General features: G+C 47.5%; 2 protein-coding genes and 1 long non-coding RNA gene across 3 annotated transcripts; 1 reads left to right on the forward strand and 2 right to left on the reverse strand.

Moving 5' to 3' along the window:
• Positions 1-441: 441 nt before the first annotated feature.
• Positions 442-36,643, reverse strand: LOC134499835 (mucin-4-like). The gene is made up of 16 exons (XM_063306697.1): positions 36,369-36,643; positions 36,266-36,276; positions 35,181-36,222; positions 34,603-35,088; positions 33,674-34,197; positions 33,415-33,576; positions 32,539-32,607; positions 10,761-17,324; positions 10,047-10,186; positions 8,128-8,292; positions 7,127-7,282; positions 4,833-4,963; positions 4,421-4,509; positions 2,491-2,670; positions 1,728-1,880; positions 442-904 (listed from the first exon to the last, which is right to left on the reverse strand). The coding sequence occupies exons 1-16, from the start codon at positions 36,641-36,643 to the stop codon at positions 627-629; spliced, it is 10,425 nt and encodes a 3,474-aa protein (XP_063162767.1). The 3' UTR covers positions 442-626.
• On the reverse strand, positions 29,336-33,494 carry LOC134499557 (uncharacterized). Its single transcript, XR_010068162.1, has 3 exons — positions 33,415-33,494; positions 32,522-32,607; positions 29,336-29,467 (listed from the first exon to the last, which is right to left on the reverse strand). It is a non-coding gene; the product is annotated as an uncharacterized LOC134499557 (long non-coding RNA).
• A 13,047-nt stretch (positions 36,644-49,690) lies between the features above and the next one.
• Positions 49,691-60,114, forward strand: LOC134499559 (deoxyribodipyrimidine photo-lyase-like). Its single transcript, XM_063306261.1, has 9 exons — positions 49,691-50,080; positions 50,557-50,702; positions 52,244-52,426; positions 52,996-53,154; positions 55,229-55,427; positions 56,640-56,792; positions 57,380-57,496; positions 58,666-58,830; positions 59,952-60,114. Exons 1-9 carry the CDS (start codon positions 49,777-49,779, stop codon positions 60,104-60,106), a joined length of 1,581 nt encoding a protein of 526 aa, XP_063162331.1. The 5' UTR covers positions 49,691-49,776; the 3' UTR covers positions 60,107-60,114.
• Positions 60,115-60,321: the final 207 nt, after the last annotated feature.

The raw sequence follows: 60,321 nt of genomic DNA on the forward strand, positions 1-60,321 counted from the left end.
GCTAAGGTTGAGAAACACTGAAGGGTGTGCAATGTTGTTTGGACCAAGGGGTGTGTTGGTTTTTAAGTGGCATGCAAAGGACATGTCCCAGAAGTAGGCCAGGCCAGGCATCAGAATGAAAAAGTAGGTCAAACAAGAAAAAGGAATATTACTTGATTAAATTAAAATTCAATGAATTAAATACAGTTATCCTTATTACTTGCCGTGTACGTAATCATTTTGAGAGGTCACTTAAACAAATCAACTAACTAACTAACTAACTAAATAATCATTCCTCCCCCCACCCCTCGATTACATTAAAAATTACAATTCAGCATCCTTTTTCGCTCTCAGTCCCCTACCTGGCCAGTGCATTATTTCACCTCTTTTCTTCCTCTTCTGATGATACTACTGCAAAAAACAAACAAACAAACGAATGAATGAATGAATGAATAAAAATCCACCCTGATTCATGAGCTGGGGGAAAGTGTTAGGATTAATCCAGAACCTAAGGTGGGTAAAGTCTCTTGGTGATTCTGGAATATTAAGGTTGGCCAACAGATCAATGGGGAACGTACAATATTGAGTGTACAGGGACGTTCACATAACACCTGCCGGCAGGTCACATCTTTCCTACGATTATGTCCTCATGTAAAAAAGCAACCCAGGTAAAAGGGGGAGGGGCTTGGATTGTGCAGCCGGAGGTTGCCATCTTGATCTTTTTGACCTCCCTCTCCCCAGGGATGCCCCTGCTTCTGCTCCCATGAAAAGGCTCCTTCTCCGCTTGCAACCACTCGATACTCACCGCGGACTGGAGGCTTGTATCCCTGGCAACCAATCTTGGGTCTCTTCTGATTGTACTTCTCACACAGCTGGGGGCTTCCAGCCTGGTTACAGCACCAGTCATGGAATTTCAGCTCCTCATCTAGACACAGTAATTGATTGATTGATTGGTTGATTGATTGATCCCAATGAGGATTTTGAGAAGAAGCCATGAGGGCTTGGTTTGCTTTGATTGATCAATGCACTGCATTGTCCCAGAAAATGGGTTGGGTCAGTAACCAGGTTGAGGCTGTGGCATGCACTGGTTCGCCCACTATGTGGAACGTTGGTTTGTTTTAACCATGGTTGGCTGAGCAAATCATAAAGGCCTGGTTCATTCAACACACTAAGCCAGAAATACAGTTTACCAAACGTGATTCATGCATTGTCCTAAATCACACTGGCGCTCTTGCTTCTGACTGAAGGCAGGACAGCCCGTCTGTTCCAGGACCAGATACAACTTCTACACCACTGGGTGATGCTTCTGATAGTCCCTTTTGACCATCATTGCTACTAACTGGTGACATGGTTTTCCGTCCTGTTGTGGTTGAAACACCCAAAGAATGGGTTTGCACAACAGGCTTACCCAGGCCAGTTAAGCTGAGCAGCTGCATTTGCAAAACACACTATGCCCACCTAATGTTGGTTAGTCTTTAGTAGGGTAGAAAGTTGTGCGGGCTCATCCCATTTGGTTGGCTGAGAGCTCAAAGTATGGTGTGAATCCTTAGAAGGATCTATTCAGTACCCAAGTTACGGGAATTGTCTGAATGCAACCATTTGTCCCTTTCCACCCCTTGTTTCAGCTGCGCTTCCTTATCTGCTTCATCATTTCGATTCCTCCCTAGGACAAGGGTCTGACAAGCATCCAAGGAAAAATTGGAGATGACCTGCAGGAAACTTCCACCCTTCATCCACTCAGCTCTTACCGTTGTTGGGCGAGTTCTTCCTTGAACGCTTCCAGATTCTCTCCTGCCGACCTTCTTCAAGCTGGTTGTTCTTGTTATAGAGACACCGGACACCCGCCCTGTAGCTGTTTGGGCTGGAGGCATACAGCAGAGTTAAGCCGGAGTCCAGCCAGCCTGTAAAGGTGAAAGGTTTCATGTCGTCAACTCCCCAGCAGTGGTGGTGGTGGGGATGCGATTCCACAGAGGGAAACCAGGATGCCATCTCCTCTTGGACATCCGTTCCCCGCCGCAACCACACGAAATGAGTGGATTGCATCCAGGGCATCCAAAGAGTCAAGGGGGTGGTCATGCCCACGCAAAGAAAACCCTGCGTCTTGTTTACATGCACCGCACACACAGAGCACATAAAAAAGGGGTCAGGGCTCTGATGGCACAGCCATGGCCACCATCTTGACTTGTTTGACCATCCTTCCGCAGGCGCCCCTGCCACGTACTCCACCGCATGAACTGCAGCCTTTAAAAGCAGCAAAGAGCCTCTAATCTAAACTATCTGAGATCAAGCCCCTCGCTTTGTGGCACAATATGCCAGATCTTGAGGAACCTCCGGCCGGGGTGACCAAAATTAGGACGATGCGAAGAGACATCAATAGAGGTGGCATCCAGACACATTTCACTGACTGACTGAAATGAAACGGTTGCTTTCATTCATCCATAGGACGAAGACTGGCTTAAATGCAGCTGTTTGAGCGTCAGCAGCCAGACAGGTCCCATCAATGCAAAGTACCTTTTTGGCTGAGGGCATAGCGATTGTCCGACATTCCCTGTTGCAGAGAACAAGGGCAAGGGGGCAAGTTCCTGTTCCAAGCAGACGGGAGTCCCTCGTGACCGATCCAGTCAAGACACCTCTGCCTATAATTCACGCGGATACTGCTGTCCAGTTTGTATATCCACAAACCACGCACATCTGGAAGGAAATGCAGAGAGACAGCAGCCGTGAGTGCAGCCTGGACAAAACTAAGAGTAGATGAGTTGTCTTTACTGAGATTTATCTTGGGTTCGTTTCGTTCCGCCTTCCCCAGCTTGGTACCTTTCCAATGCATTGGGACCGCTGGATCCACCACCTCCAGCCATTGTCCATGCTGACTTGAAGTTACGGGACGTGTAACCCCAAAATATGAATCTGACAAATAAATGAGCAAGTAGATGCAATATCTGGAGGGGGTCAAGTTGGAGAAGGCGGTTTAAACTTCTCCCAGGTCCTCCTCTTTGCTACTGTGATTCTGATCGAAAGGGTAAAAGCCCCTTTTTAAATCATATGGGAATTATGAAACCATCACTTCAGCCCCCCAGCTCCTTGTTCTTCTCTACTCTGTCCTGGTCAGATCCCATTTGGTGTCCCGCGCCCAGTTCTGGGCACCAGAGGTGAAACAGAGGGACAAGGGAGTAAATCAGAGGAAGGCTACTAAAATGGTAAGGGGCCTGGAAACCAAGCCCTTTGAGGAACAGTCAAAAGATCTGGGAATGTTTCGCCCAGTGGGTCTCAACCTCAGCAACTTTAAGAGGTGTGGACTTCAACTCCCAGAATTCCCCAGCTAGCATGCTGGCTTAAACACTGGTTTAAAAGGAAAAAAAAAAGGTTTGGAAACCTCGAAACACTGTCAACTGCATTTTCCCAGTTAATCAGTACCTCTTTCTATTTATTGCTAAGTGCAGATTTCTCCCAGCTTTTTCCCCAAGCTTTGGACTAGGATGGAGGTTGAGCTGGGAGGCTGTTCGGCTGGTGCCTGGGGGTGGGAGGAGTACTTTCGTTTTTAGCAATGTTTTTATGGATTGCTACGAGCAGCCTAGAGTCATTATATGAGACAGGCAGCCATTTAAATCCTGCAAATAAATAAATAAATAAATAAAATGTGAGCTAGGGTGGGAAGCCTCGTTATTCCACAAGCAGCAACTGTAGCTTTCGAACAGAAATTCCCCAGCCACAGAAACAGCGCAGATATCCTGCCATGTCTGTCGTTTGATTCATCACGAGGCCCCTCCAGAACCAGGAATGCACCTTGGACAGGTAAATCCATTAACCTTGATGGCTAAAGCCCCACAATGGAGGAGTGGTTGGCAAAGATGACGGAACGTGCAGAGAGGACTCAATTAACTTCTTGGATCAGAGAAAAAAAATCTACATTTATGGCTGACTGGAAACCCCAACAGACTTTTGGCATGAAACAGGAAAAAATGCACTTATGACTTGTGGTTTTGATGATTAGAAAAAAAAATGGATAATAGGAAAAAGTGAGCTTTTTTTTTTTTGTAATCATAGAGTAAGAGATAATTTCGTAATTGAACTTATATTTGCTGCAAAGGAAATCAGAAGCTTCTTTCCATTTCTTTTTATTCTTTCTGCACTTTTGCTTTTCTCTCTTTTCCTTCCTTCCTTCCTTAGTTTGTGTTAGTTTTTATGTTCTTTGTAAAACTTTTAGTAAAATTTATTTTAACAAACCTGTATGGCTAAACCACAACACAGAGATCCTGTTGGCCTCTGGGGTTGCTCCAGAGCACCACGGAAGAATGGAGGTGGAGTTGAATCTTTTCCCCTTCCCACACCCACGTCCTCCCAGACCTTCTAGGTCTCCATCATGCCTGCCAGGGGAGAAAGCAAGAAATCTGCACACAGACAAGATTTTGGCCAGTACTTTCCTGCAAAGCATTGGCCATACCTGTATTGTAGCCTTGGAAGCGATCTGGCCTGTATTTCTCAGCTGGTGTTTTAGTCATCAAATTATCATTTCTGAAATATCCATCACCACTGAATAGAGAGGAGGAAAAGAAAAGAAATTGATTCTCATTTTTCCAAGATTATATCACACCCACCCCACTGCAGGCAGAAAATCTTTTAGAAGTCCACCCACGTTGCTCAGTTTAAGAACGCTCACAGAAGTTGCAAAGCATCCTTGATAAAAATCAGGGCTTGCTGGCACCCTTAAACCACCCTGCCTGTTTGATGATACGAAGGGACACGCACATTGACCTGTCTGAGCACTTGGAACCCCTGAATGATAGATCTAGGCAGGATTTAATAATGTATTCTTCTCTACCCGTCATCACCCTGGTTAAGGACATTAGCATCACCTGGTGTATCCTATCAGCACGTTGGGGGCTGAGAGTTTAGTGTAGTCCCACTGCATTCCTCCATCTTGGTAAAGGAAAAGCGCATATGTTCGGTAGCCATCAGTGGTAAGAATAGCTTGGTAGGTGTTCGTCTGGAAGGAGACATATCAACGTCATAGATGAGACCGTGGTTTTCTCCATATCCAGCTGCCCCTTTAGGGTTCTGATAGCTTGTTTGTTAATGGGATAATTTTAATTTATTTATTTAAATAAAATAATGTGACGACTGTGGAAGGAAACGGCAAACCACCCCACTATAGTCTTCCAAGAAAATGTCGCGAAAGCGGCATTCCCCCCAAAGGGTCAGACATGACTCGGTGCTGGCACAGGGGACCTTTCACATCATATATATATATATATATACACACACACACACATACCGACACACATCATGTATACATACATACATACAGGTAAATGTTTCCCTTGACATTAAGTCCAGTCGCGTCTGACTCTAGGGGGCGGTGCTCATCTCCGTTTCACAGCCGAAGAGCCGGCGTTTGTCCGTAGACACTTCCTCCATGGTCATGTGGCCGGCATGACTAAACGGAATGCCGTTACCTTCCCGCCAAAGCGGTCCCTATTAATCGACTCACATTGGCATGTTTTCGAACTGCTAGGTTGGCAGGAGCTGGGACTAGCAACGGGAGCTCACCCTGTCACGTGGATTCGAACCGCCAACTTTCCGATCGGCAAGCTCAGCAGCCCAGCGGTTTAACCCGCAGCGCCACCGCGTCCCCTGTATATATATAGACATCATATGTGTGTGTGTATGTATATATATAGTACTGTGCAAAAGTCTTAGGCCACCATTAGATGTGTTGTTTTAGCAATGGTATAGTGACCATATATAATTATTTCTCAGAGCCCAATCCTACATATGGTATAGGATTGGGCTCTGAGAAAATAGGATCGCAGCTTCAGTCTCTTTATTAGAATACAACCAGAAAATACAGGAAATTTGTATGCAGTATTCAAAAACAGAAAAAAATCAGAAACGAATATAGATATACTTTTGCAGAAGGGGAACAGGGTGAAAAGGCTAAGATATGCGAAAGCTCACAAAGATTGGAATGAGGATCAGTGGAAAAGAGTATTATGGAGTGATGAATCCAAGTCTGAAATTTTGGGGTTCAAGAGAAGAAGAGTTGGAGAGAGATGGAGGCTTGTGGCCTTCAGTGAAAATTTACAGACGATTTTCAGAACATCTTAGCCTAAAGAGACTGAGGCTGCAATCCTATCCACACTTACCTGAAAGTAAGCCCCATTGATAGAGGTGTTTGGTGTTATTTACCTTACTCAGAAGTAAGCCCATTGTATTCAGCAGGAAGTAGGTGTAATCCTATCCTACTCACCGGAAACAAACACCTTTACCCATTGAGTATAATGGGACTTACTTCTGAGTAGACATGCATAGGATTGGGCTCTGAGAAATAATTAAATATGGTCATTATACCATTGCTAAAACAACACGTCTAATGGTGGCCTAAGACTTTTGCACAGTACTCACACAAACACACAAAGCAACAGGAAAGATTGTGTGAATCATGCCGTTATAAGTCAATGGTTGCATCTGGTACTGGCTGAGATTTCTGCTTCAGGCACGCGGAATAATTTTTTAAAAAGTCACAGCGTGGTTAGATTGGTATGTAAAGAACAGATTTTTACCCTTTTTCTTATTAAAAATATATTTTAAAAATCAGTAACTGCTTTGGGCAGTGGTTGGACCTGTGGGTGAGGTGATGGGCACTTTCCATGCTTAACTGCTAAGAGGACTTTTCAAACAATAATACCGACAAGAAAAGGCATATTTTTCTTGAACCCAGGGAGGTAGTCTCCGAACGATCTCAATTCTGGTATTTGTATACCAGGGCATCAACGCTGGAGCCCAGTGGGGGCCGTAACTCAATTTACCAGTAGGTTTTCAAGCTCATGGGATCAGGAAGTAGGCTTTTTATAACATAACAACATAACATAACAACATAACATAACATAACATAAAACATAACATAACATAACATAACATAACAATAAAATACTAGCTGCGCATTTGGAAGGGTCTTCAATTTATCAGCTCCCAAGTCTCAGCTGGAGAAGTCAAAAAAAATTTTTCAGAAGGAGGCAAGGACAGATCATTTGCATCCCGCTGCCGTGAACAACATGCACATTTCCTTGGAATCACCATGAGTTGAGCTGGACTTTATGAAAGGAAAAATTAAAGTACCAGAAGCATGATGCTTCTGAAAGCAGCTCACCTTGCTGCTCTTCCCCTGCGTGGGGTAGGGTTGGACGTTTTCCCAGGTGACCTTGAGCAACCATCGAGCTGAATATGAAGATCTAACATACAGGCGGATCTTTGCTTCCACATCTTGGACAATGGGATGCTTGGGAGAATTCCCACAAGGATATTCCTGCACACAACGGAAGAGCACATTGCAAGTAGAGACCCACATGAAAATTTAGGCTCAGCAAATGTTAACCAAATTAGTATTAACCTGGCTTGAGATGTGTGAATACGTGCCCTTGTCTAATAAAAATATTACATCTCAAAGAAGGTCATATTTTTATTACCTTTGAGGCTGACCTAACAAAGGATACTAGATTAGATATTCTTCTTGCCTATCATTTGCTTTGCTTTTGAGCACATTTTTGGAAAGCACCTTTTGAAATATGGTGAGAAAGATGCTCTTAACTTTTAAAAGAATGACCAGGACTCAAAGGTGTTGCTTCCCAGTTTAAACAATAATCTCATTTTGTTTTAGGATTGTTTTTTTTCCTTGCAGGCGCAACATTCCAATTTTTTAATATTAATATGCAATGAGGTTGATGTCCTAACAGCCAGGAACCATGCTGAGACAAGGAGTAGGTCTCTAGTGTTTAATTACTGCTACATAACAGAGAATCCTAACAAACTGAAGAAGCGTGGGAAAACCCAGACATATAAACCCCAAAGACTAAGGCGGGCCCGATCTGTGTCTCTTTGAATGGCCACCTAATTCCTCAGTACTACGCATGCGCTTTACAGCCTGGATGGGAGCCCCCTGCTTGCCATCCTCACTCATGACAGTTGCCTAGTATTCATTGATGGTAGGGCAGGGGACAAATAGGATTTACATTATAAATTAAAAATGCTATCAGCACTGAGAAAAGGCACTCCAAAGAAAATAATGCCAAAGACTAATCCAAAATATCTGATGGATCAGCTTGGCTATTTTTGCTTGTTAGGTGTCCATAGAATAAAACAATCAGTATTTACCTGGTAGAAGATGGTACCAGACCCTTTGGAGAAGTCGGCGTTCTCCCAAAACACGGCCACCATTGGCACTTTCTCACGACCGTTGAAACCACTGGAAGGTGGGTCGGGATAGCTGGAAATATCTCTGTCAGAGGCTGGGAAAACTATCTGCCCGTTGTCCGTGAACTAAAGGAACACAAGGAAAGACGTACAGTAGTTAACCAGACTGAGAATTTGCTTTTAAAATTAAATGCTGATGTAGTCACCCCAGTTCAAACTTCATTGTGTACTACAGTATACTTCACAATTTAACATTGCTTAAAATAGATTATAATATCTTGTTCTGTGTTAATAATAATAAGAATATATTAAATTTATATGCCGCCTGGCTTGCAGTGACTCTGAGCGGTGTGGTATTACATTACATTACGGCAACCATATTTTCTTGGAAAAAATAAAGAACAAACCTGAAGAAGGGGCAAATCTGAAAGAGGTCCATAAGGATAAAAAATTTCAATTGTTTATGTATACAACTTTGCTCTACAAAGGAAAATTCAAGAGCAAAACCAAGAAAACCTTTACAAATACGCATATTCTGGTAATAATATGTAAAAGGAAACAGTTATGTACATTTATTTTTAAAAGAGAGTTCAATTTCCCTATTTTTGACATGAATGTGTAAGGCTGTGCCTTAAGTGGTACCATTTGTATGGCAAAAGTTAAATGCCCAAAATAAAGGACAAAAGTGATTTTTGAAAAATAAGTAAATCTAAAGGACAGCTTTCTGAAATAAAGGACTGTCCTTTATAATGAAGGACATATGGTCAGTGTAATTATATTATATCAACTAATAGCCAGTTGCAAACTTTGTAGCAATTTAGATTTAAATAGCTCCAGATCGGTATAACTTTAGTTGAAATGTACGTCATTCTAAATACAGTAGGCACAGATTAAAGCATTCCAGCTAACAAAGCCTGAAAAGCAGAGAATCCTGTTGGCCTAAAATGATATTGCTAGGCGTTTGGGGGCAAGAGATTTAAACGTACAAGCTGTTGTTATATGAAGCACCATACAGATAGTCCTCACCTAACGACCACAATTGGGACCAGAATTCCACCACCCCCCCCGTGCAAAATGCAAGGGGAGGATTGCAGAGAGAGAGACAACTTGACTTCAGAGCCCTATAAAAATGGCTATTAGGGCATCTTTCTGCTGAGCTTAAGGGGATGTGAGAATGTGCGCCCCAAGGGGAGAAGGCTGAGCATAGCCATCTGCCCATAACCACAATGCCTCCAGAAAGACAAAATGTGATGCAAGGAATTCAGAACTCTGGGAAGGAAAGGGACTTGTTTGAAACACAAAAAATGAGAGGCAGATGGATATTTCAGCCTCACCTCTCCAGCGAGGTGTTGGTAGGGAGTCTATGAGAAAGAAACTGAAAGAACTCACAAAGCACCTGTCCTAATGTACTCACGAATCAGTGAAGGCTGCAGTTGCCTTGTTTACTTTCCAAGACTTTGCAATCCAGTCCCTTCTTCCTGGCCTTAAACCGGATTAACAAGATGCTGTGTGAACCTTGTTCCCTTGTGTCAGCCCAATAAGGTAGACCAGACAAGAAACCGACACCACTGAGGTCAGGACTACCTTCCTAGCCCAGGCTCAAGCCGTCTGATCCGACTGTTGCCTTGGCAGCAGTTCTTCCTCCTGTCCTTCAAGGCCATCCCCTCCACCCTCGACATCTTGGCCATGTGCTGCCAGGGGCTTGACATCTGGACACATAGTCTATCGCTTGCCCTGATCACTCCCCCCAAAGGTGAGCCTTTCACCTGCTTGGACCTAGCAAGGTGGGGATTCTCCTTTCCAAAGGCCCAACGTGGGGCAGGGAGATACCAGATCAAGCCCGGGTCCCCCAAGTCAATCTCAAATCGCCAACTACTCACATAGAGGGAGTCACGCAGGGTATTTCCAAGTGGGATTCCAATCTCAGGCTTGAACAGTGGGGAGTTAAAGTCCACTTTCCTTTCAACGTACTGCTTGTCCTTCACGCTGGCTCCATAGGGATACAGGGACACCGCTGCGCCTGAACAACAGACGTAAAAAGTTGAGGTCGTTTTTTGTTTTGCTTTAATTAAGCACTTTTTGACTTTCAGCCTTGAGCTGACCATAGTTTAATACTAACTGGGAACACAGGTGGATGCTGAAGTGCAGTAGCTAATTATTATTATTAGACTCTGCAGGGTCCTCACACTCAGGCACATTCAACACTTTCTGTGTCCAAAGGTTTTGGACACGACAACAATAAAATGGCCATAAGAGCAGTAAAAGTAATATTAGGACTTCTTTTGTTGACTTACACATCAGTGTAGCTTATCAAGCGATAAGTTCTTGTAAATCAGGGTTTCTGATGAATATCACAGCCTTTGTATTGCTGCTAAAATGTGATTGGATCCAGGGGGGTCAAAATTCAAGACAGTTGCAACTGTGTGATCCAAGCCAAGGTTGCAGCAGCCATCTTGACTTTTTTGACCCCCACATAGATGCCTTCATTGAATGTGCGTAACATGGAAGCTACAGGAAGTGGAGAACCACATATTTTATTATTAGGGAGGTTGTCCATCGACCAGCAGATGAAATATGGTTTCTCACCAACCCACCTGATGGTGCAACAGCAGCCATGCCCAGCTGGGCAGAGTTTTCATCGGCAGCCTCTGTTTTCTTTTTCTTGGAAATCTTGGAATCAGAGCCAGTCCCCTTCCTTGCAGTTTTGCTGGTGGTCACCAGTGGGCCAAGCCCAGATAAGGCAAGATGAACATCTGATTTAGTCTTGCCCACCTTGGCCTTGCTTAAGCCAAGAGCAATCTTACTCTCAATTAAAGTCCAGAGCGGTTCCGAGAGGTGAGGGCTACTTGGAGAGCCCATGCCATTCCCATCTGAAGCAGAAGTGCTGACTGGAGAGGCAAGACCAGAAGGTAGCAGCTTCCCAGCCAGTGCGTGCTCAGGGTTTGCTGTGAGTTCCGTCTTGGAGGACAGGAGAGGGCTATCTGCTTTGACCTGAGATCCTGTGTTCCCAGAAGGCAACTGCAGGGTCTTTGCTGGGCTTACTTTTGTCCCCAAGAGAGAAGGTTGTGCTCCACCTGCAGTAGAACCTGTGGATGTCCCCTTCTGAGCTGCTGAGCTTGAGCTGACAACTTCACCTTTTTCTTTTGGAGCTGGGGGAGATGAACCTTTCCCATTCTTCACTGCTAGTCCATGAGGAGAGCTTGGAAGCTCGTTTGGTGAGAGTCCATCTGCTGGAGTCGCAGAGGAGAAAGAGCCTGTTTTGCCGGTTACTTTGCCAGCCAATATCTCCCCTACCTTCTGATTCAGAAAAGATGAAAGCCACTTATCAGCAGCATTTCCTGGGTATGTGGCACCTGAACCAGAGGGTCCTATGGGCAGGCCATTATTGGGAGGCAACAAAACAAATGGAGGTGCCACTCCTGATGGTTGACCTGCTGCTGGTTTGGTCTCTTCAGCAGGAGATGGGTGAACGGAGTCTCTGACACTGGCCAAAGCCTCAGTACTACCTCCTGAGGCTCCTGGGAGGAACTTTCCACCTGCTTTCGCATCTGGGGCTGGAAAAGCTGATCCACCCGAAGTATCACTGCTAGAAAGGACAGCGTGTCCACTCAGAGGGAGAACGGACTTTTCTCCACTTCCAGTATGGACTGGATTTGCCAAGTCAACCTTGATACCTGAAGATGACTGAGAAGAACCTGTAGCGCCAAAATCCTGGCTTGTTCCTTTGGTGGCCAAATTCCCATCAGGAGATACTGAACCGGAGATCGAGGTTCCACCTGAAGATTTAGAAGTCATTGCTCTGTCAACAGAAGACTCTCCACTTATTGAATCAGATTTTTCTCCAAGTTGCTCCGCTATATTTTTTTGATCCGGAACTGTTCCTGTGGAAGAAGCGGGCCCTTGGGTATCCGCTGCTCCTATGTTGGCCGTATCCTTCCTTCCATCAGTGGAGAGGGACGATTCTCCATGAACAAGTTTTTCAGAAACCTCTTTGCTGACAGATGTCGCAGGTGATTGTGGTTCAGTGGATAATGGAGTCAACGATAGTTTTTTCTCACTTACCATTGAATTATCTTCTGATGTCTCTGCTCCTTCAGAGACTACGGCCCCTTCTGTTGCTACACTATCTGGAGATATTTGAGATCCTGCATTATCTGATGACCCTGAGCTGGCCATTTCCTCTCCTGTGGATAAAGAGGATTCCCTGTTGTCAAGTCCCCCAGGAACCTTTTCACTAGCAGATGTTTCTGGAAATTGTAATTCTGTGGCTGATGGAGCCAAAGAGGCCTTTTCCCCATTCACAATGGAAGTGCTTTCTGTTTTTTCTGCTCCCTCAGAAGCAAGAGACCCCACTGGTGATGCACCACCTGCTGATAGCTGAGATCCTCCATTAGTTGTTGACTTTGTGTTGGCAGTTCCCACTTCTTCAGTGGAAGATGAATCTGATAGAGACTCTGCAGCTGATGGAGACAAAGGTCCCCGTTCCCCAGTCACACTGGCAGACACTTCTGGTATCTCTGCACCATCAGAGGCTAGAGGCCCTGCTGCTGATGCTCCGTCTGGAGGTAGCTGAGATCCTGTGTTCGTTGCTGTGTTGCTGGTTCCTGCTTCTTCGTTGGAAGAAGAGGTCGCTTGTGACTCTGCAGCAGATGCACCCAAAGATCCTTCCTTCTGACTCACACCCGAGACTTCTGGTATTCCTGCCTCCTCAGAACTTGCAGCTCCATCTGGTCCAGCACCATTAGGTGACTGAGGTTCGGCATTACTTGCTGGCTCTGAGTTGGCTGTTTCCACCCCAGCTCCATCACTAAGTTTTCCAGAGACCTCTTTATCTGCTGGTGCAGTTGATGCCTCTGCAGCTGATGAACCTAAAGAAGTCTCTTTCTCATTTACAGGAGAAGAACTTCCTAATTTTTCTCCTCCACTGGAAACACCAGACCCTTCAGTTGCTCCACCAGCCACAGAGGATTGAGCTCCTGCATTATTTGTTGACCCTGCGTCAGTCATTTCCAACTCCTTAGCAAGGAGGGAAGATTCCCCATTACCAGTTCCTCCAGAAACATCTTCACTATCAGATATTCCTGGAGACTGTGATTCTGTGGCTGATGAGGCCAAAGGCAATTTCTCCCCGCCCATAGAAGTATCTTCTGCTGCTTCTGCCCTCTCGGAATCTTGAACCTCTGCTGTTGATGCACCATTTAGAGATGGTTGAGATCCCGTGTTAGTCCCGGATTCTGAGTTGGAAGTTTCCACTTCTTCAGCAGAAGTAGAAGTTGAAGGTGACTCTGCAGCTGATGGGAGCAAAGATCCTTCCTTTCCATTTACACTGGAGGGGGCTTCTGATATCTCTGAACCTTCAGAGGCTGCGGATGCTCCTGGTTGTGCATCATCAGGCGGTGGCTGAGATCCTGCATTATTTGCTGACTCCACACTGGCTATTTCAGTCCCTTTATTATTTAGGGAGGATTCTCCATCACTAAGTCCTCCAGCAACCTCTTTACTGGTAGATGTTTTAGATTCTGATTCTCTGTCTAATGGATCTTGAGAAGATTTCTCAATGCTCATATTCGTAATGTCTTCTGAATTTTCTGCCCCAGCAGAAGAAGCTACACCTTCTGGAAATGACTGAGATCCCTGGTTAGTTGCTGAAGGTGAATTAGCAGTTCCTGCCAGTTCAACAGGTAGGGCAGAACTTCCTTTGCTGAGTGCTCCAGAGAACTCACCACTTTCTGATGTTGTAAGTTCCTGTGACTCTGTGGTTGAGGAAGCCAAAGGTGTTTCCTTCTCACTAGCTGCAGATATTTGCAGTTGCTCTGTCTCTTTGGAAGTTTCAGGTGCTACTTCACCATCTGGAGATGATTGAGAACCCACAGCTGCTGGCTCAGAGACAGAAGTTTCCAACCCTTCAGTAGGAGAGTCTGATTGTGACATTGCTCCAGTTTTACTTCCATCCTCGGAAGATACTGCTCCTGTTGTCAGTTGAGCTTCCTCTCTAGGGACTGATGGTGAAACAAAGGTTTCTGCATGATCTGGGGAGAGTGACTCTGTGGTTGAGGGAGTCAAATATGTTTCCTTCTCTGTCATTCCAGATGAGTCTTCCAAGTTCTGACGTTCCTCAGAAGCTGCAGGCCTTGCTTTTAAGGCATCATCTGGAGATAGTTCAGAGGAACCTGGAGAAGCAGAGGGCCCACTGAGCTGAACTCCTGATAACTCTGAAACCGAGAGAGAAGGAGTTTTTGCATTTGGAACAGCTGAAGGGGACTCTTCATTTGTCACAAAAGTCTCTCCATCTTCTATAGGTGCCAGAGCTAAAACTTCTCCAGCAGGTGAGGTTACTGATTGTCTCACAGGAAGATCACTTCCAGGCTGACCCTCACTGCTCACTGTCATGGCTGTTTTGGCAGTTGAAGCTAACCCTGTGCTGTCTTCCCCATCTCTACTTTCATCTGCACCTTCACTGCTTGGAGAAGAATCAAGAGTTTTGGAAGACAGGCTTGGGGAGGGTTCTCCATCTTCATTCTCTGAACTAGAAAGTAGGTCATCGAGAGATGCAGAAGAGGGTATTTCTCCTGATGGTTCCTGAGCTTTTGTTGATGTCTCAGTGTCTATAATAAGGGGAGAAATGGTTCCAGATTTTGCAGCTGGCACCTCTGCAGAGCTTGGTATACTGGTTTCCATTGCATTTTCAGAACTTAGCTGTTGCTCAGAAGGTGGAGTATTGGTTTTGTCCTGGGCACTGTCGCTATCTGAAAAAGGTTCCTCATTAACTGCTGGCTCTGAAGTAGATCCAATTCTCTTTTCTTTAGGAAATAAGGTTGTTCCACTGCCTAAGTCTCCAGAAATGCTTGGTTCCTCAGTAGCCCCTGCTCCTGAAAGAGCTGATTGAGGGTTTATGATGGATGGAGCAGAGGAATCTTCTGGATCCGCTGAGCCATTTTCCATGTCATTCTCTTTTGGAGGTTGGGAAGAAGTTTGGGAACCAGGTAATGGATTGGGCGGAAGTTCTGTTGTGTCTGATTCTGAAATTAGGGGTCCAGAAAGTGCTTCATCAGGAGATGTTGAAGGAAAGGAAGGTTCTCCTTCTGAGGAAGAACTGGAACCAGATGTCGGTGTATTCTCCTCAAGTGATTGACTTGGAGACAGTTGCTCATTCAAGGTCTCTGATTTTCCCACAGGCAATGGGGTTCCAGAAATTGGAAAGAGCTCTGTATCGGAAGGTGAGAGTTCTGTCCCACTGTGATCTTCACTGTTAGCTTGTGTGTCTACCTTATTTGAGTCAGAGCCTGAAGCAACACTTGGGATGGCTTCACTGTTTTCAGCAGAAGAACCAATATTTTCAGGTGATCTGCTGGGGGATACCTCACTTCCTTCTCTCTCTGAAGATGGTCCATTAGGAGATCCAGGAGTTGAAGCTTCTTCAGATGGTTCTTGAGCCTTAGCAGCATCTTCATTGTCCACAGGAGGAGGAGACGTCACCCTGATGTCAAACAAAGTTTCTGATTCGTTTTCGGACCCAGTAGCAGAATCGGAAGAGATGGGATTTATTTCACCATTAGGAGCACTGTTAGATGTGGCAGTTGCCTCATTGTCTTCCAACTCTGAACTAGCTGTTTCCAAACCAGGATTCAAGGAGGAAGCTGTGCCACTGTGAAGGTCTGCAGAAATGTTTTCTCCATTGGGTGTTTCTGTTCCCTGGGCAGACTCTTGTCCTGGAAGTGGTGAAGCAAAAGGTGTCCCCTCATCGCTCTTTGGGTTTCCAGAGCCTTCTTCCACTTCTTCTTTCATTGTGGAAGTTGCCCCCTTCTCACTTTCTTCAGGCAACTGAGAGGACATCCCTGGAGCTACAGGAAGTTCCACTGAAGGAGCATCTGTTACATCAAAGTCCAATTGTGAAGGTCCAAGGGGGGTGTCACGGGGAGACACTGAGTCAGATGGAGCATCAGTTGTTCTACCTGAAGGAGAAGAATTCGATACTTCAGCATCCACAAAATCTTCTGGTTCTCCAGTGGGCACCTTGGTAACACTTTCCTGGTTGAGCTCCGGGCCTGATGAAGAAGGAACTGGATCCGCATCACCTCTTCCTCCTGTAGGACCAGAGTCTGCTCCTAGGTCAGCCACGCTAGCAGGAGATGCTTGAAGGGAGCCTATGGCAAAGTCACTCACCCCTGAGGACCCAAATGTTGCATCAGTGGGGGATAGCCAGCTGGAAGGCAATCCTGCTGAAGGCCTTGACTGTGATGTCTCAGGGCCAGCCTTTGAAGGCAGTGAAGGGGAATCTCCAGCATCCAAGCCCCCTCCTGTTTCTGGGTCAGGCAGCTCTTCTGGGTTGCTAGGGAAATCTGTAGGATTTGAGGATGGGTCTTCTAACTTCCTACCAGCATCTGTGGACAGTTCTGGGGTGTCTTCCTGTGGCTCTGGAGTGACATCTTCAGTTTCTTCCCACAAAGCTGCAGTGGGGGTAAATTCGTCATCCAGACTTGATTCTCCGGGAGTGGCCTCCGAGGGCTTCTCACCTTCTGAAGTCCTTTCACTGGAAATTGCATCCTCTGCCTTTTCCCTGGAGGGAGATGCTAACAGCCCTTCCTCCTGGGTTGCAAGAAGAGTCGCCGGTGCATCTGTTATACCAGAGTATCGGTCTGTGATAAGCTCGGTTGCTTCGTGGCCATCGTCCAAACTTGGAGCAGGCGTTTCCTGTGACACAACGACATCCTTAGCGGCCATTTCCTTGAACTCAGCAACAGGGTCTGTTTTAAGGGCCTCTTTTTCCAAAGATGGTTCTGAAGAATTGACTTGAGTCAAGACGTCCTTGTCATCCAAATGGGCTTCTGTTGCTCCCTGTAGATCTTCTGTAATTTGGAAGGTCTCGGGCGTGTTGGTGACGGAGCCAGGATCGTCTTCGCTGGACCCCAACCCAGAACTCAGTGTTCCTCCAGGACTGGGACCCTCCCCTTCTCCATCAGCCTCGGGACTCTCCCCATTAGCTTCGGAGAGGAAGGTGGTTCCAACTGGAAAGGCAAAATCCCCCTCCGTGGTCGTGGGCAGAGTGGGCTCAAAGTAGTCCGTGTGTATCACCGAGGACAGATGCATTACCGAGGTGTAATCGTCTTCGGTGACTGGCCATTCGGTGGCCACTGGAAGTGCTGCTCCCGTTGCAATGTCTGCAGAGGGTTGATAAAATAAAAGAGTATCACACTTTTGCAGAAAACAGAAGGCTTCTGGTTATTTCAACAGACTGAAATAAAGCAATAGGCAATTGAATCAACGTGAAATTGAGTATGGAGCCAACAGAAAGAAGCATTGGTGGGTGGTGACTAAGGGGCTGGACAGGCACCAGGAGACCCGGTTTGAGCCATGGAAGTCCACATCTGTTAAGCTCAGCCTACCTTACAGGGTTGTTGTAATGGGACAAAAAATAGGAGGAAGAAACGTCTGGTGGGCCACCTTGGACTCCTGAAGGAAAGGTGGGCCTCTATCTAAAATTCAAACAGGAAACTCACTGCTCATAGTGAAGAATCTTGTCGTATCCTGTACAATTCCCAGAATTTAATCCACACAATAGCATCAAGTCCTGCAGTGAAACCTGTGTGTGTTCATCTTATTCTTCCTTCCCTCCTCCTTCGCCATCTTTCCTTCTCTTGATACAAAGAGATGGTTGAAGGAGCTGCAGATGTTTAGCCCTGAGAAAAGAAGACTGGCGATGGGAGGACAGGAGAGCCAGGGGCTGGGAGACCTGCGTTCGAATCACCCTTTGCCATGGAAGCTCACTGGTAGATTTGGGGCTGGTCATGTTCTCTCAGCCCAGCCTACCTCAAAGCCTACCTGTCGCTGGGGGATGGAATGGGTGGAGGGAGCACTGTAGAGGCCCTCCTGAGCTCTCTGAAGGAGAGGCAGGATGTAAATCTAACAAATAATTAAATACCAGACTTATTTTGGACAAAATGAGACTGAACTGCTAAAGGTGGTGTCCACACCTCTTTAAATGGCCAAGGTTGAGAAACGCTGCGGTAAGCTGTGCTTGGAAAGAAATTGTCACCCAGTAGATTCATTGCAAAGGAATATATATCTTCCCACCAAATATATTCACGGAAATCTAAGTATGTTAAATGAGTACTTTATGCTATGCCAATGTTTGTTCTTTATTTTAAGTTGCTCTGCTCTGCTGTCTTCAAAATGTTGGCTAGATGCATTTGATATCATTCATATTTAAAGCAGAATGCTGAACTCAAGCAAGCAAATTACCATATGATTTCTATAGCTCTTCCTTCATAAACACAAATTTTGTCAAAGCAGAACACTATTTTTTCTTTTTTTTAACGAAAAAATATATATTAGAGTCCTCTTCCTTCCCATTTTCATTATAGATGCCCAGCCAAAATTTCACATATGCAGGGAAAGTATTTGTTAATTTTGAATTGCACATGAGTAGCCTAATGCACATTCCCTGAACCAATGGGACTCACCTGGGGCTAACATAGGGTTAGGTTATGAGAGAACACAAAAATGACTGTGTTCTGACAACACCTTGGACTTAATTCCTGACTTAACTCATTATCCAGTGCACTGAACCCTAAACTAACCAAAGTAGCTTACACAAACACACAAACCTTGCCCAGGTTAACACTGACCAAGCCTAGCTTTTCAGTGCAAATGAAGCCCAAACCAAGTCTGCCTTGCTCAGTATTCTTCATAAGAATTCTTTATTATTTTATTTTATTTTATTTTATTTTATTTTATTTTATTTTATTTTATTTTATTTTATTTTATTTTATTTTATTTTATTTTATTTTATTTTATTTTATTTTATTTTATTTTATTATTTTATTTATTTTATTTTATTTTATTTTATTTTGATGCCGCCCAACTCTAACTGACTCTAGAAACCAACCAGATAGGCTTGTGGAAACTGGCTAATCATTCACCACCAAATCCCGCCCCGCTTTATCTCTGTCCCAATAACTGGCAGGGGCGTCTGTGGGGCAAGGTCAAAAAAGTCAAAATGGCTGTGGTAGTGCAATTGAAGTCCCACCCCTTTTTTAACCTGCATCACCCAGCACACATTAAAGAGGGTCAGGCCTTGGACTGTCTGGCCCTGACCACCGCCTTGACTTTTTTGATGCCCCCTGGACACCTGAGCCCAGATCAAACCTTGTTTTCCACCCAAAATGATGTCAGTGATGTTTAATGTTTTTGTCCAAAATAATGGCTGTCATTTAATGTTCAATTAAAAATTTAATTACAATTTTTAATTTTAATTTTGAATGTCAGTAATCAGTAATCTGTCAGTAATCAGGAGAAACTCCAGGAGGTCTGCAGCATGAAAAAAATTATGAAGACTCATAGAATGCAAAAATAATCCACTCCCCAAATTATGACAAATAATTCATCCCCAAAATCTAGAACAAAAATAGGGAGCAAAATAACAGGAAGAGGAGCCTGTTACAACGAACAGCACTGCTTTCATCCAAGGCCCAGACCTTAGTCTTCATGGCCTTCCAGAAGTCCATCAAGGAAGGCGCCTACCTTGGAGAAGGAGGTGGTTCCAGAGGGCAGGAGCCACTAGGGAGAAACATGGCCTCTGAGACCCCACCTGTCTCACTTCATGTCACCTGGAGATGTGAAGGATCCCCAGTCTGGATGAAGGCACAGGATGAGCCACATCTGTTGGAGGTCCAGAGCCAATGGCCCTGACTCTTCAGATCTCATGACTTTCTAACCACAAAGGGTTAAAAGTGGGGTCTAGATAAAGAGTTAAGTGCTGATTCCATGTCTCATCTGGGTCTATCCCGTTCCTTCTCTCTGCCTAAGAGACTACTGATCTGAGGTCACATCCTTCTACCTTCCATTCCAGGCACACGCACATGAAACACATGTTCTTGGATTCTCCTGCTGCTGGGTGGAGTTTGCCAGGCACCTGGCTTTGCATTTCCCATAAATAAATCTCCTTTCTGAGACAAAATCTCATTCACTAATCATTACTCAGGTCTGATTCCTGCTTTCAGAAACACTCATGCGCATACCCAGCGCACCAGCCGATTCTAGGTTGACGAGGAACTGCTGGCGTCGTGTGGGGAGCCAAGCCAATAGAGCATTGAAGGTTATAACCAACTTTTTCAACTGCACCCAGAAACCTAGTGGTAGCCAATGCAGAGCCCACAATATGAGTGACAGATGATGATATTTCATCTGCCCATACACAAAGCGCTGCATTTTGTACCACTTGCGGTTTCTGAGTGGTCCTCAAGGGCAGCTCCACGTGAGGCACATTGCAGTAGTCCATTCTGGTGGTGATGCATTATTGTTGCCCAGGCCAGCTTAGATGCTTTGCTATTTCTGAAAGCTGGGTATTTTCCAATTGCTATCAGTGGCACATGGGATTCTCAAGAGGCATTCAGGTGCTTCAGATTACATATCTCTAAACATCGTCCACATTTTCTGGATTTCTACAGCACAACCAACCGTAACATTCATTCATAAAGGGCTGGGTTGGCAGAACATTCTAAGCTAAAAAAAAAGGTTAACCAAGATTGCTACTAACCAAGCTTAGCACACAATACAAGTGAAGCTACTGGATCTTCACCTAACCTGGTTTAATTAAGTTGTGTGAACTGAGCTCTTATGCCAGCTGCAGGAAACAACTGTTTTTGTGCAACTTTTACAGAAACTGTTCGTGATTCTTAAGCACCAATGCATGTACGCACACTTAAAATGCTAACTTTACTCGGCATTCTCCTCATAAATACAACCTGGTGTTGAAACTTATCTAAGCACTCCAGAATATATTTTTGTTGTTAGAAAGTATGGACCAACAGCTATTTTCTGCGCCGACTGTGCTATGCCCTGCCTGGTTCCATGCAGGATCAAAGCAGGTCAGTCAATTGATGCTGGATGCGAATTCTGGAAAATGCAAGCCTGTCGCATCTTCAGGAAACCCAGCTGGGGCAGGCAGAGAACCTGGTCGCTGAGATGGGAATGTCTCCTACCCTTTCCAAAAGCTCAGAAGGAGGCTGGTAGCACCTCTCCTGACTCACAAATTTGATTCAGAGGCTTCCGTGGATCAGAAAAGGTGCCACCAGATTCTTTGGCACCAGAGATTAACAAGACTCTCCTTCAACGATGTCTGCCCTGAACATCCCCAAACTTTCCTCCTTCCTCCTTTGCATCTTTAATTGAATCCCTGGGGCTGAACTCGCTGGCCTGCCTCCCCGACTTCCCTTAGAAGTCAACTCACCGCACAGAAGCCATGCCCAGAATCCAATAAGGGCGGCCCACTGCAGCTCCTTCTGGCTCCCCATGGACCAGCCAGTTGACTTTGCTGGAGAAGACAGTAGGGCAGCTGAGTCCTCCAACAGGACCAAGTAGAATGTTCTTTGGGGCTTGTGGCTCCTTATAAGGGGTGGAAAGGGGGCTGTGCCCACACGGCCACACCCCTTTTCCTCCCATTCTGGGGCTGCCACCAGAGGTCTGGGAAGGACTAAGGTGAAACAAAGGTGCCTTCCATCAGAAGTCCTCTGGGTGCACAGCCCCCTCGACCCAGCTGTGAGCTGGAGCAAACCAGGGCTCCCCTGCTCAAGGGGCTTGACAGAGAGGGAATGATGAACACCGCCCCCTTTCCCTAGCCATCTCCAACCAATCTTCCCAGGTAAAATTGCAGGAAGGGGGGCTGCAGAATTCCAAAACAGGGGGCATCTTCTCCACCTGCCCCTTCTTCAAGCAGGCAGGACTGCAGCCTTCATCACTCACAGCCAGAGGGGTAGGATCTGTGATCCAACACCCTCCCAGGGCACCAAGTTAGGTTAGAGAAGGCTGAACTACATTAACTCACCAACTGATAGAGATCACCTCAAATTCCGATTTTATCTTTTATCTTTTATTTATTTATTTGTTTGATTTCTATAGCCGCCCATCTCAGCAAGTGACTCTGATGGGTAAGAATTTGGTAGAAAGGATTATTTATGTTGATTTAATTACATGCAGCTCTACTTCACAATCATGCAGCAGATTTCTGCCCTCGGACTCAGAAGAAAATGAATTCAGACGTGTTCTGATCTGTCTTCCCGCAGCCAAAGTTCGCACCCTTTTTGCCTCGATGAGAGATGCAGACGTTTCTGGGATGCTTTGCCTCTGATTGTCCAGATTTGAGAAGGGGCTGCAGAATTGGCACGATTTTTCCAACTTTTTAAAAAAAAACACCAAATCAAGGTTGAAACCTAGCCAATGTGCAGGTTGTATAAATGCAGCTCCCAGAACGTTGTGCAACAACCTAGTTAGGGGTGATGGGTGAACACAGCCTGGGCCAAGTCATCCTGCACCCTGGAACACCCAAGGGGTGAAGCCAACCACCCCCAAATGGCTCAGAAGTCATGCATCAGCTCACAGTGCCTTGCCTGTCTCAGAAACCCACAAACTCCACTGAGAAGCTGTGTGTTGATGGCAGACCTTGCTGACGCAGAGGCACAGCCGGAAGGTGATGGCCAGACACAGCCTTGGCTGACACTTAGCAAACTCTTCCAGAAAATCCTGTGCTGTTTAATCTGGTTTTAATTTTGCCATTTTTCTGATTAACAGCATACCCTTTCCGAGAACTGCCTATCTCCAACGCACTCCTCCAGCCTTACTGGAGATCCCTGGCCAAGTCTTCTGTCATGTTCTGCCTTCAGCAGAAGAGGAAACAAAATAGTTGGATTCTAGAAGTGGAAGCGTCTTGAGGCCATGCAGACCAACCCCGGCTCAGGGCAGGGATCCATTTTAAGGCATTTCCAACTCCAACTGACCGCTGTCAGGAAGAAGAGCACGGCATCCCTATGGCTTGTGGCTCCATTCTCAAACTGTTCTTATTTGTAGGATGAATTTCCTAGGATTCAACCACCTTCTGCTTTCCTGTTACTGAGATCCGTCCTCTCTCTCTTCATAAAGTTTAATTTCTAAGACCTTGGATCACCCTTGTGGCCTCTGCTCTGAACCTATTCCAATTTCTCCTGAAAGAACTGGACACAGATGAGGGGTCTGACCAGAACAGAGTAGAGAAGCAGAATAGAATAGCAGAATCTAGCTGTAGTTTGTTTATTTATTTAACTTTTGCTAGCCATTGCCTTCTGAAATATTGATGATTTGAAAATCGTACATTCAAAAATTACATCTGCCTGTTTTGCAGCACAGCACACTATTGATTCTTACTCAACTGCTATTTCAACATCTTTTTCACAGGTACCAAGACCAAGGCAGGTAGCCCTCATCCTATCCCAAGCATTCAATGTTTGTTTCCTAACTGAAGGATCTTGCATTTATTAAAATTATTTCTGTTCCTTCTAGTCCATTTCTCCTACCAACCAAGATCATTTCAAATTGCATTTCTGTCTTCTAAGGTATTAGTTATATTACTCAGTTTTGCATCATCTGAGGATTTAATAAGCATTCCCTCCACCTCTTAGTTCAAATCATTAATGAAACTATTGCCAAGTAAAGGAGCCAGAACTGAATCAGTTGGACGAGAATTCATTGATGAATTTCTCCAGTTGGATAAGGGTTCACTGATGAGCACTTTGGTGTATGTTTTTGAGTCCAACACTCACACTTAACTAGCTTGTTAAACAGCATGTCATCGAACACTGTCATGGTCACCGTTGCGATGTTCGCTCCATCGTAACGGTTCGCATGCCAGAGTGTTGATGCGTGTTCCTGGCTGGGAGGGTGCTGCTGACAAACCTTGTACGGGGAGATGTGTGGGGCTGTGCCAGGAAGGAATGTGTTTGGGTTATCTCTTAAATGTCAAGGTCTTTTTGCCCGTCAATCAGCAGAGCTTGTTAGGAGCACCTGGGAATGTGGGATTGTTCTGTACGCAAGGGGGGGTCGTTGCTGGAAACGGAGATATTTAGTTTGAGTTTAGGCACGCTTTTCTCATTCTCAGCTTTCTCTCTGTTTGCACTCTATTCTAAATAAAACCAGACCTTAAACTTAGATTTGGAGTCTGAGCATTTTATTTGAGTAAGGCAATCATTACAAACACTTCGTCAAATGCATTGTTGAGGTCAAGCTATATTATGTTCACAGCATTCCCACAGTCTATTAAATCATCTCTCACTACTATAACACAATCTACAATAAAGTTATATATTGGATGAGTGACAAGAAAGACCATACCAGAAAGACTAGAAGAATAGGAGGGAATAGGAGGAAATAGGAAATAAAGAATGATAGCATTATGTCTATGTGATTTTAAACTTTCTAACTTTGAGAATGTTTTCTCCTGTTTTGCACAGAAATTCCTGGGCAGCCTTAGCCAGATTATGTTGTTTGTCACTGGAATACATTCTAGGACAGCCTTTTCTAAGTTGGTCTGGTACTTCCCAATGGCCATGCTGGCTAGGAGGAGGAGAATTGCAGACTGAGAAATCTGGAGGCCATCATGCTGGAGAAAACTGGAAAAGAAGGCCATCCGTGACTACTGTTCTCTACTGTAGGAATCAGGATCTTGAGCTAGAAAGCTCCTGATGAATGAAATGCAGGTTGTTGTTTCGTGGATCAACACTGCTACAAATGGTCTCTGTGCAGCTTGAAGAATACCAGCCACCCAAAGAGGTTTCTTCTTCCAGAGGAAAAGCATTTGATAAATCAGAAAGGGACTTCACACTAGAAAGTCCAATCCTTTCCACAGTTTCTGCTCTCTCTGGCAGGCTGACAGCTCGTAACTGTCACTCGTGTAGGGGAAATAAGATGCCATGGTTTCAGAGGGGCTGGTGGGATGGGTCAGCGGGGGAGAGCTTCCACTTTTCTTGACCCTAAATACTAATTAAGTAACTTATATCGACGATACTTCCCAGTGATCCATGCTTTCAGCCCACAGTCTCATCCTGAAAGTGAGTTTGGAGTGCAGATATTATGGGTGGAAATACTTATCCTGATTTTGGGATTGTCTGCTTCTCCCCATCTCAAGAACATCTCAGACCATCTTGACTGCTGGTGAATTTTGGAACTTGAAGGATTTCAGACTGTTTTGTGCCCTCGGATTGAGCCTAATAAGTGGATTTTGGAAGAAGGTAGATCTTTGATCTGATCCACCACAGCCCTCCTTGAATTCTTCTCAGGAAGGGGTACCTGACACACAGGACCATCGTTTTTAAATCCACCTAGTTGAACATTGGCTTTTGCTAGAGGGAGTTCAAGATTGCTGACAGAAGGAGCCTGCTCACGGCGTAGCTTTACAAGAAGTCACCTGGCATTGCTTGTGAGAGCCACCCACTCAAACATCCTTGGTAGGTACATACCAATTTGAGTCTCAAGCCATGGTTGATGGTCCTCAGGGCATAAACATGCTAATTCTGCCAGTGTTGCTACAGTCCATTAAATCTGCTGATGAGGTCACAGACCGTGAATCGCTAAGGGCTCTCTGACCACCTGGAACAAATTCTTGGCCCTGGTCTTGATGAGTAAAGGAAGGGCATTATGTCACCAGCCAATGAAACAGAGAGCCAGTGATGACCTACAGACCTTGTGAACAGGATGTACAGATAAACGTCATCACGTCCCGCTGATATCAGAAGGATCGTGCAAGATTTTAAAAGATGAAGGGCGATTACGGTTCCCCTCGCCCCCACATGAATTCCAGCTTTATTCTTATTCAAAACTCTTAAGTTACGTGCTTTATTTTGAGGATGGAATTTTCCAGGATTGGCTTCGTATGTGAGCACAGGAACCTTTTTAGAAGCCGGCAGGCAGTCTTGATTGAAAAAACAATTGTCCCTATAAAGTGATTGTGGCAAGCATCCCGTATTCCTTGCGCATACCGTGTGCTTACTGAGGTCAGTTAAAGATCGAGCAAAATGCATCCACACAACACACTAACCTTGATTAAGGCTAACATTGGTGGGATGTGTTTGTCTGTGTGCTACGCAGACCAGCCACTGGGCTAGTTTATCGTTCAATGTACTATATGAAATAAAAGGGGGGGTTAATAAACATATCGTGCAAAAAGAGCCATTGATATGAGATGCATGCAACAAGTGGCAGGTGGAGAATAAAACAGTTATTATTTTATTGGGGATGATCTTAAAGGAAAGCCATCTACCCCTCAGAGACAAATCACAGGTTCTTAACTGCTTAATAATTTAAATACGTGAATTATTAAATACTTGGCTCTTTATGTTTTTTATTTTTATTCGTGTTTTCCTGTTTTAAGATTGGCTGTACTGTTTAATGATTGCAGTGTTAGCACGCTGCCCCGAGCCACATTATGTGAGATGGACAGCTTTATAACGGTGCTAAATTAATTAATTAATTAAAGAAATCGGCTCTTCCGAATTTTCTCCCATTTCAGTTAACAAGAAAGCCTCCACTGAAAAGCCATCAAATCTTCACCACCTCAAGAAATAAAAATGCTTTCCTCTCCCCTGCAACTTCCTTCAGGAGCATAGCCATGTCGCCTTCCACCCATCAGGCAAGGGGAAAATGTGCCACTTTTATCAGAAGGAAGAGTGAGGTCTCCATGTGTATCTGTGAAACTCCCATGGGCTTTTCTGATTTCATAGGAGGGTGGAAGGAAAATGTAGCTCAGCCCCAGCCTTGTCAGTTTCCAGTGAAATTGACCAGATGTTCCACTTTATTTCCAGGTTGGAAGAAAACCTTAAAAATGTTAAAATAAAACCATTTCCAAACACATGCCACTCTATAAACTTCCCAATTTACTTCCTCCAATGTTTCTGGATTACAGCTCCCATTTGTCCTGTTCTGGGTGGAAATTAAAGAAACTCTGATCCAGCATACATAGAGATTCCTAGTTTGGAGACTGCCAAGTCAGAAGGCTAAATCCATTTTTATAGTAACCCTTCTCTGTGGCCTCCCTGTCATCATCCTTTCACCCTTAATCAAATGTGATGCTTTTTCCAGGCACAAAGAAAGAACTAATTTCTTCCCTAGGCTCTTACTCCATGTTCCATATATTTACTCTGGTAGCACTAAATCAGTGTTTTCAAACTTGGTGACTTTTAAGATGGGTGGACTTCGACTCCCAGAATTCCCCAGCCAGCCATGCTGGATGTGGAATTCTGGGAGTTGAAGTCCACACATCTGAAAGTTGCCAAGTTTGAAAAACACTGATTTAAAGGGATTGTAATTGGGGATTTTTAAAAATAGGCTCATTAAAAAAAAAGTTGAATATTGCCCCATTATTGTTTTTTGGGGAAATAATTGCTAACTGCAGTGGAGGCGTACAAGTCCAACATTTAGCAGTGAGAGGAAAGAACTAATCTAAATCAGTGGATCTGTCTTGGAAATCTTTGCCTCTCCTTTCCAAATTCTTGATAGGAAGCTTAAATTGAGAATCCCTTCCCTAGATCTCTTCTTGGCCTTGTTGTCAATATCTGGAAGGAGAACCAGAAAACTTTTCACATTATCCAAGGTGACATTTCACCAAATGGTTGACATTCAGGCCTTTACTTGATTTGGCCAAACTGATTTGAGAGTTAATAGGTGACCAGAATGTTACATAACCTTGCATAGAAGGGGAAGTTTGCCTTCCAGTCTCCCCAACCCTTCCAAATTAATGGTCTGGATCTTCTGGATAGTGTCACAGCGTTGGCCAAACCGATGAACCGTTCAGCTGGACACGAATCGCCAGAGGTGTTAAAATACTTTCATTTGGGAAGAAATTACCATTCCAGAGCAGGATACAAGTCTTTACGGGCCCCAGGGGCACATGTCAAAGAATCCAGCATTTGTACACTGTTTTCCACCCAAGTGTTGCATTTTGATCATTTCCAAGCTTGTTTTAGGATTCTCAGGTACCAGTTCTGTACAACACAAGGACCCCCCCCAGCAGTGGCTTCCTTCAGGGACCCTCCTTTTTGGTCTTCCAAACCAGAGTCAAGCCTGTTTAGCTACAATCTGCAGAAATTCCAGCCCGATGTGAAGTCCAGCATATCTGGAGGCTGAAAGTTTGCAGAAGAATGGCAAGGAGGTAAGACAGTAATATCAAGCAAAGTTGCCTTGTAGGCTCCTTGAAGTGATTCATCACTCCCTTCTTCTGCCTACACCCCTGGAATATCCTGATAATCTCCCTTCCTAGGATCAACTAGGCCCAATCCTGCTTAGCTTTTCAAGATCAGCCAAACTTGTTTAGTTCTTGCCACTGAGATGGAAAGCTTCTGGTGTCTTCATGGTCATATCCACACACAGTAATTTCCTCAGCTTCCCAGCATTCCTTCATCCAAGAATTAATCAGAGTCATTCCTTTTTTGTTTTCCATTTTATTATATTTTATAGCAAGATTACAAAAAATAGACACACAAAAGATATGTAATGAAAAAAATCATGAAATACTTAAAAGAACTAATAAACTGCCAAAAAAAACCTAAACAGGAAAAAAAAATTAAAAACCCCAAAATAAGAAAACCCGGAAAAAAAATTAAAACGTACTGATACTAAACATCTAAATATATAAAATTATAAAATAGGTAGAGATCACTGGTTTACCAATAAAACACCTTATAATGCTACATTATCACAATGGAAAAGAGAGAGAAAAAACTTTGAAAACATTATAGTGGTAAAATATCATGAAATCTGTACCAAAAAAGAACATATTGCTTCATTTTCTGATTACTTGAAAATACTGCCTTTTCCAAACTGGATTCGACCAGATTAATTTAGTTGCTGGACTACAGAACAGCACCAGCATCTTTTGCCTTATCATCTGAGTTTTTCAATCAAAGTTGTAGTTGCTATTCAATAACTAAAGCGCAGTACAGAGGTGTAACTTCAAATCCATCATTTCCCACCATTCTGAGGCAGGAAACACACACAGGCTGCATTCACACGACAAGTTTACCTGGTTACAACATTCAACCCTTGCTCAAATATTAAACTGTAATCCTACCAAACGGGCTGGGTTGTCTGTCCAAGATGGTCAGCCTTCAAAAAGAATAAAAAAGATGGAAGCAAACCTAACTTAGCATGTTGTGCAGAAGCAGCCTGGACTGTTGGGTGTTGTGTGAACACAGTTACCCCACTGATTTTGTATGTTTCACACAGTAGTGAATGTAGTGGAATTTTACACAGAGCCTTAACAAAATTTGAACATAGCATTAATGTAGTCTTGCCAATCCACTGGCATGGAAAGATGAACGAAAATAATGTACAAATTGCTGTTGTACATTATTACGTACATTATTAAGGTGGAACCGATGCACAGATGTGGAAGATGCACAAATTTGTGGCTTTTCTGCCATTTTTTTTTCCATCTTCTTTGCTAGCCTATCCAGGTCAGGTTGAAGCTGCCAACAGGAAATTTTGCCTGTAATTCCTGATCAAGCTGGAAGGAAGAAAAGAAGAAATATTACCACAATATTTTGATGTGAACTGGTACCACTTTCCCATGATACTGCAATCTTATTCTTGATATTTACAAGCTGTTCTGGGCTGAGAAGCAGGGTAAAAATGCTTAAAGACTGGCAAGTTTCCAGAGCAGGCAACTTGACAATTTTGGCCAAGTAGCTAGTTTCTTTATCAAGTATCCACATGAATAACTCTATGGGCAAAATGAATAAGCAACTGGCAGTAGTAATTACAATTTGAATTACAGAAAAAATGAAATGGTAGCAAGAATAAAGGTTTGAGAGGCATTAAAATGTTTGAAGATATTGCCTGCGATTCAAGGAATGGCAAGGAAATGAATGGAAGCGCCTAGTGCTTGGGAATAAGACAAATCTACCTTCTGTCCCCTCCAGAAGATAAAGTCCAAATTCTCTGCTGAGAACCTAAGCTAGAACTTGACAGATCTCCTCTGGAAGAACTCCAAGTTTACCATCTCTGCTTTGCGCAGGTAGAAAGGACCCACTGCAGTCATTAGCTATGGTTTCATTATTTTATCTGTAGAGCTAAAGCACCAACATCTCCCTTGTGGGAACCTCATTAGGTCTTCGTCCATGAGCCCTACCTCTACCCCTTGTCACCAGAGATAGATGGCCATGCCTTAACCACAGAGGGCCGGGTTCGCACAATACACTGAGTTGTAAGCTATGGAGTAGAAATCTCAGTGGTTGAGTCAAGGCCGCAACTGGGGGGGGGGGGCAAGCGGGGCATGTGCCCTGGGCGCCGCACTGGGGGGCGCCAAAATGAGCACCGGGGGGGTGCCAAAATGGGCGCAGAGTCCATCTTTGCCCCAGGTGAAACAGACCCTAGTTGTGGGCCTGGGTTGAGTTCCCACACTATGCTCCCAACGCTGGGCTATAGACAGAGTCTTCAGAAATCCAGAGGATCACAAGACTGGAGCAAGACTGGAGCATTCCTCCAAATCTTTGCAGTCTAGTTCTGGCCACTTGACGCTCAAAAACAGACCTTAGCAGCCCCCAGGGGAGTGGGGGAAAGGGTCAAAAATACAAAAATGCAGAATTAGGGAAAAATGAGAGGAGGGCACTTGAGGTCCTGAAAGAAAAGTGGGACGTAAATCTCATCAATCTATAAAAAGATATTGGTCTAGGCCTGATACTGTTCCATGCAATATTTCCTTCGTCTAAAATACAGCCTACCTGAGCTGGGTAGAAATGCTCAAACCTGTCATTCAGTTTCTCATTTCCCCAGCCTTACGTATTTTCATTAAATTTGCTTTTTCCCCCCCTTTAGCGTAAAAAAAAAAATTCCACACGTTTTGGGGCACTTCACATGTGCATTCTGCAATACACTCTGCCCTTTTGGGGCAACATGTTCTTTTTTCCCCCCAATAATTTTATTGGGGATTATATTAAACAAGTAAAACTAATATAACAACCTAATACAGAGATACATGTGTGTATATATATATATTGGTATATTGTTTTCTGCTACAGAAGTTAAGGTTACTATGGTAACAAATCACTCTGGCAGGGTGAGAAGGTCAAACTTAAGTATCCTTAGTTTGGGGTATGAAAAGAATGACCAAATGTCCTAACAGCCAGGAACCACGCTGAGACAAGAACTGGTCTCTAATGTTTATTGCTAGTACTTAACAGGAATCCTAACAAACTGAAGAAGCGTGGGAAAACCCAGACATATAAACCCCAAGGGTTAAGGCGGTCCCGATCTGTGTCTCTTGGAATGGCTGACCAATTCCTCAGTGCTACGCATGCGCTTGACAGTCTGGATGGGAGCCCCCTGCTGGCCATCCTTACTCATGACATCAAATAAGGAAATTGCCTGGAGGGCAGCTTGCCTGGGCTTGTTTGTTCCAGTTTTCTTTTTCTACCAGCCTCTCTTCCTGCTCTCAGCTCTGAGCGTGTGTGAATGCACAAGCCTGTAAATATGTTTTTGTGCTTTCTGTACATAAATTTATTTTTATAGAAATGCCTGGCGTGCGATTTTTCTGATCTCTTGGGCCAAACGCTTTCCAGCACTCTGCAAGAATATATACATATACATACACACTGTGTGTGTGTGTGTGTGTATTCCTCTTTTTTTTAAAAAAAAATAAAAAGTGCAGAAAAAAAACCAAAAGAAAAGAAAAAAGGAAGAAAAAAATAGAAGAAATTTCTCCCTTCATCCCCAGCAAGTAGAGTCGACATTAACAACTTATCACTGTCGCTTAAAATACAATCAAATACTTCATTCCATACCTCACCCCATTTTCTATAAGCCCCTCTCTAAATCTTCAACTCTCCTTATTAATCAGCAACAGTCCAGTAAGGGTTATCGGAAATAACAACTTAAATATTTACATCTCCATCTCCATTTAAATGAATCCCCCATAATCCCTCTCTTCCAATAATCAAAGTCCAATCCCAGTTTTTTTTTTAAAGCAATTAAACCTAAAGCAGCATGAAGTTCATCTGCAGAATATACAATTATCTGATTTTTCCTAGCTTACTGGCTTTTATAGTGAAGGTATGCTTGGAAACCTAGAGCAGAAGTCCTAGGGCAGCGCTTCTCAACCTTGACAACTTTAAGATGTGTGGAATTCAACTCCCAGAATTCATTAAGCTGGGGAGGAAACCAGTCCTCCCCCAACCCTCTCCAGATTTTATTTATTTATTTATTTATTTATTTATTTATTTATTTATATTTCCCGCCTTCATTATTTTTATAAATAACTCAAGGCAGCGAACATACCTAATATTCCTTCCTCCTCCTATCTTCCCCACAACAGCAACCCTGTGAGGTGGGCTGGGCTGAGAGAGAGGGACTGGCCCAAGGTCACCCAGCTGGCTTTCGTGCCTAAGGCGGGACTAGAACTCTCACACCACACCTGATTGGCTCTTGGGCTGAGAGAGGGAGTGACTGGCCCAGAGTCGCCCAACTGGCTTTCGTGCCTAAGGCAGGACTAGAACTCACAGCCTCCTGGTTTCTAGCCCAGCACCTTAACCACTAGACCAAACTGATGTTTGTAAAGACTTACCCACTTTAGCACCGCACCACTGATGGAAGGGTCTGTGATGTTGAAGGAAGTGGTGAGTCTCACGGACAGGACGCAGCGGGTTGCAACTGCAGGGAGCAAACACAGATACAGAAATTCACTCCTTTATTCTACGTCGCATTTCAATCACTTTATGCAGACTGTTGGGGAGGAATCGGTGGATGGCTATTCTTGGTACACCCATGGGCATATTTGGCCTGACAATAAACAGGTTCAAGATTTAAGCTCAGGCTCCAATTTGGAGCTGGACTGAACAGCAGCTGAAGGGAGTTTTGGAAACAAGGGTTTTACAAGCCTTGTACCTGCTCCGAATTCAGAAGAAACAGATTTCTTTTCATCTGGACCAGTCAAATTAGACGTAGGCCAGCTACAGCCTAAAGACGCTTCCTTTGGCAAACACAAATTCTTTGCCTTGTTGGGTTTTCTAATTCCTTCAATTTAATAATAATAAATGCTACCTCTGCCCCAAAAAGGTTGTCTTTCCATGAGCTACGTTTCAAGGAAATCCCTCAAACATGAGATGAATTCTTGGGCATCGGAAGAAGAGACTAGAAGGTCGCGAGCTCTTTACAAAGTGGCACGGGGTCCATCAAAACTTTGCCTCTGCTGGAAAATCCCCTCCGGGGGGACTCTTTTCTTCCCTGCAGTCCTTCCTTAATCTTTGTGAGATGTGCTCTACAGGGCCAAGGAATCGTCACGGGAGGCACTGGGCTGACGTCAGCAAGAACTGCAAAGAGGGATTAAGCAGGAAGGGGTCCTCAAAGACCTTCCCCTTAATCTGACCAGGTTTCATTCTGAGCCTTTGCAGCCAGCTGAACATGCAAATGCTTTTCGAGGCGTAGGGGCCAACTGTTTGGACGGGAGGGGGTGCTTACCTGGAGTTTTAGTAGGACTCTTTGAAGCTCTGGGAGATGTCAAAGTGGAAGAAGTGGACGGCGATGTCACGGTGGAAGAACCTGAGGCAGAGGTCACGGTGGAAGACGCTGAGGGCGACGTCATGGTGGAAGAAGTGGACGGCGATGTCACGGTGGAAGAACCTGAGGGAGAGGTCACGGTGGAAGACGCTGAGGGCGACGTCACGGTGGAAGAAGCTGAGGGAGACGTCACGGTGGAAGAAGCTGAGGGAGACGTCACGGTGGAAGAAGCTGAGGGAGAAGTCATGGTGGAAGAAACGGAGGGCGACGTCATGATGGAAGAAGTGGAGGGCAATGTCACGGTGGAAGAAGCGGAGGGCGACGTCATGGTGGAAGAAACGGAGGGCGACGTCACGGTGGAAGAAGGTGAGGGGGAAGTCACGGTGGAAGAAGCAGAGGGCGACGTCACGGTGGAAGAAGCAGAGGGCGACGTCATGATGGAAGAAGCGGAGGGCGATGTCACGGTGGAAGAAGCTGAGGGGGACGTCATGGTGGAAGAAACGGAGGGTGACGTCATGGTGGAAGAAACGGACGGAGAGGTCACGGTGGAAGACGCTGAGGGCGACGTCAGGGTGGAAGAAGTGGACGGCGATGTCACGGTGGAAGAACCTGAGGGAGAGGTCACGGTGGAAGACGCTGAGGGCGACGTCACGGTGGAAGAAGTGGACGGCGATGTCACGGTGGAAGAACCTGAGGGAGAGGTCACGGTGGAAGACGCTGAGGGCGACGTCACGGTGGAAGAAGCTGAGGGAGACGTCACGGTGGAAGAAGCTGAGGGAGACGTCACGGTGGAAGAAGTGGAGGGCAATGTCACGGTGGAAGAAGCGGAGGGCGACGTCATGGTGGAAGAAACGGAGGGCGATGTCACGGTGGAAGAAGGTGAGGGGGAAGTCACGGTGGAAGAAGCAGAGGGCGATGTCATGATGGAAGAAGCAGAGGGCGACGTCACGGTGGAAGACGCTGAGGGGGACGTCATGGTGGAAGAAACGGAGGGTGACGTCATGGTGGAAGAAACGGAGGGAGAGGTCACGGTGGAAGACGCTGAGGGCGACGTCATGGTGGAAGACGTGGACGGCGATGTCATGGTGGAAGAAGCTGAGGGAGAAGTCACGGTGGAAGAAGCTGAGGGCGACGTCACGGTGGAAGAACCTGACGGGGAAGTCACGGTGGAAGAAACGGAGGGCGACGTCATGATGGAAGAAGTGGAGGGCAATGTCACGGTGGAAGAAGCGGAGGGCGACGTCATGGTGGAAGAAACGGAGGGCGACGTCACGGTGGAAGAAGGTGAGGGGGAAGTCACGGTGGAAGAAGCAGAGGGAGATGTCATGATGGAAGAAGCGGAGGGCGACGTCACGGTGGAAGAAGCAGAGGGCGACGTCATGATGGAAGAAGCGGAGGGCGATGTCACGGTGGAAGAAGCTGAGGGGGACGTCATGGTGGAAGAAACGGAGGGTGACGTCATGGTGGAAGAAACGGACGGAGAGGTCACGGTGGAAGACGCTGAGGGCGACGTCACGGTGGAAGAAGTGGACGGCGATGTCACGGTGGAAGAACCTGAGGGAGAGGTCATGGTGGAAGACGCTGAGGGCGACGTCACGGTGGAAGAAGTGGACGGCGATGTCACGGTGGAAGAACCTGAGGGAGAGGTCACGGTGGAAGACGCTGAGGGAGACGTCACGGTGGAAGAAGCTGAGGGAGACGTCACGGTGGAAGAAGCTGAGGGAGACGTCACAGTGGAAGAAGTGGAGGGCAATGTCACGGTGGAAGAAGCGGAGGGCGACGTCATGGTGGAAGAAACGGAGGGCGATGTCACGGTGGAAGAAGGTGAGGGGGAAGTCACGGTGGAAGAAGCAGAGGGCGATGTCATGATGGAAGAAGCAGAGGGCGACGTCACGGTGGAAGAAGCTGAGGGGGACGTCATGGTGGAAGAAACGGAGGGTGACGTCATGGTGGAAGAAACGGAGGGAGAGGTCACGGTGGAAGACGCTGAGGGCGACGTCACGGTGGAAGACGTGGACGGCGATGTCATGGTGGAAGAAGCTGAGGGAGAAGTCACGGTGGAAGAAGCTGAGGGCGACGTCACGGTGGAAGAACCTGAGGGGGAAGTCACGGTGGAAGACGCTGAGGGCGACGTCACGGTGGAAGAAGTGGAGGGCAATGTCATGGTGGAAGAAGCTGAGGGAGAAGTCGCGGTGGAAGAAGCAGAGGGCGACTTCATGATGGAAGAAGCGGAGGGCGACGTCACGGTGGAAGAAGGTGAGGGCGACGTCATGATGGAAGAAGCGGAGGGGGACGTCACGGTGGAAGAAGCTGAGGGGGACGTCATGGTGGAAGAAACGGAGGGCGACGTCACGGTGGAAGAACGTGAGGGGGAAGTCACGGTGGAAGAAGCAGAGGGCGACGTCATGATGGAAGAAGCGGAGGGCGACGTCATGGTGGAAGAAACGGAGGGAGAGGTCACGGTGGAAGACGCTGAGGGTGACGTCACGGTGGAAGAAGTGGAGGGCAATGTCATGGTGGAAGAAGCAGAGGGCGACGTCATGATGGAAGAAGCGGAGGGCGACGTCACGGTGGAAGAAGCTGAGGGGGACGTCATGGTGGAAGAAACGGAGGGCGACGTCACGGTGGAAGAAGGTGAGGGGGACGTCATGGTGGAAGAAACGGAGGGTGACGTCACGGTGGAAGAAGGTGAGGGGGAAGTCACGGTGGAAGAAGCTGAGAGAGAAGTCACGGTGGAAGAAACGGAGGGAGAGGTCACGGTGGAAGACGCTGAGGGCGACGTCACGGTGGAAGAAGTGGAGGGCAATGTCACAGTGGAAGAAGCTGAGGGAGAAGTCACGGTGGAAGAAGCTGAGGGAGAAGTCACGGTGGAAGAAGCAGAGGGAGAAGTCACGGTGGAAGAAGCAGAGGGCGACGTCATGATGGAAGAAACGGAGGGCGACGTCACGGTGGAAGAAGGTGAGGGGGACGTCACGGTGGAAGAAGCTGAGGGAGAAGTCACGGTGGAAGCAGCTGAGGGAGAAGTCACGGTGGAAGAAGCTGAGGGAGAAGTCACGGTGGAAGAAGCAGAGGGCGACATCATGATGGAAGAAGCGGAGGGCGACGTCACGGTGGAAGAAGCTGAGGGGGACGTCATGGTGGAAGAAACGGAGGGCGACGTCACGGTGGAAGAAGGTGAGGGGGACGTCATGGTGGAAGAAACGGAGGGTGACGTCACGGTGGAAGAAGGTGAGGGGGAAGTCACGGTGGAAGAAGCTGAGAGAGACGTCACGGTGGCAGAAACGGAGGGAGAGGTCACGGTGGAAGACGCTGAGGGCGACATCATGGTGGAAGAAGTGGAGGGCAATGTCACGGTGGAAGAAGCTGAGGGAGAAGTCACGGTGGAAGAAGATGAGGGTGACGTCACGGTGGAAGAAGCTGAGGGAGAAGTCACGGTGGAAGAAGCTGAGGGAGAAGTCACGGTGGAAGAAGCTGAGGGAGAAGTCACGGTGGAAGAAGCTGAGGGAGAAGTCACGGTGGAAGAAGCGGAGGGAGAAGTCACGGTGGAAGAAGCTGAGGGAGAAGTCACGGTGGAAGAAGCTGAGGAAGAAATCACGGTGGAAGAAGCTGAGGGAGAAGTCACGGTGGAAGAAGCGGAGGGAGAAGTCATGGTGGAAGAAGCTGAGGGCGACATCATGGTGGAAGAAGTTGAGGGTGATGTCACGGTGGAAGAAGCTGAGGGAGAAGTCACGGTGGAAGAAGCGGAGGGAGAAGTCACGGTGGAAGAAGCTGAGGGAGAAGTCACGGTGGAAGAAGCTGAGGAAGAAATCACGGTGGAAGAAGCTGAGGGAGAAGTCACGCTGGAAGAAGCTGAGGGCGACATCATGGTGGAAGAAGTTGAGGGTGATGTCACGGTGGAAGAAGCGGAGTGAGAAGTCACGGTGGAGGAAGCTGAGGGGGAGGTCATGGTGGAAGAAGCTGAGGGAGAAGTCACGGTGGAAGAAGCGGAGGGCGACGTCACGGTGGAAGAAGCTGAGGGAGAAGTCACGGTGGAAGAAGCTGAGGGAGAAGTCACGGTGGAAGAAGCGGAGGGCGATGTCACGGTGGAAGAAGCTGAGGGCGACGTCACGGTGGAATAAGCGGACAGCAATGTCACAGTGGAAGAAGCGGAGGGCGATGTCACGGTGGAAGAAGCGGAGGGAGAAGTCACGGTGGAAGAAGCTGAGGGCGACGTCACGGTGGAAGAAGCTGAGGGCGACGTCACGGTGGAATAAGCGGACGGCGATGTCACAGTGGAAGAAGCGGAGGGCGATGTCATGGTGGAGGAAGCGGAGGGCGATGTCATGATGGAAGAAGTGGAGGGCGACGTCACGGTGGAAGAAGCGGAGGGCGACGTCACGGTGGAAGAAGCTGAGGGAGAAGTCACGGTGGAAGAAGCTGAGGGAGAAGTCACGGTGGAAGAAGCTGAGGGGGAGGTCACGGTGGAAGAAGCTGAGGGCGACGTCACGGTGGAATAAGCGGACGGCAATGTCACAGTGGAAGAAGCGGAGGGCGATGTCACGGTGGAGGAAGCGGAGGGCGATGTCACGGTGGAAGAAGCGGAGGGAGAAGTCACGGTGGAAGAAGCTGAGGGAGAAGTCACGGTGGAAGAAGCTGAGGGGGAGGTCACGGTGGAAGAAGCTGAGGGCGACGTCACAGTGGAATAAGCGGACGGCAATGTCACAGTGGAAGAAGCGGAGGGCGATGTCACAGTGGAAGAAGCGGAGGGCGATGTCACGGTGGAAGAAGCTGAGGGCGACGTCACGGTGGAATAAGCAGACGGCAATGTCACAGTGGAAGAAGCGGAGGGCGATGTCATGGTGGAGGAAGCGGAGGGCGATGTCATGATGGAAGAAGCGGAGGGCGACGTCACGGTGGAAGAAGCGGAGGGTGACGTCACGGTGGAAGAAGCTGAGAGAGAAGTCACGGTGGAAGAAGCTGAGGGAGAAGTCACGGTGGAAGAAGCTGAGGGGGAGGTCACGGTGGAAGAAGCTGAGGGCGACGTCACGGTGGAATAAGCGGACAGCAATGTCACAGTGGAAGAAGCGGAGGGCGATGTCACGGTGGAGGAAGCGGAGGGCGATGTCATGATGGAAGAAGCGGAGGGCGATGTCACGGTGGAAGAAGCTGAGGGAGAAATCATGGTGGAAGAAGCTGAGGGGGAAGTCACGGTGGAAGAAGCTGAAGGCAACGTCACGGTGGAAGAAGCTGAGGGGGAGGTCACGGTGGAAGAAGCTGAGGGAGAAGTCACGGTGGAGGAAGCTGAAGGAGATGTCACGGTGAAACAAATGGAGGGACATGTCATGGTGGAAGAAGCTGAGGGAGATGTCACGGTGGAAGAAGCTGAGGGCGACGTCATGATGGAAGAAGCGGAGGGAGAAGTCACGGTGGAAGAAGCTGAGGGCGACGTCATGGTGGAAGAAGCTGAGGGAGAAGTCACGGTGGAAGAAGCAGAGGGAGACGTCACGGTGGAGGAAGCGGAGGGAGATGTCACGGTGGAAGAAGCTGAGGGAGACATCATGGTTAAAGAAGCTGAGGGAGACGTCACTGTGGAAGAAGATGAGGGAGACATCATGGTGAAAGAAGCTGAGGGAGACGTCACTGTGGAAGAAGCTGAGGGAGACATCATGGTGAAAGAAGCGGAGGGCGACGTCACTGTGGAAGAAGCGGACGGCGACGTCACTGTGGAATAAGCGGAGGGAGATGTCACGGTGGAAGAAGCTGAGGGAGATGTCACGGTGGAAGAAGCTGAGGGAGATATCACGGTGGAAGAAAGAACTTTCCAGGTGGACCAGGCACTTGCTGGACTTTCAGTTCTGAGACTTGTGGAGGATGGGGCAGCCAGTCCCATGCTGGACCTTTCTTCGTTGGAAGAAATAAGGCCAGCGGACGTCGCTTCCGGGGCAGTTCTGCCTCGGGCAGCCACAGAGGAGGCTGATGAGGGAGTGCATTTGAGCCACTGGCTGGTGATCTTGGCATCCGAACCCATAGTAACTTCCAAAGGGCTGGTCGAATCTCCAACACCAGAGATGGCACCAGGAGATTCTGAGGTTGCTAATGTTGAGGGAAGGAGGGGAACCGATGAGGGGGAGGCTTCCATTGTCCTGACAGGAGGGGAACTGGCACGTTTGCTGGTTGTGGTTTCTGCTGGCAACAGGACGGGGATGGTCGATGGGCCTTCAGAGGCCATCTTGCCTCGGGGAGTGGGCAAGCCAGGCCTGGGGCTGCTCTGCTCTGCTGTGGAGCTGCTGGGGGCCACCATGGATTCTGAGGGCTGGGTCTCCCCTTCTTCCGAAGGGCCCCCCAAAGCAGGGCTGGGGATGGCAGTCACTGCACGGGAGGCAAAAGCGGCAGAGACATTGTGGGCACCCGTGGGTGAAGTGCCAGCCAGAGCTGTCCCTTCCGGGGGGAAAGCAGAACGCAGCGTCACAGCTTCCCTGGGGAGGCTTCGTCCTCCACGGGTGCCAAACTCACGTGTCGCGTCAGGAAGGACCGTGCCGGGAGAGGGGAGGGACTCTGTGGTCCCCGCTGCTGCCATTGGGCCTCTGGTAGCCGCCGTTCCACCGGTGGTCTCAGCCGCAGACGAGAAAAGATGTGGCTGTGACACGGGCACGCTCGGAGGAGGAGGAGTTGTGAGCTCGGTTGTGGCTTCCCCTGAGAAGAAAGGTGTCATGTTCACCGTTTCAATGTGCATTGTACATCGTAACATTTCGCATGCCAAGGCGCTGACACGCGTTTCTGGTTGGGAGGGAGCTGCTGAGGGACCTTGCACCAAGCTCTCCATCTGTGTTCATTAAGAAGGAAGGTGTTTGGGTTATCTTCTTGGTTCAAGGTCTTTTTGCCCGTTGATCAGCGGAGCTCGTTACGAGCACCTGGGAATGTGAATTTGAGACGACTGTAGGGGGTGGTGGGACTTCATTTGTATCGGGGGTTATTTAGTTTGGTTGAGGCGCGCTTTTTCCCATGCTCAGCTTTCATTGTGTTTGCAATCTAATTTTAATAAACCAGATTTTATTTAGCTTTGCTTTATGAGTCTGTGACTTTTATTTAATTAGGCGTTCATTACAAAAGGAGACAGACCTCTTTTGTGTTGACCCATCTCTGGCAGCCGTGAAAACAGGCGTGGGCTGATGGATGGAAAGAGGGACGCGTGCAGCTTCCACCTCCTGCCCGGTTCTGCTCTTTCCAGTCCTGACAGATTCTTTGAATGAATCCTCAGTTGTAGGTGAGTTTATAGGCATTATAATGGTGGAGGGCTATGGATTCATTTTTTGCCTTTGCGCAAAATCTTGAAACATAAAGTGGACAAACGGCCTTGGCTTACACATTATCTGAAGCCACAAAATTAGCTAACTGAGGGTAAAATTTAAGTAAGCCTTGGGGATCTGCAAATTCCCCACCCCAGGTACAGGGTATAGTTCCATGCCCAGAACGCAGAGTTTTACACACAACGATTTAGCAGGTTGTATGAATGCAGCCTCTAGGTTTTTAATTCATAATTTAACTCATCACTTATTCTGTTATTATTTAATTAATAATTAAATTCTGAGAGTTGAATTCTGGGCGTTGAAGTCCACGTATGCTGGCTGGGAAATTCTGGGCATTGAAGTCCACACACCTTCAAGTTGCCAATATTGAGAAACACTGCCATAGATTTTTTTTTAGTAACATCAGTTTGTCGTTTCCTTCTGGAACCCTTTCCCCGTTTCCCACCTAGCCTACAATGCCAGGATTTCCTGGTGGTCTCTCATCCATGTACTAACTGGACCCAACCCCATTTAGCTTCTAAGCACAGACGATGGCCAGGCGCTGCTATCTGCTGGATATTTTAGCCCTTCTTTTAATATCATCTTAAACGTGTATGCCTACCCTTGGTAGATGTGGCATACACATTTAAGATGATACTGATAGATGAAGCCAAGCTGAAGATCCAGGTCGAAACCTTGGCTGATCTCCTAGCCCATCCCATCCACCCCACTCCAGGTTTCTTGAAGGCACTTACCAGTGATCCTGGCAGATTCCAGTAAGAAGAAAATGGGCACCACTGGAAAATAACAGAGAGGCATTTCAGCAGATTTCAGGCCCTCCTGGGTCTCAACAACCAGAGGCCAGCAGCTGCTGTCGGTGTGACAATAAATTAAAGTGGGAAATTAAAAACCTCTTTAAGCTGGAAAGGATCGTTCTGGGCAGAGTGTTTAAAAACCAGGTTTCCTGGTTGATCTAACTGACAATTCAGGGAGGAGTGTTCAGCATTGGTTTCTGTTTTTCGCTCCGCTGCTCTTCATTCTACATCCTACTTCTGTCCAAGAAGTGCAGCCAAGAGATAGCTCAGGTGTGGCTTCTTAAATCCCAGGGGTGCTTTCATTTTATAGCAGAGCGTTTGAGGAGGGTGGGCCCACCAATGCCTGTGAAATGCAGGCGGTATCATCTAAAAGCCTTTGTGTAGTTCACAAACCAATGAAACTATATTATGCCTTAGCTCAAGAAAGGAAGCCTTTGTATGTGTTGTGTGTGTGTGCGTGTGTGTGTGTGCATGAGTGTGTGGAGAGTTCTGAAACTTTCTCTTTCAGAATCTCTGACGTTTTACATCCTTTGGGGTTAGCAATGGCGTTTTACTTACTGCCAGCTGAATGTATTGTAGGCAGGCAGGCAGGCACGTGCTGGGTTGAAGGATTCACACGCCACGGGGGGGGGATTTATGAGACCCCTGCCTGTGAGTTCTGGACCCTGTGAATGCCAGGTGAAGGTGCTGCCTTGTGTAAATGTTACAAGCAGAGGAGAGGCAGTGTGAAGTGGGGGGTCAGGGTTAGGACTTGGGCTGGTTCTTCTCAGTGGGACTGTTTGCAGTATATTACGAAGTCAGACCCAAGGAAGTTGCCGTGTGGCCATTCTGAAACCCTCTTTGTGCTACGGTTGAAGTTTCCGAGGGTTAATCCATGGCATGCCTGCCCCAGAAACCCAAACCAGAATCAAGCTCAACCTGCACTCACAGCAGGGGCAAAAAAACTTGGTGGGGAATGAAGACACCGGTGGGGAATTCTCACCAGATTTGCAGAAGTGACGTTGCCTTCAGCCAAGACCAGGAACTTGAGGAGAAAAAGGGGTTTTCTTTCAAAAGGAGAACCTGGGAACACCATAGAATCGATGATGCTCATGTCTTCTGGGGAGCATCTTGTGAACAGTGGGGTATACATGTGCAGGTTGCACGTGATGAAGCTTCTGAATGAGGAAACAAGAAGGAGAGCAAGTTGGTCATTTTGGTGGGGTTTACAGATGCTTAGCTGGGTCAGTCAAAGATCTAGGGCTTCACTTTTGCCCAGACGTTTGGTTAGTATTAATCTTAGTTTTATCGGTGTTTATGCTTTGTTTTCTTCTCGGGATGCTATGTAGTTTTGGTTAGTTTGTGATTCCAGGCCCAGGGCAAAGCCAGAACGTGCATTAATACAGGGAGGAGGCCAAGCATGTTGTGTGAATATCTTCCCTGTTTCATACAGCATGTGTGCAAAATTAGAAAAAGCTCAGAAGTGGCGGAGGGGGGGAGAGAAATGGGACAACCTTCCTCTGGGAAGAGGTTCAAACCAGGACTGAAAATGTCTCCCTAAATCCCAGACTTTCCCCAGCCACCATATCAGGAGGTTTACCCCAGCATCACTATGGCAGACTGGCCAGCTGGACACGAGGCTCCTCGAAAGGAAATAAAACTGATTTTCCCAGCAGATGATGAGCTCTCTTGCGGGAGCTGTTCCGTTGCGGATGCTATAGTGGTAGACCCCTGTCCTGGGCAGGGGGTTGGACTAGATGACCTCTAAGGTGCCTTTCAATCCATTACAAGATTGTATTATTTTTGCTGCTAAATCAGTGAGGGGATCAAGGCTGGGATTTCAGCTCCTTAGTTTATTTTTAGAGCCCTTAGTTCCTCCTGACTCCTTCCGTGTTCATGAACAAAAGTTCTACTTACTAAGAAAGATGTCCTGGTGTTTCCTCATTCCAACACTCAGTGTGGTTCCTGCTTGAGTGGCCCTCCCCTCCCTGTCTGCCAGCTTGGTTTTGAGTCCCTTATCTCACAAATGTCATGTTCGCGGTTGCAATGGTTAATGTACATCGTAACGTTTCGCATGCCATGGTGCTGATGCGCGTTCCGGTTGGGAGGGAGCTGCTGGGAGACCTTGTACCAGGCTGTCTATCTGTTTCCATGGGGATGGAATGTGTTTGGGTTATCGTGTGTGTTCACGGTCTTTTTACCCGTTGATTAGCAGAACTCGTTAGGAGCACCTGGGATGGGGAATTTGAAATGGCTGTACGGGGGGGAGAGGGCTTACATTCGCACTGAGGGTTTTTAGTTTGTATTTGGCACACTTTTGCTCATTCTCAGCTTTCTTTGTACCTGCAGACTATTCTTAAATAAACCAGATTTGATTCAAGCTTTTGCTTGTGAGTCTGAATGTAATTTAGGATAGGCATCCATTACAACAAATAACAAACACACATATATTTAGAAAAATTAATAGGAACATGCCCAATTTTAGTCTGGCCCCAAACTAGCCACAGGTGCGAGCCTAGGCGCTCTCTCGGGTGGGGAATTCTGCATTCACACATTCAAGTGAGTGACAAATGAAACCAAGGCTGACACTACAGTATTTTATTTATTTATTTATTTATTTTCCAGATTTCTATCACCGCCCATCTCTCCCGAAAAGGGGACTCTGGGCGGTATCCAAGTCCAGCACATTATGCAAATGGAGTTACTGCTGTACAGTAGTTCTTTCATGACTGAATTGCGTCATGTGAATAAAACTACCGACTGGGTTCACACAACCTGCTGACGGCATTGTGTTCCATTCCTAATCCCCAGAGAGAAATTGGCCAAAGTCAGCCTAGCCAATGGGATCCGAGTACCTAAAGGCATCCTGGTGTCCCACATGTCTTGGACTCCCATTATCCTGAGTCAGGATGGCCAATGGCGTGGGATTGTGGGTAGTATAGTCTGAAACCTGAAATGCACCAGCTTGCCTTTGCCTCTTTGAGGTATTAAACACATGCTCTCCAATTTATGTTGTTGGCTGGGTTCACACAACACCATAAACCTGGGTCACCATAACAGAATGCATGTAACTTGCTTGACTCAACCAAATGAACTGACTTATGACTCATTTGACACCCACGTAATGAGGCAGGGGCCGGGCTCTCACGACATACTGACCCACAAACTGTCCAACCTCCTTATCACCAGATCTTGGGTACTATGTGAACTCGGTTGTGTGCAGCTGATAAATTGCTTCACCTGGGCCTTTTTCTCTCCTTTACCTCAACTGCAGCCTTCCTAAATAGTCTTAACCACAGTTGCTGTCATTCTCAGCCAGCAAGAATGTCCAGTGTCTCACACACTGTCAAAAAGAAGGTTATGTAAGTATTTCATGAAGAATCTCTTCCTTTTTGGCAGGAGACAGATAATGAAGGTTTTTGGCACACTATAACTGATATGTAGACCCTACCCCACTGGCAGTGGAGCCGGCCCCACTGTGCTGTAACAACCTCATCCTCTCCCTTGATCACCAGGTGGTGTCTTTATCTGATCCCTGGCCCTTGACTGGAACATCCTTTCTAGGTGCCTAAGTATAGAAATGGTCTTTTCTCCACAAGGGGATTTCAACAAGTCACAGCCTCAGCCGACCATGGCACATCTTGGAAAAGCTAAGCAGGGATTCGTCCTTGGATGGGAGGCCACCAGGAAATCCCGGGACATTGGTTACATGGGGAAATCAAGACACTTCCCAGGAAAGGTCATGGCAAACCACTTCCATAACACTGCCAAGAAAAATGCTTGTAAGCATCAAGTCAGGCCTGAGAGGGTATCTTAAATTCCCTCCCTCCAAGCCAGCACTTTTCTATCGAAACCTGAAATGGTATGAAATCTGTAACACTTTGTCACTTGTTATTTGGGAGGTGAGATGACCTCCTGTGGGCCTGACACAGGTATGTTTGGATGTGTTGAGAAATGATGGCATTAATGCTCCCCCCAGCCACCCTTCACACCTGCAGTAACGTCCCTCCCAGTGTTTGCTCCCTCCACCAATTCTTTGCTCCCAAGTCCATTCCATTCCAGACCACATTTGAAGCCAATTTCCCCCCAAATGACAGGACAGTTTCAATAACTGGATTAAGGATGTTGTGTGAACACAGCCCAGTACTGGACTGAACACAGCTGGGATGGTGTCAAAGGACGCTGGCGTCCTCTGCAGTTTTGCCAGTGCAATACCCACCTGGAGCAGCAAGCTGCCCGAGTGCTGCTTTTCTCCCGAGGCCCCGGTCTGTAATCCTACCCCTGCATTTAAAAACCTCGTTCCAGTGGAGCTCAACTCCTGGGGACACATCCCCAGTTTTCTTGGCAAGGAAAGTGATGGCACTGGCTTCTGAGATGCCTTTTCAACTTCCCAGTCAAACCGACAGCCCTGGGATTTCCTGATGGTCTCTCATCCAAGGACTAACCCCTGCTTAGCTTTCTTCAGAGCAGCCAAGGTTGTTGGGTGGGGCCCTGACCTGTGGAAACTCCCTTGCCGCGAAACCTCAGCGCAAACTAGGTCCGACCCTGCTTAGCTGGTCTGACATCAGCCATGGCTGGCTAGGTGGGCGCCACCCCCTGATAGCCAGAGTAGAGACCCCCCTCAAGTCGAGCCCAGCTCCTGCTGACTACAAAGACGGCACGGTTCTCCAAAAAACTGTCTTGCAAACAATACGGATTGTCAACTTCCCAGTCTATCCACAGCCGTGGGATTTCCTGGTGGTCCCCCGTCCTGCTTAGCTCTGGACCCCTGGGGAGGGTCGAAACCCCGCTGAAGCGGGTTCCCCGATCGCGCAGCAACCTCGCCAGCCAGGAGGCGGCGCGTGAGGCATCTCCCGCCACGTGCCCGCCGGCACAAACAAGTGACGTCAGAGATTCGAACGCGGGGAGGATGTCTCAACGTTCCATCCGCTCCCGCATCCATTCACAAAACGGGCCGGTCTCGGGGTGGAGAGATCCGCTCTTCCTGGGGCGGGGCTGCCTCCTTCCCCACCCGGGGCCGGCTGGCGTTGTGTAACAAGACGCAACGCGGAGAGCGCCGGTGCCCGGTGAGTGGTCGGGAAGGAGGCCGTTCCGGGGCCGGCGGCGGAGGGTGGGGGCGTCCTTCCCGCTTGGCCAGCTCTGCTCCGCTTCCTTGTCTGCAGGGTGCAAATTAATCCCTTCCTGCCCTGCTTTGCAGAGCCGTTGTAGGGCGGAAGGGGGGAGGTCTCGCTTCCCTGCCCTGCAGTTGCGAGGATTTCCTTCGAGCACGGGCTGGGGAGGATGGTGGGCTCCGTAGCCTGCCCCGTCGGCCTTGCCCGGGCTCGGTTGGACGAGGGAGCGGGGAAGAAGCTCCATGCGAGAAGGGAGTGCTAAGACAGACGGAAAAGAGCCGCTGTTGGCTTTAATTTTCTCCTCTTTTAGGAATCTTTAAATAATGGAGGCTCTAGGGCGGGGCTCCTCAACCTTGGGGACTCTAAGCTGTGCGGACTTCCACTCCCAGAATTCCCCAGCCAGCGTATGTCCGCCCGTCTTAAAGTTGCCAAGTCTGAGAAACCCTGCTCTAAGGCAAATTCCTGAGCTTTGAGTCTTGCCAGTTGGTGCTGCCAACTATGGCTCCGCTGTAGCTGAGCCTTCCTCAGATTTGCTCAATGTGTCGGCTGCCACACCCATCATCCCCAGCTAGCAGCAGGATGGACTGGCAGATCCACACATTTGGAGAGGCAGCCTTGAGGAAGGATGGCCTTCACAGCCTGCTTGGATCAACTGCTCTTTGTAGATCTAAAGGGAGCCTTTTTTCAAAAAGGATGAACATCACAGCCCAGGACCCCACCCTTCCAAGCCAGTTATGAGCCCCGCAGGGCAGGGCTCCTCAACCTTGGGGACTCTAAGCTGTGCGGACTTCAACTCCCAGAATTCCCCAGCCAGCAAAGCTTTGCTGGCTGGGGAATTCTGGGAGTTGAAGTCCGCACAGCTTAAGAGTCTCCAAGGTTGAGGAACCCTGCCCTAGGATATCTGTGGGGAAACTTTATATGGGCCTGGCTTGAGTTGAGTCTGACTCCTGGGCTACATAGCAGATTAAACTGAGATCGGGTCACGAGAACTGGGTTGTCATGCAAAACTATCATTTCTTTTATTTCTCGGAGCAGATGTTGCGTGAACACAGCCATTTGTCTTGTGCCAGAGAGCCAGTTTGGTCTAGTGGTTAAAGCAACAGGCTAGAAACCAGGAGGCTGTGAGTTCTAGTTCCGCCTTAGGCACGAAAGCCGTCTGGGTGACCTTGGGCCAGTCCCTCTCTCTCTCAGCCCAACCCACCTCACAGGGTTGCTGTTGTGGGGAAAACAGGAGGAGGAAGGAGTACTAGGTATGTTCCCGACCTTGAATTATTAATAAAAAATTATAAAGGTGGGATAAAAATTAAATAAAATAATTGGCATCCTCTTTTCTGATTCAGATAAAGGTGGGATAGAAAATAAATAAAATAAAAAATAAATAAAATAAAATAAAATTTGGCTAATCCAGTTTGGGGGTTCAGGTATGGGTAAACCTGACCTTGTTTTATCATGTCCTGGTGATCATATTGTATCAGATTAATAGCACAAAGGTATATGCAGGCAACTCTCGTAATATAATGTGATTTTATCATTACAGCAAGAGTAGGGAGAAAAGGCATGGAAGGTTATGTTATAAACAACAACAACAAAAACCTTGATAGTTGCTTTATTTGCCTTTTCGTTAAATAGAAAAACACCAAACGCTCAGTTCAAATGTTGACGGCACAAATCCGCCGTTCATTGATGAGAATCTAAGTGTAAATGTCTGGCCCCACTTTCTAATAGCTGTTGAGAAATAACAGATGAAGGGTAAACCCCCCAGGACTTGTTTTGAGGATCAGCAGGGCATGTGAAGTTGCAGCAGTGGTCAGAAGGCACGTGCAGAGTGCCTTTCTGTTTCACACTGTCAGTGATTTTATAAGCCAGGTTTGGGGTCTATAACTGGGAAATACTGCACCAGCTATCAAAAGGGTCAAGTTAGGACATGAATAGATGCAACAAAACAAATTGTGGGTTCCAAATAATACTTTTAATAATAATTCATTAAACTTGTATGCCAGAGGGAAGGCAAAGCCAGCTGCAAAGAATGTTTTTGGCAACCACCTTGGCCTCTGATACTGCCTTGAAAAAATTCCCAGCAGCTCCAGCAACACTCGGCTGGCATCTATCCTGGTTCTTACTCCTGAGCAGGCTGGTTCATCCCACCAGCTGGCGTTCCTCTGTTCCTCTACTCGCCTGGGGCAGCGCTCTTTGGGGCTCAGCAGCAGTCAGAACCTGGAACTGTAGAATCCGAACAGGTTACATGGTTCTGTGTCTATCCGCGTCCCCCAATAACTGCTTCCAAGAAGTGTGGCTGGCCATGACGCCTTTTTTCAAGGCCAAACCACTGGTCTAGTGGTTAAGGTGCTGGGCTAGAAACCAGGAGGCTGTGAGTTCTAGTCCCGCCTTAGGCATGAAAGCCGGCTGGGTAACCCTGGGCCAGTCCTCTCTCAGCCCAAGAGCCAATCAGGCATGGTAGGAGAGTTCTAGTCCCGCCTTAGGCATGAAAGCCAGCTGGGTGACCTTGGGCCAGTTGCTCTCTCTCAGCCCAACCCACCTCGCAGGACTGTTGTTGTGGGAAAATAGGAGGAGGAAGAAGTATTAGGTATGTTGGCTGCCGTGAGTCATTTATAAAAATAATAAAGGGATAAAAATTAAATAATTGGCATCTTGATGCAGTGGCTAAAGTGGTTGGGCCAGGATAAGAGAGACCCAGGTTCAAGTCCACCTTCCACCGTGGAAACCCGCTGGGTCACCTTGGGTCAGTCCCTCCCTCTCTCGGCCCAATCTACCTCATAGGGTTGTTGTGATGGGGGGAAATGGAAGGGGGGAGTGCTACATGTGTGCCTTAATGCTTCTGAAGGAAAGGTGGGATCTAACCCTAACCAACAAATCTCACTATTTGAGAATATCCCAATATCTACCCTAAATGGAACCTCCATATTCAGAGGCAGTCTACCTTTGTGTAACTGCAGCTGGGGGAAAATGCTGAAAGAAGGCCGCTGTCGTCGTATCTGCTCCCCGTAGGCATCTGGTTGGAAACTGAGTTAGATTTTGGTCTGATCTAGAACAGCGTTTTATGTGTGTTTCCTGAAAGGTTGCTCCCCAAAAGTGTTCTCCTGCTGCTTCTGTTCCAGCCACTCTTTGAGGAGACCCGTTTCTAAGCTCCCAGCCATGTCTCAGAAGAGGAGGAAGCCGAGGCTGCCCACAACTGCATCCGACAGCTTGGAGGGGGGCAGGAAACCAGAGCACGCCGGGACGGAGGCCTTCTCCTCAAGGAAGAAGTTCAAGTCCCCGCAGAATCCTGGAGGCGGGGGCTTGGCAGAGACGGTGAAGCAAGGCCGCCTGAGCGCAGGACCCTCCGTCGCAGAGTTTCCGTTCAACAAGAAGCGCGTCCGGCTGGTCTCACAAGCCCCCGAGCTCAAGGAGGGGGCACAGGGCATCTTGTACTGGATGTCTCGCGATCAGAGGGTTCAGGGTGAGAACCGGCTCCGGCCCAGGTGGAAATCTGTCTCGGCTAAAACCACAGGGCAATTCATCCAGCTCCTCCCTGCAGGGCAGGCTGAGGTTGGGTTCGCACAAGCGGGTCAACCTATTTCCTGAATTATCCCCCTTTCTGGGTTTGCAGAATGGATTGAACCATAAACAATCCCAGCTGAATTCACACCCTATATCGGGGTTTCTCAACCTTGGCAGCTTTCAGATGTGTGGACTTCAACTCCCAGAATTCCCCAGCCAGCATGTCCACACATCTGAAAGCTGCCAAGGTTGAGAAACCCTGCCCTATATTAATCCAGACAGAAGCAAAGTTAAAACCAAGCCAGCCTGGCGCGTGATAGAAGTGCATTTGCCTCACTGTCTCGGGACGTTTTCTCCGCTGCGGACATTTCTGAGGGCCCTTCTTTGACTGGCATCTTGCGGCCCTGACGCTTCACCTGTGCATCCTTCTTGTAGATAACTGGGCTTTCCTCTACGCCCAGCGCCTGGCCTTGAAGCAACGTCTCCCGCTGCACGTCTGCTTCTGCCTGGTGCCCAAGTTCCTGGATGCGACCATCCGCCACTTCGGCTTTATGCTCAGAGGCCTCAAGGAAGTCGCCGAGGTACTGCCACGTGGGACTTTGCAGGATGGGGGGGGGGAGTAATCACTGCCCAGATGGAGGCTTAGCTGCTTGCCCCCCTGTGGGGTCGAGGGAAGAAAACAGGTGCCTGGTACAAGTTGGGCACTGGCATTGCGCTAGCCAGGGATCACAGACTATACAGGTAGTCCTTGCTTAACGACCACAATTGGGACCAGAATTTCAGTTGCTAAGCGAAGCGGTCATTAAGCGAATCTGACCTGATTTTACGACCTTCTTGGTGGTGATTGTTGAGCGAATCACCACGGGCATTAAGCGAACCACATGCTTGTTAAGCAAATCACACGGTTCCCCATTGATTTTGCTTGCCAGAAGCTGGCTGGGAAGGTTGAAAATGGCCATCATGTGACCATGGGACGCTGCGATGGTCATAAATGCGAACCGGTTGCCAAGCACCCAAATTGTGATCATGCGACCATGGGGAAGCTGCAGTGGTCATAAGTGTGAGAACCAGTTGTAAGTCAGTTTTTTCAGCACCGTCGTAAGCTGAACCGTCATTAAATGAATGGTTGTTAAGTGAGGATTACCTGTAATTGAGCATCTCCAATTATAGACAGTCACCTGTGGAGCCTTCCCATTGCCTCTCGGTGCGATTCCCTGCTCTGGCCATGCCGTCTTTCCAGTGCATCTCCTTTAAACGGTGGGGAATTCTGCTAGATCTGCATTTCAGGGCGGCTGGATCCCCGGCTCTTGCTACAGCGACAGGCATCCTTGAGAGAAGCTGCCTGTTGTGGGGTTGAAATTGGCCTTGCCGTGAAAGCCTGTTGGGAACAGAGACTCCTGCAGAAACCCAGGGCGAGGATTCCTCTGAACCTTCCTGTGTCATTCTTATATAGACCCTGAAAATGAACCAGTTTGGGTGGATGGTGGTAGAAGTTTGCCCTTTTAAACTGGGGACAGGGATGAAGGATATTTTGCTTCTCAAGTCATGGACTTTCTAACTGGGGGTGAGTGGGGAAGGAGCACACCTTGCAAGGCAAAGCCATGCTACTTGCACGGGGTCACCCTTTATGGCTTGGCACAGGGTTACCTGCAGGCCCCCATCTCCCCTGATGACTTTGATCAAGCCTGGAGAAGCTGCTGGTTGTCTCCCCTGTTGGGGTGATCTCCCCAACAGGGGAGGGGGGCCAACGCCCGGAAATGCTCTCTTTCGTGATGGGATTGGCTCTCTGGAATGGCAGCCCTCCCCCAGAAGTTCATTTGTCCCCAACTTCATTTGCCTTCTGGAAAAAGTTGAAGACAAAGCTTTTCCAGAGGGCTTTTGGGGCCTGGTGCCAATCTGTCCTTTCGGACTTTAATGGTTATGTTGCTACTGTGTTTGCTTATTTTTGCAAGAGTCCTTGTGATTGCCATGGGATATCAATTGGATTAGTTGATTAATTCCTGCCAGCCCTTGCCAAACCGAAAGCTTTCCTCTTTGGATCACCAGACGTCTGAATCCCGAGAACTAAATCCGGGGTCTTGTCTTGATGAAAGGCCCTTTGCTGCTTCCTCCACTTTTCCAGGAGTGTCAGGTGCTTGACATCCCCTTCCACTTGCTGATCGGTTTTGCTAAAGACACTCTGCCCCCCTTCGTGGTCCAGCGCGGCATCGGCGGGGTGGTGACAGATTTCTCCCCGCTCCGACTTCCCCTGCAGTGGATTCGAGATGTACGGGAAGAGCTGCCGAGCGATGTGCCGTTTGCTCAGGTGCGAAGTTGGGCTGGTGCCTCTTTGGGGGCAGCGGGTTGAAACAGGACCGGCCCCAAAGCTATTGCTGCAGGAAGCCAAGGGCAGAAGCGGCAGGCACGCGTGTCTGCGTGCTCACATGGATAGGCGCACGCATTTCTGCGTGCAGGAAAAAACTCGAGTGAAGAATGTACTTTAAAGCTGGCGAGAGAACTTGAGAATGACAGGCTGGGTGGAGGAGACAGAACGGGCGGATGGGATGGGATGGGATGGGATGGGATGGTTTTTGTGGTTCATTCAGACCTCCCTGATTCTGGGTGACCAGCGGAAATCATTTTGCCAGGATAGTCGATTAGTAAATCCTTCTTGGAGATCTTGCAAGCTCCTGCATGGGTTATCAGCCACAGCTTTTAAAAAGAGGACAGGTTGGTCCAATGGAATCCATTCTGCCGAACCAAAAGTAGATCCCCTCAGTTTGAAGCTTGCCTTCCACCCACCGTAGACGCAGAGGGCATCCAAGCCGCTCATACAGCTTTCTTAATCTCTCTTGCCTTCGTATCTTAAATCCCTTTCTCCCTTTCCGTCCTCAGGTGGACGCCCACAATATTGTCCCGTGCTGGGTTGCCTCGGACAAGCAGGAGTACGGGGCAAGGACGATTCGCCGGAAGATCCACGACCGACTGGCTGAGTTTCTGACCGAATTGCCGCCTGTTATCAAGCACCCTTTCCCTGCTGGTCTTCAGGCAGAGGTGACGGGGGTGGCAGCAGTGGGGGTGGGGAAGGGGCTGCCTTTGGGCTGAGCAATCTCTAGGGCAGTTGGGAGTCCACACCTCTTAAAGTTCCCAGGGTTCAGAAACACTGCTGTAGCGAATGGCAGGTGGCATTCTAAAACAGCCCTCTAGACGTGTTAGACCGTAACTTCCATCATCCCCAGCAGCATAACTCACTAGTTTGGGGTGAGGACAACTGTAGCTTGACATTTATGCAGAGCTCCAACCTGTGAATGGGCATTATGGAGGGTGTTCCTGGCCACGCCTTGGGAAACTGGGAAAGAAAAGCAGGTCCTTATTTGGGGCCCCCATGAGCCAAAATCTGTTCAGCCAGCATCATGTATCAGAAGCTTCCGGGGAGCTGGGAATCAAGGCAACTTTTCTCTGTTGCTGATGGAAGTGAGTTGTCACAAGATTTCACAGCTGTTCATGTAAGCTCCTAGGTTGTTTATTTGTTTAGTCGCTTCTGACCCTTTGTGACTTCATGGACCAGCCCACGCCAGAGCTTCCTGTTGGTCGTCAACACCCCCAGCTCCCCCAGGGACGCGTCCGTCACCTCTAGAATATCATCCATCCGCCTTGCCCTTGGTCGGCCCCTCTTCCTTTTGCCCTCCACTCTCCCCAGCATCAGCACCTTCTCCAGGGTGTCCTGTCTTCTTATTATGTGGCCAAAGTATTTCAGTTTTGCCTTGAATATCATTCCCTCAAGTGCGCAGTCTGGCTTTATTTCCTGGAGGATGGACAGGTTTGATCTTCTTGCGGTCCAAGGCACTCTCAGGATTTTCCTCCAACACCACAGTTCAAAAGCATCCATCTTCCTTCGCTCAGCCTTCCTTATGGTCCAGCTCTCGCAGCCATATGTTACTACGGGGAACACCATTGCTTTAACTATGCAGACTTTCTTGTCAGTGTGATGTCTCTGCTCTTAACTATTTTATCGAGATTTGTCATTGCTCTTCTCCCAAGGATTAAGCGTCTCCTGATTTCCTGACTGCAGTCAGCATCTGCAGTAATCTTTGCACCTAGAAATACAAAGTCTTTCACTGCTTCTACATTTTCTCCCTCTATTTGCCAGTTATCAATCAAGCTGGTTGCCATAATCTTGGTTTTTTTGAGGTTTAGCTGCAAGCCAGCTTTTGCACTTTCTTCTTTCACCTTCATCATAAGGCTCCTCAGTTCCTCTTCGCTTTCAGCCATCAGAGTGGTATCATCTGCATATCTGAGATTGTTAATGTTTCTTCCAGTGATTTTAACCCCAGCCTTGGATTCCTCAAGCCCAGCTTGTCGCATGATGTGTTCTGCATACAAGTTGAATAGGTAGGGTGAGAGGATACAGCCCTGCCGTACTCCTTTCCCAATCTTAAACCAGTCCGTTGTTCCGTGCTCTGTTCTTACCATTGCTACTTGGTCGTTATACAGATTCTTCAGGAGGCAGACAAGATGACTTGGTATCCCCATACCACTAAGAACTTGCCACAACTTCTTATGGTCCACACAGTCAAAGGCTTTAGAATAGTCAATAAAACAGAAATAGATGTTTTTCTGAAACTCCCTGGCTTTTTCCATTATCCAGCGGATATTGGCAATTTGGTCCCTAGTTCCTCTGCCTTTTCTAAACCCAGCTTGTACATCTGGCAATTCTCGCTCCATGAACTGCTGAAGTCTACCTTGAAGGATCTTGAGCATTACCTTAGTGGCATGTGAAATGAGTGCCACTGTTCGATAGTTTGAACATTCTTTCGTGTTTCCCTTTTTTGGTATGGGGATATAAGTTGATTTTTTCCAGTCTGATGGCCATTCTTGTGTTTTCCAAATTTGCTGGCATATAGCATGCATTACCTTGACAGCATCATCTTGCAAGAAAGCTCCTAGGACCTATCTCCAAATCTCCAAATCTGGAAAGCGGACGGGTGGTTTTCTGCTTAAAAATTTCTGCACCCAGTTACAGTCCTTCCACAAGTCCTGGAGCATTTGTGACACCCAGATTTTCTTGTCTCCACCACCTCTTTCCTTGCCACCAATCTGCATCACTGCTCTGCCTGAAATCCTGCAGCCCGTCGACTGGGATGCCTGCTACGCCAGCCTGCAGGTTGACCGCTCCGTGAAGGAGGTGGATTGGGCCAAGCCTGGCACCGCTTCCGGCTTGAAGGTGCTCGAAGAGTTTGTGAAGGAGAGGCTGAAATGCTTTGGCACTGACCGAAACAACCCCAACCGGGCAGCCCTGAGCAATCTCTCACCCTGGTTCCACTTTGGTGAGTGTAAGGGTGGGGACCCGGAGCGTTTGGGAAGCCTAGCTGATGTGAGGTGCATCAGTTGGGGGCAAAACGTGTGTTGGGCGGGGGGGGGAGAGGACCGAATTTGAACCCAGATGCTTGAAGCCTTCCCCAATCTGGTGTTCTCCAGATGTGTTTTAGATTGCAATTCCCAGAATTCCCCAGCCAACAAGCTAGCTTGCTAAAATGAGGCTGGGCAGTGTGGTTGAGCATGTTGTGGGAATGCAGCGTCTAATACAGCCTTTCTCAACGTTTTGACCCTGGAGGAACCCTTGAAATATTTTTCAGGCCTCGGGGAACCCCCGTAGATTCAGGCTCAAATCGAGGCCAGAAGTTACAAAATTATTCTATTCGTTTCACGTGTAGGCCTGTACATATGCACTGACAGTGTTCTTAAACTAAAAATAAAGAATGAAACTTACCTCTTTAATGTGAAGTTGCCCAAATTTGAAATAATTTTTTAAATAAATCGTGATCTCCCATGGAACCCCTAGTGACCTTTCGTGGAACCCGAGGGTGCCGCGGAACCCTGGTTCAGATACCCTGGTCTAGTATGTTGTGTGAATCAGCCCATCATGTTACACCTGCATTAAGGGCTGCATTTAACAATATGCTTGACTTGGTTGGTGAACAAATCCACCTCCTCAATTTCCTTAATCTGTTGAACCATAAAACAACCAGGTGCTCTATGTTTGTATAACATCAAACACAAAATGAAACAGAGATAGATCAAACTAACCAGACTGTGCAAATGTCTCAGCTAGCTCCCTTGTTAACCTTGTTAAATGTAATGTGAACACAGAACAATTTGGTTTTGCTGACATAAATGTTCAGTTTTAGGATATTGTGCAAGCCCAGCCTGGGTGGTACATTTGTAGTGTATCTGGAGATACCAGATTGAATAAAACTGTTTTTCAGAGTTTTTACTCTATCGGCTGTGTGCCAGCTCTGGTTCCACATATTGCTAATTTTTCATTTCTGTTTAAATAATGCCTAAACCTATTCCAAAGAAAAGGGCTGATTTGGGAAAACTAACTACAGTGTGAAATCATGGTTTGTTGCTGGTTGACCAGGCTTTGTTTATTCTAACTGGAGCTGTTTGTTACACTGGAACTCAGTATCCTGTTTTGCAGGCATCTTATTTTTCCTGGCAATTGGCAGAAGCAGTTGACATCCATTCCTCCCTTGTAGGTCAGGTTGCTGTGCAGCGAGCCATCCTGGAGGTCGGCAAGCATCGTACCGGGTACAAAGAGTCTGTGGAAGGTTTCATCGAGGAGGCCGTGGTGCGCCGGGAGCTGGCGGACAACTTCTGCTTTTACAACCCCAGCTACGACAAGATTGAAGGTAACAGAGACCTCCTCCTCCTGGGTTCATGCAACACGCATAGCCACAAAGACCTAACCAAAGTTAAAATTACCAAGCATAAATTGCCTGTCCAATGCGATCTAGCAGGGTGGGTATGCTGCGGATCCCGTCAGCCAGGGAGTGTCGGTTGGTGGGAACTAGAAGGCGTGCCTTCCCCTCCATAGCGCCTGCCCTCTGGAACATCCTCCCTCCAGAAATTAGGATGTCCCCAACCCTGCTGGCCTTTCGTAAGGCCGTGAAGACCTGGCTTTGTGCCCGGGCCTGGGGCCTCGAGCGTGTGGGTGGTCCCACCTCTTGGCTGTATTAACATCCATACATTGCTTTCTTGGTAGCTGTGTATATTTATCTTGTATTTATTTTATATTTTAACTGTTTTAATTGTAATTGTTTTAATTGTTTTATGGTTTTATTATTGTAAGCTGCCCAGAGTCACTCGCTGAGATGGGCGGCTACAGAAATCAAACAAACAAACAAACGAACAAACCTGTTATGTGAAGGTCTGCTAGTCCTTAAACTTGAGCTGGTTGTGTGAATGCAGCCACTGACAGGGGTGTAATCCTTCAAAGGTGCTTATGACTGGGCCAAGACCACACTGAAGATCCATGCCAAGGACAAGAGGCCCCACTTGTACACACTGGAGCAGTTGGAAGAAGGGAAGACACATGACCCCCTGTGGAATGCCGCTCAGGTAGCCAGAAGGCCAGAGGAGGCATGGCTGGGAGATCCTAGCTAACTGCATTTGATTTGGGCTTTGTGGCGTCCTTCCACTGCATGTCTGGAGGCGATACCTTCTCCTGGATCTTTTTATCTTAATACAAGAACGCAGGATCATCCAAAGAAACTAAGCAGCCAGGGGCATATCTAGTTAACTTGGGCACATCTTCATGATTGTATGTGCTGGTAGCCCATAGCTTGAATGCTTTCAGGAGACGGGCACATTTGTAGAGAAGTCTTACAAAGTCAGTCATAGGTGGGACATCTAAGAAGTTGCTTTGATGGCTACTTCCTCTGGAGCATCTTCATGGGCACTGTGGGGAACAAGAAGGTGATTCCAAAGGACTCAGAGGGAGCGAGCTTCTTGTGTTTATGCATTCCAGCCACAGCCCAATCAGGCTGACATCAATACAGGGGAAATCCTAGAAAAGATAATCAGGCAGTGGATTTGCAAGCATGTAGGTGATCAGAAGAAGCCAGTACTAGTTCGTTAAACATAAGTTGCGACAGACAAATCTTACTGCTTTCTTTGACAAAGCGACTAGATTAGCAGACCAAGGGGATGCTGCGGATGAAGTGCACTTAAACTTCATTAAGGCATTTGATAAATGGAGCATGGCTCCCTTCTTGCTGAGGAATTAGGAAGTGCAGAGAAGATCACCTGTGGGGCTTGGAGGCTAAATCCTGTGAAGAACTGTTGAAGGAACTGGGTATGTTTAACTTAAGAGAAGGCTGAGGGGAAATATGGTAGCTGTCTTGCAATGCTTGAAGAGATGACCCAGGGAAAAGAGGGTGGATTTACACTCTAGAGCGCCTGAGGGTAGGACAAGAACCAATGGATGGGAGATCCAGACTTAAAATAAGGAGGATTCTCTTGAAAGTGGGAGCTATTAAGCAGTGTTAAAACCTACTGGAGGTGTGGGGCTCCGTCACTGGGCTTTTCAAACAGAGATTGGACAGCCATTTATCTGGGATGATCTGAAGCTTCCTGCCCTGGGTAGGGAGGTGGCCTAAAAGACCTTGAAGGTCCCTCCCAACCCTAGGATTCTGGGAGTCTAAATTTGTTCCCAAGTGACCCCCGTTTTCTCCAAGGAAATGTGAGGTCACTGTAGTTCACCAGTCCTTCCCCACCCTCCACCTCAGCTCCAGATGGTTCAGGAAGGGAAGATGCATGGCTTCCTGCGGATGTATTGGGCCAAGAAAATCTTGGAGTGGACCAAGTCACCAGAGGAGGCCCTACAGTTCAGCATCTACCTGAATGATCGCTATGAACTGGATGGCCGAGACCCCAACGGATATGTAGGTCAGTAACAGAGGCTGGGAGGTCATCACGGGAATCCAGGGAAAGTACCGCTGTAGCCTTTGGGTTTTTCTCTCCCCCCGTTGGGTAGACATTTCTCCTTATGGGAGAAAAAAAAATGACGACCAAACCTCAATTTTATAACGATCTGCTTCAGAGCTCCCATGATTTAGGTCCCAATTCTCCTTCCCTCTCCTGGATCCCCTAGCATGGACCAGGATGTGGGAAGAAGAGACCAACTGATAATCATGTGTTGAGGCTGGCTTGTGATCTAAACCAGTGTTTTTCAACCTTAGCAACTTTAAGATGTGTGGACTTCAACTGCTGGGGAATTCTGGGAGTTGAGGTCCACGTTGAGAAACACTGAGGGATCTTTTGACACTTACAGGTGGATGGACAGCAAACAAGAATAGAATTTGTCCTTCCACATTGCCTTACTTCCTATTCTCCCAGACTTGAGATTACAGGTAGTCCTAGCTAGACGACCACAATTGGGACCAGCAACTCCATCGCTAAGCAACGCAGTTGTTAAGTGCCACATCGCGTAACCACGACCAGCTTATGACTTCACTTCCACCGCGGTCGTTAAGTGAATCAGATGCAGCCATTAAGCGAGACATCATGTGATTGCGACTTGCAATTTTACTGCCAGCTTCTCATTGACTCTGCTTGTTGGAAACCGGCTGTGAAATTTGCAAATGGCAATCATGCGACCACGGGATGTCGCGACGGCCATAAACGCTCACTGGTTGCGAAGCATCCAAATCATGATCATGACTGTAGGGATGCCACAATGGTCGTAAGTGTGAGGACTGGTCATGAAGTTACCTTTTCAGTCGCTAAACAGGGCAGTCATTAAGTGAGGACTACCCATAGAGCCAGATCCACACAGGACTAGAATGACATACATAATACATATAGTTTCATAAGTTTTGGATTTGCCTCGCAGCTCCTGGTTATCCATTTGACTGCACCACTTCCAAGCGAGGAATGGGATGTGTAGATGAGATCTCAGCATTTGGGTCTCTCAGGAATCCTTCAGGGTGCTGACCGTGTGTGCACGATTTAGAGTGTGTCTCTTGACTTGGATGGATCTTTCTAGTCTCACTTTCCGTCTCTGCTAGGCTGCATGTGGTCTATCTGTGGGATCCACGATCAAGGATGGGCCGAACGGGCCGTGTTTGGCAAGATCCGCTACATGAACTATGCCGGGTGCAAGAGGAAGTTCGATGTTGGCCAGTTTGAGCGCAAGTACAGTCCTCGCAGCTTCGCTCGGTAGCCTTTGTGGACAGGGGTGGTAAGCGGAAACCCGTAACCATCCATGCTAGTGAACATGTGCTTCTTCTAAAGCGCAAGAGCAAGAAAAGCATTTGCTGGTGCTGAAGCAAAAGCCACCCTGCCTTGGTGATATCCCTTCCCAGAAGTCCTGGCCTTTCTCTAGGCAGTGTTTCTCAACCATGGCAACTTGAAGATGTGTGGACTTCAACTCCCAGA

The sequence above is a fragment of the Candoia aspera genome, chromosome 6, assembly GCF_035149785.1.
Source record: "Candoia aspera isolate rCanAsp1 chromosome 6, rCanAsp1.hap2, whole genome shotgun sequence".
NCBI classification, from domain to species: domain Eukaryota; kingdom Metazoa; phylum Chordata; class Lepidosauria; order Squamata; family Boidae; genus Candoia; species Candoia aspera.

What these genes read in the sequence shown, in the direction of transcription:
- LOC134499835 (XM_063306697.1), bottom strand. Translation starts at nt 36,643, where the DNA reads ATGACGTCCCCCTCACCTTCTTCCACCGTGACGTCGCCCTCCGTTTCT. An exon ending in CTCCCTCAGCTTCTTCCACC is followed by an intron (nt 33,577 to 33,673) that starts GTGACGTCTCCC and finishes CCTCTCCCTCAG; the next exon opens with GTTCTTCCACCGTGACATCG. An exon ending in GTGCTGATAGGATACACCAG is followed by an intron (nt 4,510 to 4,832) that starts GTGATGCTAATG and finishes CTCTCTATTCAG; the next exon opens with TGGTGATGGATATTTCAGAA.
- LOC134499559 (XM_063306261.1), top strand. Translation starts at nt 49,777, where the DNA reads ATGTCTCAGAAGAGGAGGAAGCCGAGGCTGCCCACAACTGCATCCGAC. An exon ending in TCGCGATCAGAGGGTTCAGG is followed by an intron (nt 50,081 to 50,556) that starts GTGAGAACCGGC and finishes TCCTTCTTGTAG; the next exon opens with ATAACTGGGCTTTCCTCTAC. An exon ending in TGACCCCCTGTGGAATGCCG is followed by an intron (nt 57,497 to 58,665) that starts CTCAGGTAGCCA and finishes CCCACCCTCCAC; the next exon opens with CTCAGCTCCAGATGGTTCAG.